The sequence below is a fragment of the Erpetoichthys calabaricus genome, chromosome 12 (assembly GCF_900747795.2).
Source record: "Erpetoichthys calabaricus chromosome 12, fErpCal1.3, whole genome shotgun sequence".
NCBI lineage: Eukaryota > Metazoa > Chordata > Cladistia > Polypteriformes > Polypteridae > Erpetoichthys > Erpetoichthys calabaricus.
In genome coordinates this window covers 128,149,348-128,205,590 of record NC_041405.2, presented here as the reverse complement: position 1 = coordinate 128,205,590, position 56,243 = coordinate 128,149,348, and the positions used below count along the sequence as shown (strand labels likewise).

At 40.2% G+C, this 56,243-nt stretch overlaps 1 protein-coding gene across 1 annotated transcript; it reads right to left on the bottom strand.

Annotated features, from left to right (window-relative positions):
- Positions 1 to 206: 206 nt before the first annotated feature.
- Positions 207 to 38,554, bottom strand: ddx49 (DEAD (Asp-Glu-Ala-Asp) box polypeptide 49). The gene is made up of 13 exons (XM_028816162.2): positions 38,394 to 38,554; positions 27,477 to 27,600; positions 27,279 to 27,364; positions 21,833 to 21,954; positions 15,747 to 15,934; positions 10,194 to 10,334; positions 9,587 to 9,662; positions 6,697 to 6,773; positions 4,794 to 4,891; positions 4,194 to 4,268; positions 2,326 to 2,414; positions 2,105 to 2,176; positions 207 to 1,285 (listed from the first exon to the last, which is right to left on the bottom strand). Exons 1-13 carry the CDS (start codon positions 38,506 to 38,508, stop codon positions 1,109 to 1,111), a joined length of 1,440 nt encoding a protein of 479 aa, XP_028671995.2. The 5' UTR covers positions 38,509 to 38,554; the 3' UTR covers positions 207 to 1,108.
- Between the last annotated feature and the right edge of the window lie 17,689 nt (positions 38,555 to 56,243).

Here is a 56,243-nt window from a genome sequence, read left to right as displayed (position 1 = left end):
TAAACACGACACTTCACAGTTAGATCCTCCAGTTATTGGTCATGTATGGTAGTTACATTGAAAACACATAAATACTGGTACATAACCAAAATTGAAAAGGATGATGGGAAATCTTTGCCATTTGCGATAGAAGCAGCCAGCCAGGATGCCAGGGCGTCACAGGGTACACTGAAACAGACTAACGTAGATCTGACAGAATGGAATGAGTAAGAATTTAGTTTTTTTATTAAATTCTATTTCACCTTTTATCACAAATCTTAGTGCATAAATAAAACACAAAATATTAATTTCATAATATAATGAAAATGAATAAATATATTCACTTTCATTACCAAAATCTTATAAGACGGTCGTCCCAGTTGAGCCATAAGGTAGCTACAATCATCGAGTCACTCGACGTTACAGGCGTCTACCAGTTTCAGGCCTTTTTCCACTCAACCTCTTACAACCATCGTACGTACTGGTGTGGATCTCACTTCAGACCACTGGGCAGACCCCACTTTGTGACCTTTCTTTGAGATGTCTGCCCAAACTGTAATAACCGTGGCCATCATCACACGAAGTAGAACAAAAATGGAAGGGTGGATTCATACCTACAGGCACTACAAAAAAATTGAAAATCTGCAAAATGTTCCATGTCAATAAAACAATTGCTTGCTGAAGCACTGAAGACAATTTTGTGCACAATAAGTGAGGAAAATACTTGTAGTTGACTTTAGAGCTCAGGATTTATACTGATGAAAATAAATGTAAAAGTACAGGCTGCTTAAGGTCAAGTCAGCGGGTCTCATAAACCAGTGGGCCAACAGCCAGCACAAGGCTTGGCATAACAGTCCAGGGATGCTGGACCATGTGGGCCTCCAACAAGGAATGAGACACAGTTACAATCTGTCTGACTACACATCTGCAATATATATATAAAAACAAGTGTTACTCTGCAATTACCCACAAGCACCGGGCTAAGGCCTGAGTTCTGTCGATCACACAAGGGTGCAAAAAGGCTTCTTAGAAGAATACCTCTCCATCTCCAAGAATCAGCTTCACAGCCGAGCTGAGATGGGTAAGGCTGGACAAACTGAAGGATTCGGCCTATGTATCATTCTTCCGGTTACTGCTGTTTTGTGGCCGCTTGCCTCTCCTGCCTGCGTTTTTTCTTCTTGATTCGCCTCTGTACCTTGCTTGCCTCCTTCCGCTCGAGACTCTGCTGGATCTTTTCCTTGAACTGTTTTTTCTTTTTCCTGATCTTCTCCAGTTCAGCTTTCCTCTTTTCCTCCAGCTCAGGGTCCTACGAGGTTTTAGACAAAATGCTATTAATGGTTGGTGAAGACAAACAAAACAAACACCGTTGAGTTCTAACACAGAATGCCAGTATGGGCCAAGTGGGTAAAAGCAACCTATACCTCTCACCTCCAGCCATCGCCAGGGCTGACAAAACGACTACATCTTACGACGGGTTTCCCTCCCACAACCCCCAAACAAGCAGGTTTAGGATGACTAAACAAATGACTCTGGTGGCCAGCTCAAGGTTTATGTCTGCTACCTTAAACTTGAACTTAAAATGTTCACGTAATGGGAGATGGACACCAGGGCTACAGTTTGCCCCAAGTCACTCTCAGAGATTTGAGTTCAAACTGCAGCTTGTGTGTCCAGTGATAGAATGGTGGACTGTTCAGAATTAGTTCTTGCCAGCTACTTCTTGCCCTAAATTTTATTCATGAAATGCATATGTGGCAGAATTCTGCTGTGCTGTCTCACTTCCAGAGACCCCCATTTAAATCCCAGCCCTGCTTACTGTCTGTCTGCACGTTCTGCGCTTCTCCAAAATGGATTCTCTGTGGGTACTGCATTTGCTTTCAGCAAGCTATAGGTATGCTGTTGGGTTAAACAATCACTTTAAACTGGCCTGGCATGAGTGAATGGGTGTGAGTGTCCCATCTAGGGACCATGCCTTGGAGTCCAATGCTGGTAGGAGGGGCTCCAGGTCCCCATGATCACGCTGCAGAGTAAGCAGGTTAAGATAGAAGGATGGATGGATGTAAAGTACTATTTTTTGTTGTCTAAATGCAAATGTACAATATGGTCGCTTCTCATTTTCAACACTCACCTTTCCTTCTAAGATCATTTGCTTCCGTTTGTTGATTTCCTTCTTTTCATCAAAATCAGTCGATTCCAGTTTCTAAAAAGAAAAAACTAAAGTCAGAGGGAGAGGGGGGAAAAAAGGCATGACCTAAGTCGTACCTTCTCATAAGATGTAAATACTAGGAATTTTATCTGAGAATAGACGGGCTTCTTAGCACAAATCAAGAATCTGATTGTAATACTTACAATTTCACATTCCCGCCTTGTTACATTCACCTGGGTCAGGATTTTTAAGACCTCTGCCTCTTTCACTGGAAACTCCTTAAGTTTTGAATCTATGTGAGGAAAAAGGAGATGGCAATTATTCATGGACAACAAAGTACAAAGAAAATGAGTCCAAACAAACAAACAAACAAACAAAGAAACATACATAGGGTGTCAGTGTGTTCTGAGCCGGGGATGAGTCTGTATTTATGGTAACAAGACTAACGTTGATGATTAGCACCATTGCTGTGTGCCTCAGAGCGACTAAGACTAAGGGCAGTTACAGTCGGCTTCTACGAGTCACAGAAGGGGAAGAAAACTGTGAACTAAATGAAACCACCTTGTGAGCAGCTGTAATAGACTCAATACTATAGGTGATGTTACAAATTAAATTTTGCACACATCACAGACTCTTATGAACATGAAAAAGCACAAATATTCCATTCAAGATATGGAACTCATCTGTTATATTTATATTTGGACTTAATTAAGTATTGCTTGATACTGATGGAAATATATTTTACCTCCTTAGTGTTGAATGTTTTCTCAAAAAACCAAAAAAAAAAAGAAAAGCTTTGCACTTTTTGACTTGAAAAATGACATTTTTATTAAATCTCATTTTTCTTCTGTAAAATGTGCAAAACTGCGGTGGGCTGGCGTCCTGCCCGGGGTTTGTTTCCTGCCTTACGCTGTGTGTTGGCTGGGATTGGCTCCAGCAGACCCCTGTGACCCTGTAGTTAGGATATAGCGGGCTGGATAATGGATGGATGGAAAAAGAGCAAAACACTAAAAGTACAAAGTCAGCGTGTAAAAGTAAAATGACACAAAATAATACTGATAGAGGGACGATAACATAACGTACAAGTAACCGCATATTTGTGTTGTATGGAAGAGTAAGGAGTACCGCTGGGACAGAAAAATGCTGCTGCTGTTGGGAGAGGGTGAGACATTAGCCTCACCGGTCAGTCAGGGACAGCAGATGACATCTGAAGTTATTCTGACCTTCCAATTTGGAGTTAAGAGAGGATTGGGATTATTTTGGCAGGAGTGATATCAACATCTTAAAATCTTATTACAGCTACAGTAATGTAGGCTCTCCTAATAGTATGACAGAATTAATCAATAGTAAACACATTTACCATAAGAGAGATAAAATAATACCTGTTAGCTTGAGAGAAACATGTGCATGTGAAGAGTGGTCTGATGATAATGGGGTGAATTTGGTACAACACCACCTACATTACTTTTTTCTCGCATATGCCAGGGTGCTGCACCCACGTCACCCTGATGGTAGATCTTCATCCACTCATGAGTCACAGATAAACAATTACGCTTCACATACAATTCCATTAACATTTCCATTTCATTGTTATTACTTTCTGTATACTTTCCACAGATTACATGGCCTTCTCAGATGCTCAATGTGAATAACATTTACAATAATGATGATGATGGGGCACTCATTTCGATCTAATGTGGCTTAACAAATGCAGTTACTTTTATTAAGTTTACATGAGGATGTACTTTTTCCTTCTGTGCTCTGACCATTTAAATAGGGAGGGATGCTGGGCTGCAGGTTGTTCATGGAGAGCGGGTGAGAAGTTAATTGCCAGCAGTCTGCCATTAACAGGCAAACAGACATCCAGCTGAGCAAACCAAGAAGAAACACGAAACAAGACTTGCTGCGTATTAGTTAAACTTGGCAATAGTACTCAGACTTGAGGATTGTCTCCTCTTTGTACCGTACTACATAGTCTGGTCTTGATCCACAGCTAGTACGGTGCTGTCTCTGGTACATCTAAATCCATGCACTCTAATACAAAACAAAATGCAAACAGCTCTCTACATACTGATTTGATTTTCAATGGCAGTCACCAGGTGGATGTCATACTGTGTCACTAGAGTGATGGACATCCCATTGCGACCTAAAAAAAAAAAAAGCATCATCATTAATTAGAAGACAAAAGTAAATCTAATCTTAGTGCAGTTCATATTTAGGCTAACAAACCGTAACATTCTCAAAACCACTCAATTCAATTCACGCTCATCATGCTTCATGCTCATGCCAATTCAGACCTATCTCAACATCATCAGGTGTAGTCAGAGTCAGTCCATTGGAGGGCCCACTCAGGTACACACTTACAGACGGCCAATTTAAAATAACTTGAATGACTTTGTCATGTGAGTGAAAATCTGGGCTACTACTGGGATCAATGTATGAGACAACAGCATCAACCATTATACGACCACACTGTCCAATAATTAGAATACTAGTTGCTAAAATTACATAAAACAGCAGTGTGGAGCACATGGACAGGGTAGGACACCCTTTATTAAAACTCACACAGTTCATCCCATTCTTTTTAACACCACAATGAGTTCCACTCTGTCCACAAACTCCGTAACACAAACAGCACACACCATCCCATGCCCTTTTTTCTCAATGATACCTGCACGGGCTGTCCTTCCGACTCGATGGATATAAATTTTAGGTAGCCCAGGGGTGTTGTGATTGATGACCACTTGAACTGTGGGAATATCCAGACCCCTATTAAAAAAAAAAAAAAAACATTACATATATACTGAATATAAAAAGCATTCACACCCTTGGAAGTTTAATTTGGTCAAAGAAAAAGGAGTGAAAAAAGACCTCTGCAATAAAGTCTAAATTAATTACTAATATAAAACCAAAAATAACATAATTTGTATGCAGGTGGTGGTGGTGGTAGTGGGGGGGACCCCAATAATTCACATAACTGTTAAAACAAAAAAAGCAGCAATTCCATTTTAGCCGCTGTCAAAATACTCTCCTTGAGATGCAATATACTCCTCGGTGCTAGAAACGTTTCCTGTACTCATCTATTGTTACCGTGTCTTCTGCCTCCTGCGTTTTTTCCAATATTTCTAACATGGTTGCTAATCATCTTCCATTTTAAATTTTGGGAACAAAAACAAATCACAGGGAGTGAGATCTGGTGAATATGGAGCTTGCAAAGCAACCTGCCACATTGCTTTTGGTCAAAAACTCTTTGACGGACAATGCAATGTCGTCGTCGTCTTGGTTTTTAAATATGACCTGATGTCACACACACGATTGTAGAATAAATGTCAGACATGCACAGCTCGACCAACTCGGCGCAATGCCACCTGGCAGATTAATCAGACTGTAGGCATAAGATACCCAGACGACACAGCTGATACCTTCACCCTACTCCCATGCTATTGAACGATTCCAGGTATTCTTGGGTTCCCCTTGTATATGTATACAGTACAATAACTAGAAGGTATGAAGCCATGCTGAAACTTTTATGCTTGCCAGCAAGTAACAGCGGTTGTTTTCTCACAGACAGTATGTCGTCCTGCCTACCAGCATGTACTACAAACAATAATGTTATCAGTTCTGTCTCCAACAATGACTCACTGGGTGATCCCTCGAGCTATCAGTGCTCCAAATGTAGAAATATGGAAACCGTTGTGAGATTATGTATGTGCTCAGTTTATAAGGCACTTTGGATAAAACTTCAGTTAGATGTATAACTTCTTAAGAAGGGTGCTAAGGTCTGGTCCTAACACCATATCCTGGATGATGAAAAATTCTCATTTTCTGTGAACACAAACTATTAGACTGAAGTGGATGGCTGACTGCACGCGGACCAAATGCAAAACCCACCCAAGAAGAAGAAGAAGCTGTTTTCTAAATAAAACTCCTGTGCATTTGACAGTTTCTGTTTCTGATAGTCCAGTGCACAATTCAATTTGCCTCATGTCTCAAAAGCCACCTGTCTACTGTAGCTCATCTTCGGATTTAACTGCTTTGGTATCTCATGTACTCAAGGTGCAAGAATAAGGTAGGCACATGGGTAAGCCCTTCAACGTTTTTTTTTTTTTTTTTTGTATTATATTTTTGTCAACTTTTCTGAGGACACAAACAAGAATGAACTTTATTGTATTACGCACACATAACAAACTTGACTTGACCACCTGCCCACTCCAGCAGGCTTGTACTTCGGATTAAGATTGTCCATTTTAATGTGGATTTCTTTTTGTTAAATTTCTACTCGTCATATTTGGTTTGTACAATATATGTTACATAGTATATATTAACATTTTCTGCATTAAGAGTTGCTCAGGTACAATTAGTTATTATGTTGACTTATTTTGCATTAGTACATGTCCTTTGTGGCTTGCTGCTTATAATACATTTTTAGGATATAAAAATTCTGTGATACTTGGTAATTTTACACCAACACTTTTCTTAACATAAGTTGCTGCTATTCCGTGGCTGTGCCATGTTCAGGTGGACTGCTGCTTTCACCTCCTTTTTAATGTATATCTGAGACAAGCATTCCCTACCTGGATGCCACATCAGTAGCAATCAGAATTTTGAATATGCTGGACTTGAACTTGGCGAGAGCAGCAAACCTTTCTTTCTATTGAAAAATACACACAGAAAAGACAGAGAAATCATTGAGAAACAAGCACCAGGAGGATGAACAAAGAAAATAAGAAAATATTTACATGAATTTGGAAATATAGTGACAAAATAAAACAGTTGTAACATGATGTTAAAAAAAAAAAAACTATTTTCCTTCCCTCCCAACAACTGCTCACCCAGTTATAACCCATCCATTCATTGAAAATCCACACAGTTCAAGTCAGCGTTATAAGGGTTAAGACCCAGAAACACTGCGCACAAGACAGGGACTGGTCCTGTTTGGGATTCTAGCCCATCAAGTCACGCTCACTCACACGGGACTGATTTTGAGTGAGCAGTTAACATACATGTGTTTGTTCCAAGTTTTCATCCTAGCGTTCCTCTTGTATTCCAGACACAGGGAGAATATGCAAACTCCACACAAACACTGACTGTTGCTCAAAATCAAGACTCCAGAGGCAACTGCACCACCCGGTCCCGACCCTTATAATATCTAATTGAAAATTTGAATATGGCAAGGAATGAAATGGGTTTACCATTCATCTCACCATCTCTTTATTTCCCTTAGCTGTGTGTAGCACTAGTGCAAGTCAGGGTCCTTTCCTCCCAAATGAACAGCTTTTTGGAAATGAAGCTTGTACTTTTAGGAGGTGGATATCTAAACAAGTAAAATAATTCGGCATCTCTGTATCGCCAGGATTTATTCCTCGTGTGTCTTTTAAGTATTCTACATGTTGTTTTCCTCTTCATTTTTGATTAGTCTGTAAAGCTCTGAAGGCAACCTGATGTGCACTGCTGTTATCACTACTTACTACTTTAATAAAGATGGAATGAAGTAATCAAGCAAATTAACTGAAAATTCTTGCGTAACCTCTGTAACAAAGAAAAAGTTCTGAAAAGTAATCCGAAAAATCATCATAGATGAAGTAAAACCAGTCAAGCACATATCCTCATTAGGCACTAATGATTGGTTTAAAAAATAAAACAAAGGATTAGTAGCGTGTCTGCACTTAATGTACACACTCACGATACGGAGGCAACGCAAACAACAAAAGAAGGGCAGCTAAATGGACAACAAACAAAGCTCACCCAAAAATGCAACCAGCAACCTAGAAGAAACATCTAATTAGTTACCCAAGACATAAAATGGCACGAGAGAGCCATAACCCTAAAAGAGAAAAATCCAAATGTTTGGAGAATGAAATGTATAGTGCAAGAAGATGAACAAAGTCAGAGTAAAACTCCCCTCACTAAAGGTATAATTACAGTAAGTGACAATGTACTGACATGAAATAAGTGCAATCCGAGCCAGCACGGTCATTACAGTATGGCTTAAAAGTGTGCACTACGTCAGCACCGTCTAAAAGTATTATAGACAACCAAGAAGTTCAAATAACATTCAATGCATCACTGTGGTCTGTGGACTCATTAAGCTTTGCACTCCCATAACCTGCTTAGGATACATGTTTTCTATTTAAGATTTCTATTTATTGGTTGTTCTTCCTTTTTATATTGCATTCTTGCTTTGGTTTTCATTATTGTGCAGTATCAGCCTGTGAGAAATCATTTCTTGTGCTCAGCCAGGAGTAACAACAGTATTGTTATTTATTCCCAAGAATTTTATAGCTGGGGTTGGGGAAGTTTGAAGTTCCTAGTTAAACAAAGACTGGTTTATTGCACAAAACCAGTATTATCTTTAAGTGTTATTAAACAGTGACATTCTGAGATCCACAACTGCTGGACCCTAGTTACACTGAAGAACCACAGCTGCTGACTAATTCAATGCTGGGACTTTTGAAGTGTGCCTCTCCACAACCTCTGATAACATCTGTAGAAAGCAACAGCTGGAGCGCTGACAGCACCTCATCTAACTGCTGCGTTCATCTCAGATAGCACGGATCGCCTGACAGGACCTGGTTGTAGATTTGCATGATGTAAATTTTCTTCCCCCTGATATGATTTGTTGTTCTGGTTATCTTGTTACCACTGTGGCTTTGAGGGTGTACTGTAAGCAGAACATTTCCACAGTGCCCCTGTGGAGCGAACACTCCCTGTTGGACACAAGTGTATAAATGTTTATTTATTTATTTATTTTTAATTCCTTTGTAAAGTACAGTCAGACACTGCACCACTTTGGACATGCCTCCCTGCTCTGAACAGAACTAGCAGGAATGAATTTTAAGCCTAAAGAAGGGAGGAGCTGGACTTGGCCTGCCACATTTAACTACAACGATGGATTAATGTTAATATCGGAACACATATATACAAAAACACTCCGTGGAAATTTAACCACTAAGGCCCCGTAGCAAATCACACAGTCAACCTGAAGAATGTAAGCATCTGTGACAAGTGTGCATCAAACAGAACCCTCCAAAAGTCAGACAGGAAGAATATTCTCTGCTTGCCATGGGCTTTCCTCAGTTAATGATACTTGGAAGTATTAACCTTTCTTAGTAAATTAGCATTCTCAGGTGTTATATCCTATAGTAAGCTCTCCTGGGAGCAGGGCATCAACAGGGGTATCACAGAGAAGCATCAAATCTCAAATAAGACAAGTAATCAAAGCACAAAACAAGGGGAGCCTCCCAACTTCCTGTTAAGTGATCGCACAGTGAGCCCTGCTCCTCCCGAAAACTGTTAATAAGGTAACACACCTGAAATTTGTCAGGGCACTAAACAGCTGCTAATAAGATATGGCAACTTTGCTGGGACTTAGAGAAACTGATACACATCTTTTTCAAAACTTAACACTCTGCTCTTTCAGGTTAAAGCAGACTCGCTCACAGACTCATTATCCAAATCGCTGACCTGTTTCATCATGGAGTGTAAAGCAACGGATGGAAAATTGAACTCCCTCAACAGCATGTTCAGGATCTGACAGCTCCTGCAACAGAGAAAATTGCCATAAACTGTTTCGTATTTCATGTAGAATGTGTCTGCTATTAAAGAGAAGTGTGAGACACACATCTGTCCATTAATAAACCAAAAAAAGCAAAAACAGTGAAAAGACATTACTACAAAGAAAATAGCTAGTATGAGAAAATGAATGTAGCAATTCTTGCTGTTCACACAATCAAATGAAAAACGCAGAGTGTACAAGAGAAGTTAAAACATTCAGTCTTCATGGTTGAAATAATGAAACACATTTTAGTGCCAATAAAGATTCCAATAACATGTATGATATACAGAAGACCAGAATGGAATAAAACAACACAATATGATGTCAGGTATAAAGAGTTGGGTGTAGTTTTTTGTTTTTTCAATATCAAATGCATTTCTATTCATTAATCGTGGTGCTGGAGACTTAGCAACGTGTTGTACTTTGAAAAGTGCAAGGAAGTAAGAATTTCATTATACTCTGTACACTTGACAATAATGACCACATAACTTATTTAATAAAAAAAAAAAACCTCACTTGCAAGTGTGGGTAAAGATAATAATAGACCAGTCCTCATGTTCATCCTGGAATGTCTGAATCAAGTGGACGAGGTAAGCATCTTTGACCTTCTCAGGCACCAGTATGAACCTCTGGTCCAGCTCCTCCACTGTACGCACCCTGCAAGAAAATATAAAGCACACGTGGATAAAGTGGTGATCAAAAAATTTTAGGCCTTACCTATTAAGGAAGAGCATCTGTAATCCCCGCTATCACTAACACATGCGATCACAAAGGGTTTTGTGTTGATTGCGCAGCAGCTAAAGTGACATCTTTATTGTTGGTATAGCATGTTCTGCAGATGTATCCTTTCAGATAAGAGAAGAAGTGGTAGTCACAGGCAGGCAGGCCAGGACAGCAGGAAAGGTGAGGCAAATCTTTCAAATCACAGTTTTGCAGTACGGCCTATGCAATCCATGCAGTGCCATAAGGAAGGACGACAGACATTTCCTTTCTGCTTTTTCCTAATTACAGTGGGTACAGAAAAAAAAAAAATCAACCCCCTTCAAAATGTTCACATTTTGTTGCTTTGCAGGCTGAAATGAAGACACACGCAAAAGGTATTTTTTCAGCTATATTTACTCAATGCAACTTATAACAGCCAAGTGAAAAATATAATAGCAACAGTTCAAAAAAATAATAAAAAAACATCACTGAGATGATTAAAGGATCACCCCTCTATGTCAGTGCTTTGTTTACAGCCATGAGTCTACTGGGACACTTCTCTTCAACTCTGCACATCTAGATTGTGTAATTCTTGCCCATTCTTCTTTAGAGAACTGCTCAAGCTTGGTCAAATTGGATGGTGAACGTTGGTGAACTGCATTCTTCAAGACATTCCATAGATTTTCAATAAGGTTTAAGTCTGGGCTCTGACTAGGCCACACGGAGACATTCACCTTTTTCTCCTTCAGCCACCTTTGTGGTGTGCTTTGGGTCATTGTCACATTGGAAGGTGAACTTTCTTCCATTGACAACTTTCTCGCAGAGGGCAGCAGGTTTTCTTCAAGAACTGATGGTATTTTGCCCCATCCATTTTCCCTTCCATCTTGATAAGTGCCCCAGTCCCTGACTACAGAGAAACACCCCCACTGCAGGATGCTACCACCTACATGCTTTACTGTAGGAATGGTGTTCTTAGGATGGTAAGCTGTATTGGCTTTCCACCAGAGGTAGTGTTTGGCATTGAGGCCAAATAGTTCAATTTTGGTCTGACCATAACACCATTTTCCACTCTGCCTTTGAATCTTCAAGGTGTATTTTGACAAAGTTCAGTTGAAACTTAATGTGGGCTTTCTTGAGGATGTGCTTTTTTCTTGCAACCCACACACCACCACCACACAAGCCACATTTGTGAAATTGTTGTCACATGCACACAATGGCCACTCTTTGCCAAAAAAATCATGTAACTACTTCCAAGTTGCCATGGGCATCTTGGTAGCCTCTCTGACCAGTTTCTTCCTCGCTCTTCTATCCAGTTTGGAGGGACGGCCTTATCTCAGAAGTGTCCTAGTAGTACCAAAACTTTCCACTTCTTGATTATGGACTTCTCTGTGCTCCTAGGAATTGATAAAGCCTTTTGAATTTTTTTTTGTATCTTTTGTCAGTGCCTTGCCAACCACAGTTGATTTGTTTGCTTTCAGTTGCACTGCCAAGCACTGGAATGCTCCAGGAATAGCTGTTTTTATGCTGACCTAATTAGAATGATTACAACTGATGACAGGTAGAATCTCATTTGCTTGGTGTGCAAAGGAGACCTGATTGACATTACAAGGGGATGATCCTTGAACCATCTCAGTGATTGGTTTATTTTTTTTCTGAACTGTTGCTATTATCTCTTTCACTTGGCTATTTTAAGTTATATTGAGTAAATACAGCTAGAAAAATATTTGTCTCATTCCAGACTGCAAAGCAATAAAACATGAATATTCTGAAGAGGGTTAATTCTTTTCTATACCAACTGTAATTGCTACAACTGCTTCAGCAAATCAGTAGAACACTGACCAGTTATATGGGCCTTTTGAGGCATATAATCAATATGGACTACACCATCAACATCATAAACAATTGTGACAAAATTCTGCTGGCACAGAATCTTGAATTTCGCTGCCATTACTTTGATTGCTGATTGGACTATGGGTCATCATGATGTATCCAAGTTTCATCCACAGATATAAAACACTTACTAAAATTTCTCCCAATCAAAATATATTACAGTGGAACCTCAAGATACGATCACCTCTGTATACGAGAAATTCAAGATACGAGGAAAGTATGAGCGAAAAATTCAGATCTAAATGTGAGCATTGGCTCGCGTAATGAGCCACGAGCCAGGCTGTGGGTATCGCTCGCGGCTTAGCGAGGGGGCGTGGTAGTAGTAGCGAGCCGCAGAGCGATCTGCGGTGTCTGCGTTTCTCACCTAAGTGCACAGGTGGGAAACTGCCCACATCCATGATTGTTCCTGTGGCTGATGGGCTGCAGCTGCCATGTCCTCCCCGCATGTATAGAGAAGCGCGAGCCGGTTAAGGGGGAGAAGAAGTAAAAGAAAAGAGAGGAGAGAGAACGGAGGTTGCAGGAGGAGGCAGGAAGCAGCAGCAGTAGGAAGTCGGTGCGGGAGAGCGAGCGAGTGCTGGCTCGCGTGTAGCTGAACAGTGAGCTGAACAGGCGAGCCAAACTGCTGAAGCAGGACAGTGTAGAGAAGGTCAGCTGCATTAAGAGTGTCTCGCATGTTGCAGAGCCCGCAGGTGAGACGCTAACAGAGAAGAAGCACCGGGGACTGTCATCTGTTTTTTAAAGCCTGCTTCCTGTTGACGTTTTAACCTCGTGTTAAAGGATTGTTATTCTTGTGTATTTTAAACCTCCACTTCACAACTGTTTTAAGGATTATTTATTTAAAGATTTATTGAATGCTCTACTGCACTTTGGACACCTGTTTTGATTCTTTTAATAATCAGTTATATTATTTACCAGTGTTATTTATTAAAGGTAGACTACAGTATATATTATTTATCAGTGTTATTTGTTAGGAAAATTTATTTTTATGTTAATATTTTTGGGGTGCGGAACGGATTAACTGGATTTCCATTATTTTCAATGGGGAAGTTTGTTCTAGATACGAGAAATTCGCTATACAAGCTCAGTGCTGGAACAAATTAAACTCGTATCTAGAGGTTCCACTGTACTTTGAGGTTTTCCTTTTGACATTGGATTTGGTGAGGCAGACCTTTGCTTATGCAGTTGTTCACAAACAATGGACTCAACTAACTAATAACAAACACCTGAATTGTCCGCTATCTTCAGCACCATCACTCTTCAATTTCTCCATTACAATTCACTCCATGGTAGGAAACATTTTCTTCACTAAACTAATTCAATGGCCAACAACAACATGGGTCATCTTAGAGAGACATCTTGACTATGACATGTAGGAGACTATGCAAGAATAGATCTCTAAAGACATAATGTTGTCTAGAGTGACAGAACAATATTTAATTTTGGGGTTTTCACCATCATTTTGCCATGTTGGATCTGTTCTGAAACAAGAAACACAAATGCTATGTATTACAAATGCTAGAACACTACACACAAATTTTAGGACACAAAGGCACTTACAAACTCAGCACTGACCTGATAGCTCAGGTTTAAACTATCTTGATCACCCCACCTATATACTTAAAATAACAAAACGTGAGGTAGAAGGCACAAACACCTCAAAGTACCAGAAGGCAGTCATTTCTGCTTAACGTGCAGTATTACATTTTGCAAAAGGGATGAAAACAATGCTGGTAATTTTGCTGAAGAACATAACCTTCACCTAACACAAGTTCACATTTTAACAGATGAGAAAATGCTCTACAAGGAAAGCGAAGGTTCCCAAAGGACAGTAGGAAGCATTCAAACTTCAGGCAATAGATAATCACCACACAATACTGGCTTATTTTGAACATATTTAAGATATTAGGGCAGAAGACAAAAAAAAAAAGATAAGTCATATGGGGCAAACAAGTAGGAAATAAAGTTGCACACTGCTCCAAAAACAAAGCACTACATGACATCATGGGCTGCCTTCAAATTACCAGGTAAAGTGACTCAAATCCGATTTTTGTCTTAATGTGACATAAATCTAATGCCTTCAGGGCTGCAAAGACACAGAATTCTGATATTTTTAAAGTCAGATTTGAGTCACTTTTCATATGTGGTCCCAGATTGGATATGTATCCACTTAGTGGTCATGTGACATGAAGGATAATGGTAAGATTGGAATTAATGTGTTTTTTTTGCCTGTACGCAAAGGCCACATGCTGGTTTCATAAGCACGGCTAAACAGCTATGGAGGAGAGCTACAGCTTTGACAGTATCAGCCCCACTACTGCTGGTTCCTTCCTTGTACCCACACATCTTGCAGCAGTGGCAGCAATATCTGAGAAAACATCAAAAGCTAGTCGTCTGGCTTTTTTTTTGCCTTCTAAATCCAATCATGTTCATCTGAAAAACTGTTTCCCGTCCTCCAGAGTAAAATGTGATGCATAAACTACCTACTAGTGCAGGAGTGGCAAACTCCAGGCCTCGAGTGCCGCAGTGACTGCAGGTTTTCATTCTTACCATCTTCTTAATTAGTGACCAGTTTTTGCTGCTGATTACTTCTTTTAATTAACTTGACTCAGGCCCCATAGTTGTTTCTTTTTCTTTAATTAGCAGCCAAACAATCATGAGACACAAAACAAGCCACCACATGACCAGCTCCCCTGTGCCCATCACACAATATCTGAAATTAAAGAGAGGTGATGGTCTTGGTAAGGTTGATCTCTCAGGTCACCAAAACATTTTGACGGTGCTCTTAGAAAGAACAGAAAAAGAACAGTTTTCGAAATGCGTGCTGCGGCAGAATGAGAGCAGCAACAAGCCAAGGAATTAAATAACAGGTTAAATTAACAGCAGGAATTGGCTTCTCATTAAGAAAGTGATTGGAGTGAAATCGGTTGGAGTTTGAAACCCCAGTTTAGCTGGTCATCTGTCAGCTCGTTTCACATCTCATTTCTGCTTGGCTGTCATTTAATGAAGAAAGAAATCAATTCAGAGGGCTGAACTCTTCTAACAGGGCTATTAAAGTGATGGGGAAAAAGTTAATTAGCAGTGAAAACTGCAGGTCACTGATTAGGAAAAGGGTTAGAATGAAAACCTGTAGCCACTGCGGCCCTCCAGGCCTGGAGTTCACTAGTGTGTCCATTTTCTCAGTTTTAATACCATGAGTTGTCTCACAAATATGATGTCTTTTGTTGTTGGCGATGCCAATTGACTCATGCACAATTGGATCAATGTAAGCATATGTGCTGTTTCAGTTGACAGATGCATTTACATTACAGTTAGATACAGCAGGTCACTTGTATCGTACGTAGTTATGAATGTTAACAATTTTGTGGCAAATTCAAGCTGAGCAACAAAATTGAAATTGAACAATTAGGCTTGTAATATGAATGGAGCGTATGTAACATTAACAGAGCCCTTCAGAAGCCCTATGCACTGTTGTCTTACTCTGACTGGGACTCCCAGAAGAACGGCTGATTCATAGCAATAGTTTTCAACTCTTGCAAAGTGTCTGTCAGGGTAGCACTGAAGAGCAAAGTCTGTCTCTTGGCAGGGACAGCCCCTAGGATTACTTCCAGGTCCTTGGTGAAGTCGGTGCACCCTTGTTCTAGAAGACGGTCTGCTTCATCCAAAACCTGTGAAAAGACAAATTAAGCTCTGAAGAGAAACTGTCAGGGGTGGAAAGGAAAACTGAAAGTTTAAGTGCAGGATAGACTGAGTACCTTCATTTGAAGTTCAGACTTCTGACTTATTGGCTACAATTGCAATTCTCCATTGCTTTATAAAATTAATAAATACAGTTCAATTCCACTTAGCAAAGTGTCTGTCACCAAATGAAATCATGTAATTCAGGAAAAAAAAATCACTTTACCTTCAAAAATGTAAACATTGCATTCTCAAGCCCACGCAAACCAATTTTTGGTCAAGGTAGTTGGAGGCTAGGTGCAAAGCAGAAACCAACCCAGGATGGAGTGCCGGCCAATCACACGCACATATACTGTATATTCACAGTTGCACAGTGTGTTTTTAGGATGTGGGCATAAAAATTTTTACAATGTTAAAAATGATGAACACAGTGCTAGAGAACAGCTGCAGGTTATAATTAAGCGATGCTAAATTTGTGTCTGTAAATTAACTTCTTTCTTAATTAGGGCTGCTTATCCACACATCTGTCTCACTTGTACTCAAAACAAAGACAAAAGAAACGGGATATAAAATGAGCTTTCTACAAATATACTGGTAAAATTTCAGTGACTTAGATTGTAGACCTATATTAAGTTTAAGTTTCATGCAAACCAATAGTCTGTAATTTCCATCCATCCATCCATTTTCCAACCCGCTGAATCCGAACACAGGGTCACGGGGGTCTGCTGGAGCCAATCCCAGCCAACACAGGGCACAAGGCAGGAACCAATCCCGGGCAGGGTGCCAACCCACCACAGTAGTCTGTAATTTTTCACACTAAATACTTTGCTTCTGATGAGACTCACAGGCAAAGATTTTCCATTCTTTATAATGTTTATATTCTTTATAACCACTGTCATCATTCTCCTTAATACCCAACTATAGCTGATCTAATGGCATAAGTGACTATGGAAGTCAAAGCGGCCCCCTGTAAATGTAAACAGCCATAACACATGCACTTCAGATCAAATCATCCACCTGAAATTAAGCGTGTTCAGGCCCGGCCAGTACTTGGATGGGAGACCATCTAGGACAGGGGTCCTCAATCACGGTCCTGGAGGGCCACAGTGGCTACGGGTTTTCATTCCAGCCAGTGTCCTAATTAGACCTCAGTCCTTGCTGATAATGAAAGTTGATGTTTAACTCTATGCCTTGTTAGTGCCTTCATTCCTCAAAGACAAATTTGAGTTACTTTGTAGATCAGAGGTCCTGAATTACAGTCCTGGAAGTCTGCTTTGGCTGTAGGTTTTCACTTTAAACAATTTCTTAATTAGAATCCTTTTATTTACTACTAAAGCAATGTGTTTTTTGGGCTTAATTTTAGTTCTCTTGCCTGTTACCATTCAGAACCCTTAATTGCTTACTTTAGATTTTAGTAGCTGTATTTAAGTTTTAATTTTTGCCTGTTTTCTTAATCAGGTATTAGTTAATAATGAGATGCAGATAACCAATAAAACCAGCAGCTCTCCAGCTAACATGCTTACCATGAAGTATCTGTGATAAAAATGTTTAGAAATGAATGAGAGGGGAATTGGAAGGACCATTAAGTTTAAATCTATTCTGGTCCACAAAACACATGGATAATGTTCTCACAGAAAGAAACTCTACAGTGCAATTAAAATTGCTCTTGGATGAATGCAAGCATTAACAAGCTAAATAGTTCAATACCAAGTTTTATTATCAGCATGGACTGCTTTCTAATTAGGAAACTAGTTGGAATAAAAACCTGCAGCCACTGCGGCCCTCCAGGATTGTGATTGAGGACCCCTGATCAAGGAAAAGCTTGAGCTGCTGCTGGAAAAGGTGTTGGTGAGGCCAGCAATGGTGGTTACCTTGTTGTCTGAATTTGGATTCCAATGCTCCAATTAAGTGCAGTGATGGGGGCACTGTGCTGTACAAATGGTGCCAACCTTCAGATAAGACATAAAAGGTTCTGACTCTCTGTGGTACTAAAAGACCCCTGGGAATTCTTTGTAAAGAGCAGGGTGTATCCCGATGTCCAAATGCCCTCCATGGCCTAGTCTTTCTAGCCCCCTCATCACCCCGTCTCGAATTGGCTCTCTCTCCCACTACTTCACTACCTAAAAGCTAATGTCTGGTGAGTGTGCTATAGCACAAAAATGGCTGCTGTTACATCATCCAGGTGATTGCTACACATTAGTGGTGGCTGATGTAGCACCCCACTCACTATGTAAAGTGCTTTGAGTAGTGAGAAAAGCACTATATAAATGTATCTCTGACCCCATGCATAACCCTGAGTAAATCAACTGATCTATTTTTGTTAAAAAAATAAACAATAAGAAGGATCTGGGAACAGTACTCTGCCTCTATACTATAAATTGCCTTGGGATACTGCACACTAAAGAAAGGCACTATAAATAAGACGGATTGTGTGTTTTCTCCTAGTCATATAACTGGCCAGCACTTTAAATGTGGAAACATGAAAACCACTGCACTATGCAAGTCACTTTAAATAAAAGCACCAGTGAAATGGAAGTATTGTTTTATGCACTCATCTTGAAGAGGGGGCATTTTGAGATTTTTGGAAAGATTTAAACTTTATTTAATCAATGGAATAAGGCACATAATACAATTTATCTTAGTGATTCATCAATTTTTTCAGTTTACTTTTTGAACTATTTGGTCATGGAGAACTGGAGTTAGCCACAGCAGAATCAAATGTAAGGTATGAACTGACTTAAACATACGACAAGTTAATGATTGGCACACTTGAACTCATTCATACAGGCCCTCATGACACTTTCCAATTAATATAGACTGTGCATGTTTGGAACGTGTAATGGCATTAAAAGTAACAAAGAGAAGACATTCATGGGAGACAAAAAAAATTGCCAGCTACACGTCAATAACAACAATACAGGAAGGAACCACGGACACAAAGACGGGACTTTATTGAACCCTGAGGGAAAATTAACTTTCAAAAATAAAGTGTAAACTACACTGCCAGGCCAAAAAACTCACCACCTGGATTTAACTAAGTAAATTGATAAGAGCCTTCCACTGGGTAAGTACAGCAGTGATTAATGGGTTTCAGCTGGCAACAAGTTATTTAACCCTAACTAATGCACAAGTTGAAAAAGCAGAACTATAATATATTGAAATATATTTAAAAATTACATTTAAATACTGTCCTGTGCCACTGTGTCTCATATAAATGACTAGATGGGCACAACTGGAGGTGACATCATAAGAACATTAGAAATTTGACATCAAGAGTAGATCATTCTGTCCATCAAGCTCATTTGTTTAGCTAAACTGTGCCTAAATGTCATCTAGATACTTTTAAAAAATAAGAATATATGAATTGTGTCATGCCTGTGTGCAAAAAATAGGCACAGTAGCCACCTGTTAACACACAGTGGTGGAATGAGTCAGGGTCTACAGTTACCCCAGACCAATGTGTCATGGACAGAATGGTTATCTTTAGTCTGGATGACCTCTACATTTGTGATAATCCTGTTTTCTGCCACTGTCTCTTGTGAATCTGGGTTATTCAATGTAATAAAGCTGACTTTCCTGATGAATTTATTCAGCCAAAAGGAATTCTGCGAGCTGCTGCTTCTTCCCCAGTAAACCACAGGACAAAAGACTATACTGGCCAGTATGGTCTGGCCACACAACCCTAGCAATTTGTCATCTATATTAAAAGATCTGAGAAGAGTTTCCTTTGGCCCTACCTGTAGAGCTGGTCTGTGCTGCCCGCCCAATCCAGTCTGCTGTTCAGATGGACACCCTGAGATTTAGAAGGCTGCATCACCTCTGATGACTCCAATTTCAGGGGACCCTTGGAAAACTTGAACTTTAGCACCAACAGGTTTTCCTATATAATGTTCTGTTCGAGGCAGTTATCCCCGGTTCACATGATAAACTACTCTACAGGGCAGCTGCTATGGTTTGCTCTTTAAGAATAGAAGTGCTTTAGTCAGAATGTTTCTGTTTGTATCAAACTGAAGAATAGGAAACTGTAAAGACTGACATTTTTAATACATCTACAACAATATTTCTATTCATTATTAAGCCCTCGTGTCCCAATATATGTGCTAGAATTTTTTATAGATGACATATTACATGATATTATATAACATTCTGAAACAAAGTCTCTTTCTAATAATTTGTAATCAATACTGTGAAGCCTGAAAACCATGAGGACTGATTTAGATCATTTATGTTAAGTAGAATGCCCAGTGGGGTCTGGGTGGTCTCATGGCCTCGGAACCCCTGCAGATTTTGTTTTTTTATTCCAGCCCTCTGGAGTTTTTTTTTTTTCATTGTTTTTTCTGTCCTCCTGGCCATCTGACCTTAATTTACTCTTTGTTACTTACTATTGCCTAGTTTTATTTCTAAATTTTTCATTTTTCTTTATTCATCTTGTAAAGCACTTTGAGCTACATAATTTGTATGAAACATGCTACTGTATATAAATAAATGTTGTTGATCTATCAGCATTATTATTATTGTCTTTCATGGTAAAAAATGGTCTTAACCTCTCAATTGAAATCACCAGATTCTTTTCTACCTAACCTCTGGAAATCATCTTTTTACAATTTAGTTCTTTTGGAACTCTGTGTCCCACTTCATCAGGCCACCAAGTGCCACTATTGACATTTGATCAGTCATCACTTAGTAGAGGACTGAATGACTGTGGACCTCTGAGTTTTTTTCCTATTTACAGTTTGTTAATAGACATGTTTGTCTGTTTTTTTTTTCTAATAAAAATCTAATCAAAACATAAACCAAATCAAATTCAGGGCTGGGAAGGACTGGAGCCTTCAGGCACAAGGCAGGGATTTGCCCTGGACATGGTGCCAATGCATAACGGGACTCACATACACACCCACACAAAGATAATCTCAAATTGTCAATTAACCCAGCATATATATTTTTAAGGATGTGTGGGGACAGAGTAAAATCCACACGAAAAGCATGCATATGCCACAGAATGTATAACAATACAAAACGGTTGCAAGGTCTGAAACCCTAGGCAGTAAGATTAGGCTATCCCACCCTCAAAACAAATACTAACATATCTCAAAACACAGTTTTAAACAGTCGGTTAGGTTTACTTCGTTATGTTGCGTTAAATGCAGTCTTTAGATTTGAGGTTTCTGATCTAAAAACAGAATGGTGTTGATACAGTGTTTTGTATTTAGAGGACAGTTATGAAAGTCTGTTCTCTTGTGTTCTCTCGTGCACTGAACTGTTACTGCAGACATGTTAGAAGTTTCAAAAGAGAAACTCACTTTTTTGCTTGCACACACTTGATTAGTGGATCTTAAGTAATCTTTATTAGCTCATTCAGGTACACTCTTATGCAGCTGCTAAATATAATGTTTTCAAACAATTGTCTTCTGCTGTGAACATCCAGCCTTTCATTCAGGGTAACCTCAGGGCAGGTCAAAAGATTAACTCTTACCTAACTTTGTTTGGCTTAAATGTGTACCTGGTGTCTACTGGAGGAACGTCCACTTCCTGTCATCACAGCAAGCCTGCCCATATTCAACAGTGAATGTCTGGTCATTCTTTGCTCATGTGGTTTCAAAAAGCAATGCTAGTTTACAGAACATCCACATTATCTTTAACAAATAAGCTCTGTTTAGATGCAACTTTTAAAAGAGGGTCTCGGTGTACAAATTAACTCAGGACAATACAATTTTACAGAGAAAACTCCAAATATGAGCTACACAAGATTACACAACCAGGTCTGAATGCCATACCCAGGTCACAGACTTTACAGTGTTGAAAAAATAAAATGCCAATTTGGTTTCACACTACAAATAATCCAGTGAAACCAATATGCTAAAATAAAGAACATTTTGCATTGTGCTTACCAAGAAACGAATGTTTTTAATGCTGAAGGTACTGGAACTTCTAATATGGTCTGCCAGCCGACCTGGAGTTGCAATGACAACATGAGGCTTTCTGGATAGTTCAAGAGCTTGGGCAACCATGTCTATATAAAAAAAAAAAAAAAAAAAAAAAAAAAAAAATCACAACAATTACAAGAGACAAATTTCAATTTGTAGCTTATCAACCTTAATAAAAGGACAAGTACCTGTGTGTATCTTTGTGTTTGTCTAAATGCTATGTCTCTGTTATATGCAATTTGGTATGGGATTTGAAAATGCAGTGCTATTGTGTGATGTGCCATCTGTTGGAGTGAAAAATGCAGTGCATTTTATAACTACTGTAAAAGGTGCTATATAGGCGCCTGACCAGACACAAACTCACACCAGAGGCACGTATAAAAACAAGAATACTTATTTTCTTCACCTGTGGGGCACGTCTTCCCCGTGACCCCCACAGGCACAACACAGTCCCCAGTACACAAATGAAGCACCCAAAACACACTCTTCTTTGGCACTACCACTCCTCCACCTCCTCCTCCTCCAAGCATAGTCCTCCTACTCCCAACTCAGGCCATTGAGTGGTGGTTGCTGGCCCCTTTTATAGTCTACCTGGAAGTGAGGGGTGGTTGACTGTCGTGTTCCAGCAGTACTTCTGGGTGGGGCGAATACACTGCCCATACGGTCTCAGGAGTCCCAGCTGCAGCACCCCCTGGCGGCACCTGCGGGACCCAACAGGGCTGCACCCAACTCCAATTCCCATGGAGCCCTGTGGGAAACTGAGGCACCATTCCAACCCAGGGGGGAGGTATTGCACAGTCCATGGCTGCTCCCCCTGAACATATAATGAAGGGGTGTTCTGGCCGGGCATGGACCCCGGCCGTCTGCCACACTACATATATTATAAAATATATTCCAATAAATGGTGCACTGCAAACATTAATGCTGAAAACGTCCAACAGAGAGCAGCTGCCAGTCGGACAAAAAACAGCTTATTCACCCTAATAAAGTACAAGTGTCTGAGTATCTGTGTGTCCATTCAGTTGCTATGTCTTTTTTATATGCCTTTTAGTGTGGGATTTGTAAAAACAATGCTAATGTTTGTGCTGTACCATCTTTTGGAATGAAAAAATGCAAAGCACTTTATTACTACAGTGATCCCTCGCTATATCGCACTTCGCCTTTCACGGCTTCACTCTATCGCGGATTTTATATGTAAGCATATTTAAATATATATCGCTGATTTTTTGCTGGTTCGCAGATTTCTGCGGACAATGGGTCTTTAAATTTCTGGTACATGCTTCCTCAGTTGGTTTGCCCAGTTGATTTCATACAAGGGACGCTATTGGCAGATGGCTGAGAAGAAACCCAACTTACTTTTCTCTCTCTCTCTTGCGCCGACTTTCTCTGATCCTGACGTAGGGGGATTGAGCAGGGGGGCTGTTCGCACACCTAGACGATACGGAAGCTCGTCTAAAAATGCTGAAAGATTATCTTCACGTTGCTACCTTCTGTGCAGCTGCTTCCTGAAGCGACATGCTGCACGGTGCTTCGCATACTTAAAAGCTCGATGGGCATGTATTGATTTTTGCTTGTTAGTTTTTCTCTCTCTCTCTTTGTCTGCTCCTGACGGAGGGGGTGTGAGCTGCCACCTTCAACAGCTTTGTGCCGCGGTGCTTCGCATAATTAAAAGCCAAACAGCCCTATTGATTTGTTTGCTTTCCTCCGTCTTTCTGACATTCTGTGCTCCTGACGCGCACTCCTTTGAAGAGGAAGATATGTTTGCATTCTTTTAATTGTGAGACGGAACTGTCATCTCTGTCTTATCATGGAGCACAGTTTAAACTTTTGAAAAAGAGACAAATGTTTGTTTGCAGTGTTTGAATAACGTTCCTGTCTCTCTACAACCTCCTGTGTTTCTGCGCAAATCTGTGACCTAAGCATGACAATATAAAAATAACCATATAAACATATGGTTTCTACTTCGCGGATTTTCTTATTTCGCAGGTGGCTCTGGAACGCAACCCCCGCGATGGAGGAGGGATTACTGTACATGCATTACAAAATACATTCCAATAGATGCTGAATTGCAAACTTGGATTTTAATCCATTTTAGATGGCTCCTACAGCAACTTGTCACTGAAATCAACAGTAAAAGTGTAAGAGCTCAGCTTGTACAGATTTGTCTCATGTCTGCTTTATAAAGTATATGTAACCAATAGTAATTTGCTCCCAGCGTCTACGATTATCAGAGCATGGACTCAGTAAGGAGACACAAATGTCATACTGTGATGCTGATCGACACAAATGCAATATGTCCAGATTAGTTAGTAGGAATCTAAATTTTGAATGGTTTGCTCCATTGTATTTCACAGATGCTCATTCTGGTGACTGATTAAGGATGAACCCTCATTCTAATGTTCTGGATACAGTTTCAGGACACTGGTAGATTTGTGATGTGAGTATTTATACTTCTAGAAAAGTTATTTTACTGCTGCTGTAAAAGATGCACCTTAATGGCCTTGAAAGCATACTTCACACTGCCACTGCCATCCTGTAATTTTGGCATCTCGCAGAATGGATCCACAGAATTGGGTTCATATTCTTGCCTTTAAATTAGTGTGAATAAGTAGGAACTGAGACCAGGAGATGTTTTACCAGGGCTGAAGTGTCTAGTACCACACAGTGACCAAGACGTTTTAACGGCTATTCTGAGGAGTTAAACTTGGTTTGGTTGTTTGCTGAAAAACTACACCCTTGTTAACACAGAATGAATTGCACATTATAACTTTTCTCTTTCAGCCATTGGACTCAGCTGTATAACGAAGATATTTTTAAAGTTCTGAACACTCCGTGGGCTAAGTTTATAACTAGTTTTAATTTCACAAAGACGTTTATCGTGTGGTGATTGGTTATGTGGTGAAAGAAAAAGGAAGGATAGGAACTGGGGTTTTGGTAGCCTACGTCAGATAGAGACAGCATGCATGCAATAAAGATAGCCCGCTCAGAAGAACATGCATTGAATTCTGTGTTCGTGTCTCCGACCAGCAGATCACAAACCCAACATTCACACAATATTTAAGTTAAACCTATGCGATAGCTATTCACACATCCAGTTTTTTGGAGCCTCGTCACACCTGCCATAAAGTTCTCTACACTGAACATACAACTGGGGACCCCTTACTGCGAGGGAGCAGCACTACTGCCTCACTACCATGCATGTGTAATACCTGCTTTAATGCATTTCATCATGAAAATGATATCAAGTATTTATCTTAGCATTCTAAATTTTCAGAAAGCAGGAATATCATGAAGTGAAAGGATTCTGTATGGTGATCGCTTAAGACGTGTAGTGATTAACCACTGGGTCGGGGAACGTAACACAAAGCATTTAATGTGCTGCATTAATTTATGACGGGGTAAATTAAGTAATTGATTAAACATTGATTTTAGGAAGAAGTTTAGTTTACGACATTCTACTTTAATTATGAAGTAAACTATGAGAATAAAGTGGAAATGTCGACTTTGATCTCAACATAAACGGCGAGAATAAAGTGGAAATGTTGACTTTGTTCTCGACATATAGTTTGTTTTTTTCTTCCCAGTATAGCTTAGCTTGAAGCAAGGTCCATATTAATGCAGTTTGCCTAAATGATGGTTCAGTTGGTAAAGATGTCATCACCAAGTTGCACTTGTTGTATTTTATTTTAATTTGGTGAATACTGTGTAATGCACCTGGGCTTGAAGTCTTGAAGTAATAGTGCAACTATCAGTAATAATACTATTATTTATTTTATTGTTATTATTTATTAGATTAAATATTATGCAGTTTAATGATGATAAAGTTGTTTAAAAAGTCACTTTAACGTGTCAGTAGACAGAGATTGTTAACATTAACAGAAAGTGTAGTTGGTTTACAAAAAATATTTACTATTTATTCCTTTTCTAAGACATATTCAATGTAATACAACTTTTGACAAGCACTTCTGGATATTTTGCCAAGTCTAAATGCCTCTTTGTATGGTTGAAAATATGTTGTCAAAATTATAGTTTGTTTTTGCAAAATTTGTTCAATAAAAAGGTTCTATATTTTGACTGCATCTGCCATGCAATGTGATACCTTCTCCATTAGTGCCACCCCCTTGAAAACTATCACTTTATGGGGCAATGCAAAACTGTATCAATACTTGTGTGCACATTAAAATGTTTTTTTTTTGTACAATGTACAATACTCTTGACAGTGGAATAGGTTATTCTTAGCCAGTAATTGCAGTGGAAAATGTGGTTAACATCCACTCATGCATGGGGAAAAAAATACCGTCAAATACCGTGAAACCGGGATAATTTAGAAAAATACAGTGATATAGAATTTTGGTCATACCGCCCACCCCTACCTTTACTACACTATTAGCACATAGACATATCTTGCTCAACTGGAAGAATCCTAGCCCACCTCTTTTAAGTCAGCAGTAACTGATGTTATATATTATTTGAAATTGGTAAAAGTCTAATTCTCACTTAGAGTATCTGTTCAAAACTTTTTAAAACCTGGCAGGATCTAAATCAAAACATTTTAGAATAAGCATTTATATTGGGGGAAAGGATTCTCTTTCCTCGTTTCTACTCTTAAAGTCTTGCTCTGGCTATTGGCCTTCCTCTCTTTCTCTTGGATGAGGTTTGAACTGAATTTAGTTTTGATAAGTTTGACTTTATTTTATGGAATGTTACTTGCTTTTAATAAATACAATTTAAAAAAAACAGGCTGGACTTATTGTTGATACACAGCTTCCTCCAAAGCAGTTGTTCTTGTTCTAACTATAATACAGCTGGGGTACAAAGACTTCAGTGTTCTGAACCTGAAATACAATTTTAACAATTGTTATCTGGGTTTTAACTATGTGCCCTGGTTATGGCCAATTGTCTCACACTTTCAATGGTTTTAAGTATCCTTAGGGGTGAAAGTCATTTTTTTCTTGTCATTCTTCAGCATATACATCATCATGTCCTTCAGCCCCCCAACCTCCACTGCAAATACTATGAAATTCATAAGCTCGCCACACTCTGCCTTACATTTAGCGTGTAACTTCAAAATTGCTGCATTCAAATTAGGAAGGAAATGCTAAAAGAGCTTGCTTTTCAAATGGTGTGGATGATGTAGCAGTCATAAAGTCGATGTGCTAAAAATCAGGAAAACTGCCTTTATGATCACAAGTATGAGCATACAGTTTGCAGAGTGAAACCATACATCATAACCCTAATATCACCCAACCATGTTGCTCTAACCTGAAAAATTATTATATATCTTACATTTCTAAACATTAACAAAAACATTTGTTTATGCACTCAGTACAGTTGATTTGGATTCAGGAAAACAAGCATCAACCATTTCTAAGGGGTAGTGAAGTAGTAGAAAACAGGTCTAAATACTCACCCATTCCTCCTACAATAATGCAATCCTTTAACCCAATTGGTCTTCCCAGTACCCGGAATTGCTCTGCAATCTGATAAGCCAGCTCCCTGGAATCACATTAACAGGAATCACTGATTCTGGACTGGGCTAAAATGTGACAATTATCAAATGTCTGCAATTCCATAAGGGTTACACTCCACCAGAACAGGAGGCACTAACCTTGTTGGTGTAAGAACTAGGCAGAATATGCCGTATGGATCCTCAGAAAGCTTTTGAAGGATAGGCAGCACAAAGGCAGCTGTTTTGCCACTTCCGGTCTTCGCACAACCCATGCAGTCCCGGCCTTTAAAAGATGGATTCTCACAGTAAACAAATATGACCTACAGCAAGTTGACTCATTCCAAACTAGAACAAAATGTCATATTCTTGAAGAATAATTAAAAGAGACTTAACAAATATCTCTAAATTAATACAACACACATTTTAGAAATTGAAATTGCAACTGTAATTTCAATTCTGTGGAAAAATGAATATTTGGAATCTATAATTTGCTACACAGTATTTTTGCTTTTGGTACTATTTAGTAACTCAGTGTCAAAAACTTTATTCACATTAACACTCCTTTAAAATGTAATGTATTCATGGAACTACTTTGAAATTAAGATTTAATTAGCTTTCAAAGCAGAGTGTACAGAGAAAAAGATGGTGATCACAGAATGTTAAAAATTATACAGTATTCAGATATTTTAGATTACTCCTAAAAGTCTCAATGGATTCTAACTCAAAAATATCACAATGTTGTGATTGGCCCTGTAACAGAGGAGCAGCAAAATAAAGAAACTTCACTTCATAACAACTATTTCCTAGATTAATAAAAACACCATTGAGCTACACAGTTGCCAGACATGGGAGAAAGAAAAATGAAAACAATACAGCATTGCAGTATTCTTCTGCCACAATGCAGTATGTTAGTGTATAGGTTATCTCTGGGACAAAATGAACATTTGCAGTGCTCCATATGTAGCTATTAAAAAACAATGCATTTATGTGCATAGCAAAATGCATTCCAACAGATGGTGCACCACTAATGGTGACACATATGTAGAGTCCTGAAACAAATCAACTGAAATCATATGGCACATTTAGCTACAATCTTTTCCCTTGTTCTTATGGATGTGACACAAGAAGATTTCTTATTCTTTTGCATGTTTGTCACACAAAATGTTTCTGATCATCAAACACATTTAACCATTAGTCAAATATAACACAAGTAAACACAAAATGCAGTTTGTAAATGGTGGTTTTTATTATTTAGGGAGAAAAAAAAATCCAAACCTACATGGCCCTGTGTGAAAAAGTAATTGCCCCCTGAACCTAATTACTGGTTGGGCCACCCTTAGCAGCAATAACTGCAATCAAGCGTTTGCGATAACTTGCAATGAGTCTTTTACAGCGCTCTAGAGGAATTTTGGCCCACTCATCTTTGCAAAATTGTTGTAATTCAGCTTTATTTGAGGGTTTTCTAGCATGAACCGCCTTTTTAAGGTCATGCCATAGCATCTCAATTGGATTCAGGTCAGGACTTTGACTAGGCCACTCCAAAGTCTTCATTTTGTTTTTCTTCAGCCATTCAGAGGTGGATTTGCTGGTGTGTTTTGGGTCATTGTCCTGTTGCAGCACCCAAGATCGCTTCAGCTTGAGTTGACGAACAGATGGCCGGACATTCTCCTTCAGGATTTTTTGGTAGACAGTAGAATTCATGGTTCCATCTATCACAGCAAGCCTTCCAGGTCCTGAAGCAGCAAAACAACCCCAGACCATCACACTACCACCACCATATTTTACTGTTGGTATGATGTTCTTTTTCTGAAATGCTGTGTTCCTTTTACGCCAGATGTAACGGGACATTTGCCTTCCAAAAAGTTCAACTTTTGACTCATCAGTCCACAAGGTATTTTCCCAAAAGTCTTGGCAATCATTGAGATGTTTCTTAGCAAAATTGAGACGAGCCCTAATGTTCTTTTTGCTTAACAGTGGTTTGCGTCTTGGAAATCTGCCATGCAGGCCGTTTTTTGCCCAGTCTCTTTCTTATGGTGGAGTCGTGAACACTGACCTTAATTGAGGCAAGTGAGGCCTGCAGTTCTTTAGACGTTGTCCTGGGGTCTTTTGTGACCTCTCGGATGAGTCGTCTCTGCGCTCTTGGGGTAATTTTGGTCGGCCGGCCACTCCTGGGAAGGTTCACCACTGTTCCATGTTTTTGCCATTTGTGGATAATGGCTCTCACTGTGGTTCGCTGGAGTCCCAAAGCTTTAGAAATGGCTTTATAACCTTTACCAGACTGATAGATCTCAATTACTTCTGTTCTCATTTGTTCCTGAATTTCTTTGGATCTTGGCATGATGTCTAGCTTTTGAGGTGCTTTTGGTCTACTTCTCTGTGTCAGGCAGCTCCTATTTAAGTGATTTCTTGATTGAAACAGGTGTGGCAGTAATCAGGCCTGGGGGTGGCTACGGAAATTGAACTCAGGTGTGATACACCACAGTTAGGTTATTTTTTAACAAGGGGGCAATTACTTTTTCACACAGGGCCATGTAGGTGTGGATTTTTTTTCTCCCTAAATAATAAACACCATCATTTAAAAACTGCATTTTGTGTTTACTTGTGTTATATTTGACTAATGGTTAAATGTGTTTGATGATCAGAAACATTTTGTGTGACAAATATGCAAAAGAATAAGAAATCAGGAAGGGGGCAAATAGTTTTTCACACCACTGTAATGTAGTTTCTGTCTTCTGTTGTCCATTTATTGAATGGCACTTTTAATTAATGTTTGTGCATTTTCGCCATGTTACATAATACTGCATTTAAATAATTCTACCCATGTTATGATATTGGACATCCTTATGTTGCACAGATGGAAAGTATATTTTGCTAGTATTATTTAAGCAGTATTTATTTTCCAGTTACTAAATAGAAAATGTTACAAAATAAATTGAGTATGTTCACATAGTAGGATAAATTGTGTAGCAAATGATGACATCCCTCTTTGTCAACCCAATGCTGAAATACCCATCCTGCCTGCCACAAGAGAAACTGGTGCCCTGAAATTATGCTCAGCTTTATAGACTGTACTCCAAACAATATCCTTATGTTTCCCTTATGTTCAAAGGTGCTCTGAAAAGTTCTGATCATGCTAACACGGGAGGGAGAGTGTTTTGGATCCCATGAAATTTTGATCATGTCTAAGCGTGTAGTTTCATTTTGTGCAATCTATGAAACTGACATTTTTCTACAAATACTATAATTAGTGTCAAGGGAAGTGGAGGCTGAAGTTTTAAAATTGGGTTTATTTGGTATTTTCCAGTACCAGTATACCGTGCAACCATTTACAGAGTACAGTATAATTCAAACACAAATGAGTACAACTACAGTTGAACCTCTGGTCACGAACATTTCCGAACACGTACAAATCGGGTTACGATCAAAAAAGTTTGCCAACATTTTGCATCTGTTCACAACCACACGCTCTGGTGGGGAGCAAAAACACTGTTCCCTACGCGTGTTCGTATGCGCCAATGACTTCCCATTCTCCGTTTCCCATTTTCTTTTGTTTGCGTATACATGGCCTAACAAAGCAGCTGATGTTGCAAAAAGGAGTTACAATGTTAACCAAGCAGAAGCCTCAAGTGCTGGAAGATGCGGAAAAACTGTTGCTAATGTGGTTGAACGAGAAGCAACTTGCAGGGGATAGCGTAAGCGAGCCGATCATATGCGAGAAAGCCAGGAAGATTCATGGCGATTTGCTGAAAAAAAATCCATCTTTGAGTGGTGAAGGTGAGGAATTTAAAGCCAGTAGAGGATGGTTTGAAAAGTTTTGCAAGAAAAGTGGCATTTAATTTTTGTTTCTCTATGCTTAAAACTCATTAAAAAATGAGCGGCTTGTAAAAGGGTCTAGCGCGAACTCTTACAATGTTAGTTTTCTCTGTTGTTCGAGGTTTTCTCAGTGTTATTCAATGTTTTTACATTTAGTTTACTATTACACTGTGCATTCTATGGTATAATTAACTATTTTTGTGCTTAAAAAAAATATATATTTATATACAGTTAGTACGGTCTGGAACGGATTAATTGTATTTACATACAATCTTATGGGAAAATTACGTTCGGGTTGCGTCCAGAATTTTGGAACGAATTACGGTCGTGACCAGAGGTGCCACTGTACTTGTAGTCAGGAATGCAATACATACATCCATTTACCATTTAAAAAAGAAAAAAAAACAAAGCTGAATCATCTAAAAACTCAGCTGACAAAACCTTAAGTCATATGCCTTCTTAAAATGCACAGAAGCATACTGAAAAATGAGAATGCACAGAAACGTTCTCAAACTGAAAAGCTATAGAACAGCTGAAAATAAAACATAAAGCCTAGGTTACCATATTGAAACCACTGACATAGTTTGATGGATGCTAATTATCAGGCAGGTGTGAGACTGTGACAGGAAATTACTTTCTCCTTTGCAGTCCCCAATTTGGAAAGAAACACCTGAAATTATGACAGAAAATTAATGACACTGATCGCCTGAGAATAACTGTAGAACGGGGGCACCGAGAATCATAAGCTGCCCAATATGTGGCAGCACAATAAAGGATGGGTGACCAAACTTACTGATTTAATGATTTATTTTTAATTAACTTCAACCTTTAGTATTTTCTGTCCTTTCTGTTATTTGGTATTACATTACTATTATTGCGAAAAACTAAATTATTCCATTTTTAATGCAATATGATGTTGTCAGAGCAAAAACATCCCCCCCCCCCCCCCCCCCAATACAGCAACCTAAAGTTGAAATTATAGCCCAAACTAAATAAGCAAAGAAACATTGATATAGAATCTTTCTACACTGATCAGTACCTCAGAGACTCTTTATGCACTCATTATGTTGAACATTCGCTCTCTTGGCACTAAAGCTGTTTTGGTAAATGATATTTTATTAAGTACAAAATCTGATCTGTGTCTTCTCACTGAAACCTGGCTTAGTAAATGTGATACTGTCCCCCTAGCTGAGGCGTCACCAGATGGCTACTCGTTCCTTCATAAGTCTAGAGATTTTGGTAGAGGAGGAGGCCTTGGAATAATTCATTGTAACAAAATGCAAATCACTTCTAAAAATTTAGGCAACTTTACATCCTTTGAGGCATTCATTTTAAATATTAAAACAGATTCCAACACAATTAAAGTGCTAGTCTACAGACCACCAGGGCCTTATTCATTGTTCATGACTGAATTTAGCAACCTTCTATCTGATTTGGTTATCAATTATGATCACGTAGTACTGGTGGGGGATTTTAATGTACACATTGATGTGGAAACTAACAGTCTTAGCAAATGTTTTACTTATTTGTTAAATTCAGTAGGATTTTGTCAGATTGTCAAAGGTCCAACTCATAATCATAACCAAACATTAGTTTTAATTATAACTTACAAAGTTGAAATTCAAAATTTAAATATCACTCCATTAAATGAAGTTATTTCCGATCACTACTTAATTACATTTGATTTAGTCCTGCCCTTATCAACACACTCCCAGATTAAAACAAAGACAATGCGACAACTAGATTGTAATTCTGCTTCAAAATTTATAGATACTTTGAGTAAGTCAAGTATAATTGTGGAAAACAATTTAGATCAGCTAACATCACATTATAATGTGACCTTGAGAGATGCTCTTGACACAGTGGCTCCCTTTAAAACAAAAGTGATCAAAGCACATAGAAACTCTCCCTGGCTTAATGAAAACACTCGAGCTCTTAAATTAGAGTGTCAAAAACTGGAGCGCAGATGGAGAACAACAAAGCTACATGTCTTTCAAATTGCATGGACAGAGTGTTAATAAATATAAAAAAGCCTTCTTTAAAGCTCGCTCAGAATACTATTCTACATTAATAGATAACAATAATAAAAATCCTCAGGGACTGTTTAGAACAGTGGCTAAATTAACACATGGAAATTCAGATCAACTGTGCAAAATACCAACAGATATTAGCAGTACAGACTTTATGAACTTCTTCAATGAGAAAATTAAAAATATAAGATCCCAGATCTCTGCATCACACAACAAACCAAATACCAGCTTAGCAGACCCTGTCTCACATTGCATTCAGCACTTTAGTAATTTTAATCCTGTAACTGAGCAGGAAGTCTTAACTTTAATTTCTAAAATGAAGCCCACTACTTGTTCCCTAGATCCAGTGCCAACAAAACTAGTAAAAAAGTGCAATAAATGTTCTTGCAGTGCCCATTCTAAACATTATCAGTAGTTCATTATTGCATGGCACAGTACATGATGCACTAAAAGTGTCTGTCATTAAACCATTACTTAAAAAGTCAGACCTAGACCCACACATACTAAATAATTCTAGGCCTATTTCAAATCTACCGTTTCTCTCTAAAATACTAGAAAAAGTAGTCGTCAATCAGCTTCAGTCACACCTTACGCATTACAATTTATTCGAGAAATTCCAATCTCCTTTTCGCACTGGTCATAGTACGGAAACGGCACTAACGCGGGTTATAAATGACATTCTGATATCCTCTGATGAAGGAAACTCCACTGTAATTATGTTGTTGGACTTAAGTGCTGCATTTGACACCATAGACCATTCTATTTTACTACACAGGCTAGAAAATGATGTTGGGCTTACAGGCACCGTGCTCACTTGGTTTAGTTCTTATTTATCAAATCGATTCCAATATGTACAGAAATGTGCTGACAATACTCCATCATTACAGTAATCCCTCCTCCATCGCGGGGGTTGCGTTCCAGAGCCACCCGCGAAATAGGAAAATCCGCGAAGTAGAAACCATATGTTTATATGGTTATTTTTATATTGTCATGCTTGGGTCACAGATTTGCGCAGAAACACAGGAGGTTGTAGAGAGACAGGAACGTTATTCAAACACTGCAAACAAACATTTGTCTCTTTTTCAAAAGTTTAAACTGTGCTCCATGACAAGACAGAGATGACAGTTCTGTCTCACAATTAAAAGAATGCAAACATATCTTCCTTTTCAAAGGAGTGCAAAGCAAGCAGTCAAAAAAAAAATCAATACGGCTTTTTGGCTTTTAAGTATACGAAGCACCGCCGGTACAAAGCTGTTGAAGGCGGCAGCTCACACCCCCTCCGTCAGGAGCAGACAGAGAGAGAGAGAGATAGAGAGCCACAGAAAAACAAAGTCAAAAATCAATACGTGCCCTTTGAGCTTTTAAGTATGCGAAGCAACGTGCAGCATGTCCTTCAGGAAGCAGCTGCACACAGCCCCCCTGCTCACACCCCCCTACGTCAGCGCAAGAGAGAGAGAGAGAGAAAGTAAGTTGGGTAGCTTCTCAGCCATCTGCCAATAGCGTCCCTTGTATGAAATCAACTGGGTAAACCAACTGAGGAAGCATGTACCAGAAATTAAAAGACCTATTGTCCGCAGAAACCCGCAAAGCAGCGAAAAATCCGCGATATATATTTAAATATGCTTACATATAAAATCCGCGATGGAGTGAAGCCGCGAAAGGCGAAGCGCGATATAGCGAGGGATCACTGTATACACAGAAGTTCAATATGGTGTCCCGCAGGGCTCAGTACTGGGACCTTTACTGTTTTCACTTTACATGCTTCCACTGGGATCTATCATTAGGAAACATAATGTTAATTTTCACTCGTATGCAGATCACACCCAGTTATACCTTTTATTTAAATCAGATGAAGTTTATCCGATGTTGTCTTTAATTAGTTGTGTTAGCGATTTAAAGGAGTGGATGAATGAGAACTACTTGTCGTTAAATACAGATAAAACAGAGATGTTAATTGTTGGAGGGAATGACGCTGATCATAGCAATATTTTGTCATCATTTAACTCAGTTGGAATCCCAATTAATTTTACTGAATCAGCCCGCAATCTAGGAGTTATCTTTGACTCTAGCATGTCATTTAAAGCGCATATTACAAAGTTGTCCAAAACATGCTTCTTCCATCTTAAAAATATTAGGAAATTAAGGCGCTTTCTAAATAAACAGGATTCTGAGAAATTAATTCATGCATTTATCTCTAGTAGGATTGACTACTGCAATGCGGTGTTCACTGAATGTTCAAACTGTTCTTTATACAGCCCCCAGTTAATACAAAATGCGGCTGCAAGAATTATTACAAGAACAAGCAAATACGAACACGTAACTCAGGTTCTTAAATCCTTACACTGGCTCCCGGTTAAGTTTAGGGCAGATTTCAAAATCCTTCTTTTAACATATAAAGCATTAAATGGCCGAGGTCCGGCTTACTTGTCTGAACTTATCATGACTTACAAACCAGAGCGCACATTAAGATCTCAAGATGCTGGTCTGCTTATGGTTTCAAGGATTAATAAAATAACAATGGGAGGTTGAGCTTTTAGTTACAGGGCCCCTAAACTGTGGAATGGTCTGCCTGCTACTATAAGAGATGCCCCTTCGGTCTCAGCTTTTAAATCCCGGCTGAAGACTCACTACTTCAGTTTAGCAGATCCTGACTAGAGCTGCTGATTAACTGTACATACTGCATCTCTGTTGTTAGTCATTAGCACTAAAACATAAGTAACATGATAGTTAGATTAGATACTAACACTCACCTATTCTGTTTCTCTTCTCGGTACTCAAATGTGGCACTTGGTGCCACGGCCCACCTGCCAAGTTGTTTTGCCTGCCTAAGGTAAAGTCATCCCTGATGGAGGATCGCAGGAATCGTGAGAGAGGGGTCCTTTCATCGGATTGGCTGGCCGAACACTGTTTCAGCCGTGGAATGGCCAAATGGGGGAGGCAGCTTGATGGATGAGGTCTCCAGGAGTCTAAAATTATCCAAATCTTATTATGTGATATCATCTACTGTTAAATTCTGCTCCGTACTTCTAAAAAATTTTAATTTTTTTTTTTATAGAGGATTTGTTCTGTTCTGTGTATTGTATTGTATTGACCCCCTTCTTTTGACACCCACTGCACGCCCAACCTACCTGGAAAGGGGTCTCTCTTTGAACAGCCTTTCCCAAGGTTTCTTCCATTTTTCCCTACTAGGTTTTTTTGGGAGTTTTTCCTTGTCTTCTTAGAGAGTCAAGGCTGGGGGGCTGTCAAGAGGCAGAGCCTGTTAAAGCCCATTGTGGCACTTCCTGTGTGATTTTGGGCTATACAAAAATATATGTTTGTATTGTATTGTATGTTTTAAATAGTGCTTTTTAGTGTCATAGTTTGGTTCAGAATATGGTCACTTTGTAGTTCCTTATGCTTTACAAATCTGAACTGTGTGGTATCACAGTGGTTAGCCATGCCACCTTGTACCACACCCTGAGCTGGCACAATTATAAACTACCGATTCCCAGCGCAGCAGCAACAACAAGAAAAACAAATATTACAGAAATGCAAGTCCAATTCTAGTTTCCTACTATCCACTTCACAACTACAGAACACACCCAGAGAATTAAATGAAAGAATGGAAAATAAATCATTGTTGGAAGTCAAAAACACAAACTATTCTCACTCTGCAGTGCACACTCCTCAATCTAAACTTAATACAAGGCAATTTACATTAAACAACTAATGTCTCAACACCAATTAACAGTGACTTGCAAGCAAGGAAAAAAATGCCATGAAAAAGTCTATTAAAAGTTCATAAGAATTTTAGCTTTCACTGAATCAGCAGGCTTGATGACCAAAACATGTCAAGTTCAAAAGAAGCCAGGCCATATCTTCATCACACCAACAAGCTCTTTCCTAAATTCAACAAAATAAATCAAAAAGGATCTGCTATGCTGTTCGGGACACTCTTTGGGATTTCTTTGTTTCTCCTTTTACTTTTAGGAACCCGAGTTCACCTGTTAGCATCATGTAAAGGGAGGAGTTTCTACTGTAATAGATGGCCTTGCACAGCTTTCTTCTGGTGCTGTTAAAAACCTTTTTCTTATTTACCACCTCTGTTTATCTCTTTTCTTCCAACATGGTCCGTCCACCATTTCTTATTGTACTCCCTTCTACATACACTACTTGTATGCTAATTTGCTCATTCTGGGCTTCTTCTACGCAGAGCCATATCTGCTAGGTTACATTCCTAAAGAACCTCACAGATACGGACAGCATAGATACTGAAGCATTGATCCTTTAGGAAAAACATTTAAGGTTCCAGAAGGACGCTGGCTCTGGGGGAGATGGGGTCGTGTGGACAAGCGGTTTCCTCTTCCACCCCCAAAATGGAAGTTCGGCAATGATCCTTCCTCAGCGGTCACTGGGCTGTATTACAAACAAGTTTGAAGGTAGGCAAACTCATTTTTTTCAGGCAGTAGTCATCCCCTTTTAGGCTGCAGATTTAAGTTTCTAAAGGTAAAAACCAACACATTGAAGAACTCTTTTTATTCCCAAAGCTATAAGCATGCTGACTTCTGTTACTTGTTGGGATCCTGCTGAATTCTGAATTATTATTTAGTGTACTGCTAAAAGTAATTACTTTTCTTTGTACTACTCTTGAGTGTGTGTGTGTACTTATGATAACACTAGTTGTCAGCTGTACTGCCTCGGCTTATTTTCTTGTATCTGTGCATCAATCAATGCCTTATATCTGGTACTTTCCTTGTTGAAAACGAATTTACTTTCGGGATAATAAAGCCTAACTTCACAATTCACGAACAACTACTTTTTACATAAACATAATGCGACATATTTATCAAAGTATTGTAAACAAATTTTAGATGTTAAAGGACAGACCTGAAACTAAAGACACGGAGAAATAAAACTTCATTGTCATCCCAAATTCCTTCTACAGCCTCGTACTTGGTAGGACGTAAATGCCATCGTAACACCGAGTACCGAGCGAGAGCAGATGATTTCTGTCATACTGACCAACAAGTGCACACTGTGCCACTTCTACCAGCCTGTGTCTCTCTGGAGTCTTTCGGTCTTTGGCGCTCACTCCACTAACTATGCGCCTTGAGCATGGGAAAGGCGCTATATAAATAAAATGTATTATTATTACTCTCTCAAGTGCTCTCCAGCTCCGTCTACGAAGGGACCATAACTCGTCTTTTTCATTGTCGAGCCCAGCCAGTCAGAAAATAAGTGTACGCGATCTCACCTTGCAAAATAGCCGGTACACAGTTTTCCTGGACTGGAGTAGCTTTGTTGATACCCATCTGTCGGCATTGTGCCACGAGCCATTCCGAGATACCGAGAGACGTAATGTCAGCCATAACCCGTAGCCGCGTGAAAAGAAAAATGTGCGTCGCGAAACTGTGACGTCACTCCAGCGACAGGCCCCTATCCATCCATCCATCCATTGTCTCCCGCTTATCCGAGGTCGGGTCGCGGGGGCAGCAGCTTGAGCAGAGATGCCCAGACTTCCCTCTCCCCGGCCACTTCTTCTAGCTCTTCCGGGAGAATCCCAAGGCGTTCCCAGGCCAGTCGAGAGACATAGTCCCTCCAGCGTGTCCTGGGTCTTCCCCGGGGCCTCCTCCCGGTTGGACGTGCCTGGAACACCTCACCAGGGAGGCGTCCAGGAGGCATCCTGATCAGATGCCCGAGCCACCTCATCTGACTCCTCTCGATGCGGAGGAGCAGCGGCTCTACTCTGAGCCCCTCCCGGATGACTGAGCTTCTTACCCTATCTTTAAGGGAAAGCCCAGACACCCTGCGGAGGAAACTCATTTCAGCCGCTTGTATTCGCGATCTCGTTCTTTCGGTCACTATCCATAGCTCATGACCATAGGTGAGGGTAGGAACATAGATCGACTGGTAAATTGAGAGCTTCGCCTTGCGGCTCAGCTCCTTTTTCACCACGACAGACCGATGCAACGCCCGCATTACTGCGGATGCCGCACCGATCCGCCTGTCGATCTCACGCTCCATTCTTCCCTCACTCGTGAACAAGACCCCGAGATACTTGAACTCCTCCACTTGGGGCAGGATCTCGCTACCAACCCTGAGAGGGCACTCCACCCTTTTCCGGTTGAGGACCATGGTCTCGGATTTGGAGGTGCTGATTCTCATCCCAGCCGCTTCACACTCGGCTGCGAACCGATCCAGAGAGAGCTGAAGATCACGGCCTGATGAAGCAAACAGGACAACATCATCTGCAAAAAGCAGTGACCCAATCCTGAGCCCACCAAACCGGACCCCCTCAACACCCTGGCTGCGCCTAGAAATTCTGTCCATAAAATTTATGAACAGAATCGGTGACAAAGGGCAGCCCTGGCGGAGTCCAACTCTCACTGGAAACGGGTTCGACTTACTGCCGGCAATGCGGACCAAGCTCTGGCTCTGATCGTACAGGGACTGAACAGCCCTTATCAGGGGGGCCGGTACCCCATACTCTCGGAGTACCCCCCACAGGATTCCCCGAGGGACACGGTCGAATGCCTTTTCTAAGTCCACAAAACACATGTAGACTGGTTGGGCAAACTCCCATGCACCCTCCAGGACCCTGCTAAGGGTATAGAGCTGGTCCACTGTTCCGCGACCAGGACGAAAACCACACTGTTCCTCCTGAATCCGAGGCTCGACTATCCGACGGACCCTCCTCTCCAGGACCCCTGAATAGACTTTTCCAGGGAGGCTGAGGAGTGTGATCCCTCTGTAGTTGGAACACACCCTCTGATCCCCCTTCTTAAAGAGGGGGACCACCACCCCGGTCTGCCAATCCAGAGGCACTGTCCCTGATGTCCATGCGATGTTGCAGAGGCGTGTCAGCCAAGACAGTCCTACAACATCCAGAGCCTTGAGGAACTCCGGGCGTATCTCATCCACCCCCGGGGCCCTGCCACCAAGGAGTTTTTTGACCACCTCGGTGACCTCAGTCCCAGAGATGGGGGAGCCCACCTCTGAGTCCCCAGGCTCTGCTTCCTCATTGGAAGGCATGTTAATGGGATTGAGGAGGTCTTCGAAGTATTCCCCCCACCGACCCACAACGTCCCGAGTCGAGGTCAGCAGCGCACCATCCCCACCATATACAGTGTTGACACTGCACTGCTTCCCCTTCCTGAGACGCCGGATGGTGGACCAGAATCTCCTCGAAGCCGTCCGAAAGTCATTCTCCATGGCCTCCCCAAACTCCTCCCACGCCCGAGTTTTTGCCTCAGCAACCACCAAAGCCGCATTCCGCTTGGCCTGCCGGTACCTATCAGCTGCCTCCGGGGTCCCACAGGACAAAAGGGTCCTGTAGGACTCCTTCTTCAGCTTGACGGCATCCTTCACCGCCGGTGTCCACCAGCGGGTTCGGGGATTGCCGCCACGACAGGCACCGACCACCTTACGGCCACAGCTCCGGTCAGCTGCCTCAACAATAGAGGCACGGAACATGGCCCATTCGGACTCAATGTCCCCCACCTCCCTCGGGATGTGGTCGAAGTTCTGCCGGAGGTGGGAGTTGAAGCTACTTCTGACAGGGGGCTCTGCCAGACGTTCCCAGCAGACCCTCACAACATGTTTGGGCCTACCACGCCTGACCGGCATCCTCCCCCACCATCGAAGCCAACTCACCACCAGGTGGTGATCAGTTGACAGCTCCGCCCTTCTCTTCACCCGAGTGTCCAAGACATGTGGCTGCAAGTCCGACGACACGACCACAAAGTCGATCATCGAACTGAGGCCTAGGGTGTCCTGGTGCCAAGTGCACATATGAACACCCCTATGCTTGAACATGGTGTTCGTTATGGACAATCCGTGACGAGCACAGAAGTCCAATAACAAAACACCGCTCGGGTTCAGATCAGGGGGGCCATTCCTCCCAATCACGCCCTTCCAGGTCTCACTGTCATTGCCCACGTGAGCATTGAAGTCTCCCAGCAGAACGAGGGAGTCCCCAGAAGGTATGCCCTCTAGCACCCCCTCCAGGGACTCCAAAAAGGGTGGGTACTCCGAACTGCTGTTCGGTGCATACGCACAAACAACAGTTAGGACCCGTCCCCCCACCCGAAGGCGAAGGGAGGCTACCCTCTCGTCCACCGGGGTAAACCCCAATGTACAGGCTCCAAGTTGGGGGGCAATAAGTATACCCACACCTGCTCGGCGCCTCTCACCGGGGGCAACTCCAGAGTGGTAGAGAGTCCAGCCCCTCTCAAGGAGATTGGTTCCAGAGTCCAAGCTGTGCATCGAGGTGAGCCCGACTATATCTAGCCGGAACCTCTCAACTTCACGCACTAGCTCAGACTCCTTCCCCTTCAGAGAGGTGACATTCCACGTCCCAAGAGCCAGTTTCTGTAGCCGAGGATCGGACCGCCAAGGTCCCCGCCTTCGGCCACCACCCAACTCACACTGCACCCGACCTCCTTGGCCCCTCCCATAGGTGGTGAGCCCATGGGAAGGGGGACCCACGTTGCCTCTTCGGGCTGTGCCCGGCCGAGCCCCATGGGTGCAGGCCCGGCCACCAGGCGCTCGCCATCGAGCCCCACCTCCAGGCCTGGCTCCAGAGTGGGGCCCCGGTGACCCGCGTCCGGGCAAGGGAAAACGCCGTCCAAAATGGTTTTTCTTCATAGGAGGTTTGTTTAACCGCTCTTTGTCTCATCCCTCACCTAGGACCAGTTTGCCTTGGGTGGCCCTACCAGGGGCATAAAGCCCCGGACAACAGAGCTCCTAGGATCATTGGGACACGCAAACCCCTCCACCACGATAAGGTGACGGTTAAAGGAGGGGATGCTAAAGTTGCCTGTAAACTGGCAGGGCGGGCGCTTTCTACCTTACGGTTAGTGGGCCGTTAATTGCCGATAGAAAAATTTATATTTATCGTATATTTCATAAAAACGTATAATTGTAGTTTTCAAACAGATCAGGTGTGCAATGCTTTGTTCGATAAATGCTTACAGATAACCAAAATGCCAAACAGTAAAGTATATAAAGTAGTACTAATTTAAATATAGAAAGTTATACAAAACGTCTATTGGTAGACTTCACGTTGCAGTTAGAAATTGAGATAATATAAAATCGTGTGACGTCCTATCTTTACAAGTTGTGACTTCAAAATTATCAATGTAAAATACACGTTGTTCCACTGGAAAATAATAAATAAACTGCCAGTAAAATGATTTATATACAGTGAGTATAGGAGAATGAAAAGATAATATAAATACATGTAAAATAGACATAAAGAAGTTCAGAGCCAGATATAAAGAAGGTGGTGCTAATTCTAAAAATTAAAGTTAGGCCCCCCCTACCTTCCACCCCCCATTGGTCACGGGTGTTAAATAGTTTAACAAAAGTGATGTATTTCCGCTGCCCTATCTAAAGTCTTAAAAAGGACTGTATAGATGACAAAATAAAAGTACTTTTCCGCTGGCATTTATTTACCACCTACATTTCAGAACAATTAATCCACCTGAAGCTATGTATGTTTGGCTGTGGCCCGTACTGGGATGGGGAACCAACCAGGAAAAGCTTGGGTTGCTGCTGGAAATGGTGCTGGCGAGGCCATCAGGGGGTCCTTATCCTGTGGTCTGTGTGTGGATCCCAGTGCGGTGACAGGGACAGTGTGCTGTAAAAAACGGTGCTGTCCTTTGGATGAATAATAAAACTGAGGTCCTGTCTCTTTGTGGTCATATTACATCCTGGGCGTCTTTCAAAAAGTGTAGGGTGTTTCCAGATGTCTTGGCTAAATTGCACACCCCGGCCTTGTTCTTTCTAGCCCCATAATCATTCCCAATCTGTTATTGCCTATTTCTCAAACCTGATAGCTAATGTGTGATGAGTGTACTGGTGCAAAAATAGCTGCTGTCCCGTTGTCCAGGTACATGCTTACATGCTTCAGATTTGTGATGCTAGAAGTGGCCCACTGTTGATGTAAAGCAATTAACAGTATTTTAAAAATGCATTATATAAATGTAAATAATTTAAAACAGACCTTGTTTAGCTGATCCTGACAAAATCAAATTGCTCCTCCCACATCCCAGTGAGGTTGGCTGCTGACTATATTTGGCCTAGTGTGATTGGTTTGCCCTACAAGAGGCTGATGCCCTGTCCTGTGCTGACATTTGTGTGTGCTCAGTACCACCAAGACAGGCTTTGGAACAAATTTGAGTCTCTAATTGCATTGGTAGGTTTATTGAATGAATTAAAAAATAGATGAAAACAATATTAATTGCATAAAATGTAATATATTAGTTTTTTTTTCCAGTAGATGACATGTTCAAGCCTATTACATATAAAATAAATGAATATTGAAAATGGACTAATAATAACTATTTGTTTCTGAATCTCATAAACAAAGAAGTCAACCAAAGTGGAATCTGCTTTGTTAACATTTGAAATTTAGCCACACAATAATATTTAATATAACTATTTTTATCATTTCCCTAGCTCCAATTACCTGTCTAATACAATAAATATAAAAATATTTGATATTTAATATCTCTTGCCCTAAATGTATCATTGTGTGTCTCAACCTTTCTTACCCACCAATCTCTCTCTCAGTCGCATTTTCATAAAGCCTGCTTCTCAGACTCTGTTATTCTGAAGTGTGTTGCTCACCTCCTGACTACCACCAGTGGCAGATGTGCCCCCATTACCCACTGTGAAAATAACCAGGAATTGAACTTCTCACCCCTAATGTATTGTGTCATCATCCTTACCACTGAGCAACAACACCTAGGGACCAGACACGAGCACACACTCACACACAAACGCACAGTAGCATTTTATTATATAGTAGATAGTGTAGATAGATAATATACAGCATAAGAAACCATATTTATACATGTTACATTAAACACATATTTCTGTGATTGTCCTCTTCTTTCTTAAGTTCTTAAAGCCAAGAGAGCCAGTCACACCACACACACACCCATATTCATACTCATACAGGGCCAACATAAAATTGCAAATTAACCTGACAAGCACACCTTTGGAAACTGGTAGGCATCCAAATGCAGATAAAAGAGAACATGCGTACTCCATGCAGATAATAACCAAATGTGGGATTCAAATTGAGGAAACTTGTACCTGTTGGATATTAACATTAACCACTCTGCTGTCCATGTATAATTTTTATTAATTCATTATTAATTTATTAAGAATTTTAAAATGTAGATATTTTATTGTGAAGGAGAATATGAATATAAACTATTGCAGAAAACATTGGTGAACCCTTTGGAACTCCTCAATTTCTGCAATAATTACTTATATCAACGTGGTTTGATCTTCAACTAAGACACAAATAATAGACAAACTTAATCTTATTAAAACTAATAAAACACAACCAATTATACTTCATCTTGTCAATAATGTGCACATTGTTTAAATATTCAGTTTGGACAATTTTGGTGAACCTCTAAGGCTGATGACATGTGCAAATGCTAGTTACAGTCAGGTGTTCCAATCAATGAGGTGGAACTGGAGGTGTGACGTGAAAGTATCCGCCTATAAAAAGGCACATCGAGTTTGGGCACAGTCTGCTGTGCTTAAGAAAGACCTCTTCATGTGAACTAATCCAAAGAAATATTAGAGGACCACAGGAAAGGGAATTGTAGAGATGTGTAAAGCTGGAAAAGGCAATAACAGCATTTCTAAAGGCCTGAGTGTTCATCAATCCACAGTGGAACAAACTGTTTGCAAATGGAGGGAATTCAATCCGATTGTTAGTCTTTGTTGGAGTGTGTATTTCCACCAAAGTTCTTGGCAAATGTGCAACATTCATTGTTGAAGTAGATGAAAAGAAACCTAGGGTAACTGTAAAGGAGGACCTGCAGAACAGAGCTGACAATGGGTCAAAGGGTCATGGGTCGAATAGGTCAATAATATTGGATGGGTCATAGGTCATTGTCCCTGACCCCGTGACCCATGATAAAATTTACCAGTAGCAGTTCGAAATTTTTATATAATGCTGAAAAAAAAGTGTTTTCGTCTTATGTCACTGTAATGTAACAAAATAAAAATAGCTGCAGAATTATTAGGCCTACGTACTTACTTATCTCTAGGATGATTGACTGATCAACTGACTTAATTTCTATGTTTACATAATATGACTGCCATTGACACTGCCTGGAAGAAAGGCATGTCCGTGAACCCCGACCTACACTAGATGGACAGCTATTCCCATGAACTGGTCAAATATGCAAACCAGGCGTCAGACATACAGTCCAACCTGCCAAAAAGCCTTAAATATGGGAGAGAAATAAGCCTATGGCGTTGCTAGAGCAACATTTTTTTATCAATTTTGAGAGTCTCAATGTGTTAATTCCACTGCTGAGGGACGGAAGAAAAAAACACTTGGTTTCCCAAATTGATATTGGCCTTTTAAAGGACATGGTGTCCTTCAGGAACATTTTTCCTTTGCTATTCAATTTTCTTGAATATGCCAATATTCCCACTTTGTAAAATTCATTGCCAGTTTATTACACTCTTCACAAAGCTTGGCAACCGCAGCGTTCCGACAGTGACATGATTAGTCTGATGAAAAAAGAATTTCAAGCAGCATTAACCGACAAATACTGGAGCAGTCTGGCCATGCTGCACTTTGTTGAAACATATCTTGATCCAACTTTACGGGGATTTAGCTTTGTGGAAAACCTAAAGGATCGCCAAGTGTTCTTTGAACAAGTGAAGGCCTCCCTTCACATGCTAGCCATAGAATCGACTGACTCAACTGCCGATGTTGTTACTGAAGCAGCCTCAGCTTCTACAGATGTTTCAGATGTCAACTTAAGAGCACCACTGAAGCCATTACATAAGAAACTGAATGCTGATCAATTCGGTTGGTGCAGAAGATCCGAGACAAGTGCTAGTAATGTGAGTCAGGTATTCACATGCACATTGTAACAGAGAGTCAACGATAAAATGAGAGATTACAAGAGAGAAGCACACCCACCTCAACCTGCAGCTTCTGTGTCTGATCACTTTGACCCATCGCAATGGGGGGGTCTTCGTTACAAGACAAATCAGACATTGCTAGATGACTCTATGTAATTCCAGCACCTTCAGCTGAATGCAAGAGACACTTCAGCGCATACAATGCTTAACACATAATTATGTCAACACAGTAACATGTTTCCTGAAACTGTTGAAGCCCTTTCAATCATGCTTGAGGGGTACAACAATAAGCTGATCAAGTGATTTTAAATAGTGACTGGCACTGGCAACACTGGCTCAGGCTGACCCTACTGTGTTTGTTCTTGCAGTCGCGCAACTCGCATGTAGTCCTACTGTGTGGCCATTGCAGTTGCAATGCGTGTCTTTCTGCCATTTGTGAATGAATGATAATTGCATTAAGCTTACAAAGTGTGTAATGAACCAACAACATTTTACAGACAATAGAATGTCACTGCAGTCATCCATTAAAATGCAGAGGGTTAAATTAGACAAACCAAACTTGTTTTATTGCACACGTATTCCTGACGGAATGCAGAATAGCAAAGTGCATAAAAAGCAAATGTACAGTTTTGTATACAGTAATTATAAAAAAACAAATAATGCTAATAAAGATACAAAGATGAGAACTTGCATGGTTGCTGTTACAATGAGAACTAGTTTGGCAGTTAACAATGCAGTGCCAGTTAGCAAGAGGCCTATATTCAAGTCAACCGTAGCCTCATCTGCTGACACTGCGACTGAAGCCAGGAAAATGCACCATGGGTCATGTGGGTCACGGGTCAGCGGCGTGATGGGTCACATGGTTAATTGGTCATAAAAGATGACCCACTGTCAGCTGTGCTGCAGAATTCTCTTGAACTTGCCAAAGTCTGTATCCCACTATATAAAAATAAACATTAAACAAGAACAGTTTTCATGGAAGGACACCACTGAGAAAGCTACTGCTCTGCAACAGAAACATTACTGGATGTCTGAAATTTATAAAAGACCACTTGGATCTTTTATAATGTGCCTAGATCAAATTCTGTGGTTGGTGGAGGCAAAAGTTGAACTCTTTGGTAAAAACGTGCAACTCCATGTTTAGAGAAAAAAAGCATAGCACGCCAACACCAAAACCTCACGGTTAAGGAAGCCTCGTGGTTTGCAGTGGCTTTGCTTCCTTAGGGTCCAGAGAACTTGCTGTCATGGAGGGAGTATTGAATCAAAAATTCAATTTCAGGAATACTTCACCCAAAAATTATATATATATTTATATGTTACTTATCGCAGGTCATTTGAAGTGGTGGCCAAGAAAATTTTTTAATTTCACGTTTTCATGCAGAATGGAGATAAAAACGTGCATGATATAATGGAAGCCAATAGTAGCCAATACTGTACAATGGCAAACAATGTAAAAAACATCCATGGAAAAAAGAGAAAAAATCTCATGATACTTATGTTGCATAATCCACATATCATTAATCAAGCCATATTTACATTTATTGCTTAGCAGATGCTTTTATCCAAAGCAACTTACAAAAGAGGTCAACATATCAGAGTTACATATGCTACAAACCTGTAAAACACATTGTTTTTTGCTAAAATTATGTAAAATACTGTATATACTTCAGGAATGATCAGTGCACATCATAAACAGAAGACCATAGCCTCATGAGAATGACTTCTTGAATTCAAGATAGGATTCTTGACCAACAGATAAGGGGAAGGGGATGGTCCATTGGCCATTTCCATAAGGCTTTAGTGTTATTGTCATTCATGAATGGAAATGTTTGGTGGAAGTTATTGCTGCTAAAGGAGGTTCTACTACCTACTGAATACAAGGGTTCACATACATTTTTCCATCCTGAACTGTGAATGTTTAATGATTTACATTTATTCCTTTGCAGATGCTTTTATCCAAATTGACTTATAAAGGAGTTCAACATAATTGAGTTAACCTCTGTCTGGGGAATTGTTTGTAAATAAGTGTAACAAGGAAAGGATACAAAATTGATTATCAAAAAAATGAAGAGCTCAGAAGCAAAATACAAACGAGTTACATTTGTCAAAAAACACGGCTTATTAAACCCCACTGAGACATTCCTTGTGTGATTTTGGGCTATACAAGAAATAAATTATTGTTTTTGTTGTTACAATCCCTAGATAACAAAAGCAAATAGCTAATATCACTTAGAGAGCCTTCTAACGCTTCCAAAACACAGTGAGGGAGTCAGCAGTTCAGATGGAGGTGGGTAGCTCATTCCACCAGCTAGGAGCTACACATGAAAAGAGTCTGGACTGAGATTTGATACCATACAGAGGTGGCATCACTAGATGTCAGTCAACAGCAGACCTGAATAGTCGAGTAGGAGCATAGGACCACAGAATTGTCCCCATATTCAGCAACCACGTATCACTGTGTTTGATATTAGAATGAGTACAGTTGTTTGTGTTGTATTAGTTCGAGCAGACAAGTGTTTGTTGAAGATCAGACCTCATTCCTAAAAGCTATTTAAAGCAGGTAATTCCAACAACTGAAATTTATACTTTGTAAAAAAAAATCCTTTTCTGAAAGAAAATTCAAATGGTTAACACTTTCTTTTGTAATTTTTTTAACCTGCTTTCCTTTGCAGGATTGTAGACACAAAACCGGAACCAAATTTTCTTTTACTTTGTTGCAAGATGGTAATATAATTTTGAAGGAAACAAATTTTGGCTTTCATTTAATTATGTATTTTGTATAACAACTACAATAATGGTGGCATATCCCACCTATCATGACCTCTTTGTGGATATCTTCATTTTCACATAAGTCACCTCCGTTCACAAATTCTTTTAGGGTGACTAAGGATAGTCAGTTTGCCCAATGTGTGTGTGAGTATGAGCTGTAACAGACTACTGTCCTGTCTGGAATTTGCTTCTGCCTTATGAACATTGCTATCCAAAGAGATTTCAGCTCTTAGTGACCCTACAGGATAAAAGGGAATTCATAAATGGATGGATGCTGAATTATAAGCTACAATATTTAGGATTATACACATCACATTACAACATGGTGGGTTGGTGAGGAGTCGTGCTCCATAGCTATTGAATTTATGATATTAGCAGTGCCTTCACTTTGGAATAAGGTCATATTTTTTCAGTGATTAGGCTTCTTCCTTGTACCTCTTCTTATTTCCACTTGATGCTCCGATATCATCATTTACCCTTGATTAAGCAACAATGCTGTTTATGTCCTAACAATATTTTGACATTCAAGGTGTGGTCGTGCCTTGAATATCTTGTGCCCAGAAACACAAACTGAAGTGCTGTTGAAACTGAAAATGGAAGGATCAGATAGCTAGAGATAGATAGCTAGAGATAGATAGATACTATAAAAATTCAGTAGCAACAACAATGCCTCTACTAATACTATTAATTCGGATTGGATGAATAAAATTCTACATTTATTTTTTTACATGGGCACATTAATAAGGATAAAGCTGGCTGACAAAATGGTCTTATACTTTGGAGAGACCTTCTGTTATGCTCTATACTGTTGCCCCGAGGTCCACTTCAGCCCCTCTGTGTATGTGATTGGGATAAAGTTGAAGCTGAAAGTAAACAGAAGAATAGTAACATGACATAACATCCTCAAACCTCCTTATCTGGTTCAGGGTCTTAGGGAGCCAGCACCTAGCCTAGCAGCATTGAACGCAAGACAAGATCCAAGGTCCCAGTCCACCAAAGGACACTCACACACATACATACACTTAACAGTGGGCCAGTCTAGAGTTACCAATTGACCTAAAACAAAAACACATATCTATGAGATATGGGCGAAAACCCAAGTGTACATTGGGACAACTTCTTACAGGCAGAGCTCTGGCCCAGACACTGGAGCTGTGAAGCAGTAGCACCAGCCACAGCACCTTCATGCCACCATGCTTACTATATTACATTTCACAATGATATCACTGTAACAGACACAACTCTTCTTTAATCAAATAATTAACTGACCAACCTTTATTTTAACACATTTTCAAGTGACTGGTTACTTTATAACTGGTCATATTTGAGTAATTGTGATTATGTGCATGGATGTGTCCTGCGACTAATTGGTGTCTTCCCCAAGTTTGGGTCCTGCATTGTTCCTGATGCTGCGTGGATAGGCTTTAGCCTGCTCAGCTCTGAAATGGATTAAGTGGGTCTGTTAATGAATGGGTAGAATTAGACTAAATAAAATAAGAACATTATATCCATTGTGTTACCTTCTTAATTAACTTTAAGATCAGAAGGATAAGAGTCTTCACTAGTATCATTATGTACAAGGCAGAGACCAGTCCAGGACAGGGTGAAATAAGATTACACGGTAAAATATTGCATTAATTTACAGTCAGTGGATTACAACACATATTAATAAACTGAAGCAGTTATGTCATCATTACTGGCACACAGCAACAGAAATATCAGATTTATCACCAGTCTCTCAAAAACATTGAAGCATCTGTGTCAGTGTTAAAGTAAAGAACAAACTGGACTCCACTGCAACCAGAAATCTGTACTTTAGCCACATTGGTGCCTCATTTCTCTGCCTCATGCCTCCTTAATCTCATGCCCAGCTCCACCCTAACTCCTACCTTCTCTAGTGATGGTACCACTCCATTCAGCTCATCTTCCTTCAAGACAGAATAAACAGAAATCATTAAGAAGAATGATACCTGGGGCACTCATAGTGTTTTGTCCTTGTGTGTAGTACACACAAAAAAGCCTTGCTGACTTTTACGCTCACCACAAATCCCATCCCACCTTTATACACACAGACATTTTAGTGGTTGGAGTAGCAGCAATTGTATTTCAATTCACTGCTCATTGTAATCAGGGGGCAGATAGAAGGGAAATGAAAAGGAGATGAGAAGGCCTTGCAGTCCAAGAGAGAAAAAATGGCCATGTTTGAAGGTCATCTGAACAAAGTTGAAAGATAGGATCCATAAGCCACATGCCACCGTCCAGGTAAGAAAAGAGTCTGAAATGCAAGCAGGATGAGTCCTTCAGTGCTGTAGTGCCAATGGGAAAAAGACAAGTCGCCCCGTGTCTAGCTGAGCTGCCATTCTCGCCCCCAATCTTGAGGACAGATTGCAGCTGAGCCCTGTGGCAGAGTAGAGCATCTGACATACATAGTGAATAATTTAATGAGAGCGGCCTGCAACATGCTGAATAAATTAGCGCAAAGCGTGAAAAGAAAGTGTGTTCTCATTTTCTGTGATGATAGGAGTAAGGAGTGTTACCTTCCGACACCTCTCAAAAGTGTTGATTTTTTATTGGAATGCAAAATAGGGCTGCTGTGTGAATTGTAGTGGCAGATATGCTAGTGGTATTTTTAGGGATAGGGTGTGACACAAGGAGTCCACTCACCCTGTACCACTAGCAAAACAGGTTCTAAGATATTTGTTGGTCTATCTCCGCAGTTTTAGCATATTTTAGCATGAAGCACATGAGAGTTATGATTATGCTCAAACGAATGCCAAAAAGGGGAGGCTAACTGTCAAAACCCTGGCCACATAAATTAAAATTCATTATTTTGTAATTAAAGGGAAATACAAGCAAATTCAAACTTACTAATTTACAAAAAAAAAAAATAATAATAATGGAAAACATGCTAAAAATCATAAATATACAAATGTTTTGAAAGGAACGAAAATACATTAAAAATTCCAAAGTGAAAGAAAAAAATCAAAAGACTGCAAAAACAAAGCTGCAAAATGAATGCAGAATATTTATAAGAAAAAAACAACGCAAAATATAAAAAGTAAAACATGCAAAGAAACAAGCAAAAAAAGGAGCAGAGAACATAGTAACTAACTAATGCCACGATACTTGAGCAGTGGAAGCAGGTACTCCATATTGTCTTCAAGTGCTGCTATTAACCTCAATGACAGCACCTGAGAGTCCTGCTCAACAGCTTAAAAATTAATAACGTAATTGACAAAACATTGATAAGAATTAACTATACTGACAGAGGAAACCAAAACCACATAATCAACAAGATGACAGAATTAAAACCTAAATGGAAAAACAAAAAAAGAACAAATTACAAAAAAGGAAAAAACAATGCTCCAGTGGGAAACCCACTTGAAACCATGGCAAGATGATGCTTCAAACCTGTGGGACTCCTTTAGAAAAGACCGGTTCCCATTGTGTACACATTATTATTTATTTATTTATTTTGTTTCTGGAAGCGTCCAAGTAATTTCTTGACACTGTTGATTATTTTGAACCTGGCTAACCTGGCAATACCTCATTGAAGCAGTAATAATGGTTTGGTCCCTGCCTGGTTACTGGCTGTGCGATTAAACAAATGACAAGCCTATATTTGAATCTTTATCTACCTGTGTGACTTTAATCGTATGGATTTGTTTTGTTCTGTAAAATACTCACTTTCTATGCAAAACACAGTAGCCTGAAGTGAAGCACTATTCCACAACCTATAATGTAGAGGTTATATTTTTGAATTGCATTTCTTCAGACAGAGGTCTTGTGTGCCTTAAATGCACTGTAGCTTGTGCCAGTTGCTGGTGTAACTTTTCCCATCGTTGGGGAGAGTGGTGCCCAAATTTGTCACCTGTTTGGAATTGCAGAGGTGGGTTTAAGTAGCTGCCCACTTCACTGTGTCTTTATCCAAGCTGTGGATAGCAAAAACACTTGCTAAACCTATTGCAAATATTTCTTGCTTTCTGATTTGATCACTTTTGTTCCTGACTTTCGTTTTGTCCTTCTGACCTCGATTTTAGTATTGCTCTCTAGCTTTGCTGTTTCTGTACTTATATATCTCCCATGTTTTGACCCTTTTCTGTTTCACATGTCTCTCCTGGTTTGTCCTTTCAATCTCTTTTTGGTTTACCAACACAACAGTAGAATAATGTTGTATCCTGTGACTTTTAATTTGAATTGACTTGGTGTTCTCTGACCAATAACTTGTAGGAAACCGATATAATCTGCAATAAAGTCTTTAATCTGTGGTTTTTGACCTAGATTGGTGTTAGTGTCTTTGACATACAAACTCAAGTGAAGCAGCATATTACATGGAGTGATATAGCTGTGCCTGACCTTTGTCCTGGGTGGATGGCATATTCTATGATCTTTCACTTAAAAGCACATTGTGCTCAGTGACCACTTCTCAAAATTCATTGTTGCTCAGCTGCTAGTTACTGACATCATCACATGTCTCCATTTTGAAACTGCTTGCTATGATGCCATGCATTGCTATGAGGCATGTCTTACACTTGTACCGTTTCCTCTGTTTGTGAGAATAAGACATAAGCTCAGAATGTGTCTGTAGTTTGTTTTCAAACAATGGAAAAACTCTTGTAGGAGAAAATTAGTTTCTTGTGAAATTGCATTTCAGGGTCTTTTGATTTTGACTTTGGTTTGTCCTAACTTTGAGTATGTCTAGCCCTTTTAATTTGGTAACTGATTATAGACCTTTTGATAACATTCATTGCCCATCCTCTGCTTCACCCTCTATAAATCTATAGCCAAATTGATCCTTCTTTTGTGAAACGGTGGTGACACAAATAACTAACAGTACAGAGGTGCTCTATGAACTGTAACCCTGCTGTGAAATCATGCTGTATGACCACTGATGATTTGTGAAGTATAGCCTGTTAACCAAGAATGATGTCTTGCTCAGTGACTTTTACCTTTGATTGACCGAAAGCTCAATGACTGATAACTTGCAGTACAATAGTGTTCCATGAACTACAGTATAATCTGGTGTGGCATTGTGACCTATAGCCTTGTAAGATTTTGTACTGTGCAACCTTGGTTAATATATAATAATAGTATATATATTAATATAATAATCTCCACAACCTTGATCCTCCCTACCTCACTGATCTCCTACAGACTTACACTCCCTCTTGCTCACTCAGATCCTCCTCTGCAGCTCTACTTTCTGTACCTCACATCAAACTCTGTTTTATAGGAGCGCGAGCATTTCTCATAGTGCTCCTCAACTTGGGAATTCTCTTCCCTCTCATATTCATCAACTCGATTCAATAACACATTTTAAAACTACCCTCAAAACTTATATTTTCAAACTAGCATACCAATTGTGAATTTAACACTGTTACTGCCGGTTATCTTTGTTTGTTTGCTACTTATTGATTCTTGATTTATCGTTCTCTTTGTTTTTATTTTATTAATGTTGTTTAATTTCATTGTATGGTGACCTTGAGTGTTAAGAAAGGAGCCTATTAAATGCAATTTATTATTATTATTATTATTATGACATTCTGTATCTCATAATCTGCAGTGGGGGTACAACTTTATGACTTTCAATTTAACATGTGCTGTAACCCTTAGCCTGGAAGAACAAGGTTCTCAGTGACCAATAACGTACAGTGAAGCAGTACACTGTGATTACCGGGTATAAAGTTGCCCTCTGTGATGCTGTACTCCGTGACCTGGTATTTATATACATCAACTGATGCTACTGGGAATGTCATCAGTGAGACTTCTGGAATCATCAAGCATTTCAGCTCTTTCAACATCATACACCCGCATCCAGGTGACCCAGCTGGTGCTGATTAAACCCCAGTTTGTATCCATTTGGCATGTTAGCTACTTACACCCAATTCTCTTCTCTCTTGAGCCACAGCCCTCGAGAGGCTCACTCTACCGCTTCGGTGATCTTGCAGATGGATCTCTTCCTCTCTGCTCCTACTATGCCCAGAAAACTGAGGGCCTTCATTATTGAATGGGCTGCAAAGCCACAGGGAGGCATCTACTGTAGCTCTCCATTCTGCTCACTGACATTGTCTGATTAGTCCTGCATATTTGGTGAGCTTCCTCTCAGAGGCCTCTTGTAGACGTTCTTCACACGGGACTGTCAACTCCAACATGACCACTTACTTGGTGGTCACAGACATGATGATAATGTCTGGTCGCAAGGGAGTGACAGCAATGTGGCTGAGGAACTTCAGCTGTTGTTTGATGTTCACCAGCAGCTGCCAGTTGCTTGCTGAGGCCAAGGTTCCTACAGCCGTTTTCCCTGTGGGTTTTGACTGCTCACCTGCTCTGACAAAAGCAATCATCTGCTTACAGGATCTAGGAATGCTTGGCTATAGTGTTTCCTGAACCAATCATTTCAGTGATGGCCTTAAAGCCTTTGTCATGCTGCCAGTTATAATGTCTCTCACCAAGAGCTTAGGAGCAGCTGCTCCAGATGTGTTCCAAGGTGCCTACCTTGGAGCACAATGTGTATCCTGGAGACACTGCTTTACCCCCAGTGTGCATAACTGATGGAGTGAGCAGTACATACTACACAGCTTGGATGACAAATTTTATGTAGTGCGAATTTCCATATTACAATGTTGTGATATTGTAATACGTGACCTTTAACATAAATTAATTTAGTAACTTTGCAGTGGTGTTACTAAGGGGTGCAGACCGTACCGGGTGACACCATCATAATTGTTAACACCCACATGGCTGCCTATAAATTTTTTGTTCAGTGTTTCTGGTGGAAATCACCAAGGGGGGTCTCAAAGATACAACCGAGTGTTCACAGGATGAAATCATAATCAAGTATCTGCTGGGTGAAATCACCAAGGGAGACCTCCCCTAGGCTCGATGAAAAGGCTGAGTTTCAGTGGACTGAAATTACCAAGAGGGATGCCCACTATCTCCCCACTCAATGCAACTGTAGAGTCTCCGCACACCATTAATAGTGGACATTACCATGCTGCATTGTTTAAAGTTTGATCAACTCTTTATTAAGGTGCTCAATTTATCTAGTCACCTAGGTATTCTTAGGGGGGTTTGGGGAGGTCTTAATCCAGCCTTCATTAACGCAGTGGCTGATACCAACCCTAGTAATGTCACTGATACTGGATCAGTAATCTGCAGTGAGGGAATGCTTTGAGGCTTACAGTATATTAAGAGGAATATCAGATTCCATAATCAACTTCCTCAGTAGTAGGTCACTGAATAGTGCTTAACATCCTGTAATAAATCATAAAAAAGATAAAATCACTTTACCCTATAAAAAGTCACACAGCAAAACAACACAGGACATGACTTGAGGGGGATTTAACAGATTACAGGTCAGAGAACAACATGCTAGTCCAGTGAATAACATCACACTATCAACCCAAGATGCTGTGAAATAACATTT

Bases quoted from the DNA above. Each gene is read 5' to 3' on its own strand.
- ddx49 (XM_028816162.2), bottom strand. From the start codon at position 38,508: ATGGCTGACATTACGTCTCTCGGTATCTCGGAATGGCTCGTGGCACAA. The intron at 21,955-27,278 runs GTGAGTATTTAG...TTTTTTATATAG, and splicing joins CATTATTGTAGGAGGAATGG to ACATGGTTGCCCAAGCTCTT. The intron at 6,774-9,586 runs GTCAGCGATTTG...ATTTTTCAATAG, and splicing joins TACACTCCATGATGAAACAG to AAAGAAAGGTTTGCTGCTCT.